Source organism: Nicotiana tabacum, chromosome 14 (genome assembly GCF_000715075.1).
Source record: "Nicotiana tabacum cultivar K326 chromosome 14, ASM71507v2, whole genome shotgun sequence".
Classification (NCBI taxonomy): domain Eukaryota; kingdom Viridiplantae; phylum Streptophyta; class Magnoliopsida; order Solanales; family Solanaceae; genus Nicotiana; species Nicotiana tabacum.
In genome coordinates this window covers 36,317,277-36,388,654 of record NC_134093.1, presented here as the reverse complement: position 1 = coordinate 36,388,654, position 71,378 = coordinate 36,317,277, and the positions used below count along the sequence as shown (strand labels likewise).

At 35.9% G+C, this 71,378-nt stretch overlaps 6 protein-coding genes across 9 annotated transcripts; 4 read left to right on the top strand and 2 right to left on the bottom strand.

Moving 5' to 3' along the window:
* Window positions 1-1,220: 1,220 nt before the first annotated feature.
* On the bottom strand, window positions 1,221-5,991 carry LOC107780716 (uncharacterized). Of its 2 annotated transcripts, XM_075229499.1 has the most exons (6): window positions 3,661-5,984; window positions 2,731-2,820; window positions 2,571-2,639; window positions 2,109-2,498; window positions 1,973-2,032; window positions 1,221-1,578 (listed from the first exon to the last, which is right to left on the bottom strand). In XM_075229499.1, the coding sequence occupies exon 1, from the start codon at window positions 5,788-5,790 to the stop codon at window positions 3,772-3,774; it is 2,019 nt and encodes a 672-aa protein (XP_075085600.1). In that variant the 5' UTR covers window positions 5,791-5,984; the 3' UTR covers window positions 1,221-1,578; window positions 1,973-2,032; window positions 2,109-2,498; window positions 2,571-2,639; window positions 2,731-2,820; window positions 3,661-3,771. The 2 variants fall into 2 exon arrangements, with proteins under 2 accessions (XP_075085600.1, XP_016456775.1); XM_016601289.2 differs by lacking the exon at window positions 1,973-2,032 and having other exon boundaries at window positions 2,354-2,498; window positions 3,661-5,991.
* An 8,412-nt stretch (window positions 5,992-14,403) lies between these two features.
* LOC107780718 (pyruvate, phosphate dikinase, chloroplastic-like) lies at window positions 14,404-23,807 on the top strand. 2 transcript variants are annotated; one of them, XM_075229497.1, is made up of 21 exons: window positions 14,404-14,711; window positions 14,869-15,153; window positions 16,537-16,593; window positions 17,420-17,650; window positions 18,302-18,439; window positions 18,598-18,760; window positions 18,882-19,117; window positions 19,217-19,345; window positions 19,506-19,685; window positions 19,996-20,133; window positions 20,428-20,592; window positions 20,670-20,831; window positions 20,920-21,011; window positions 21,194-21,330; window positions 21,518-21,695; window positions 22,011-22,140; window positions 22,346-22,474; window positions 22,663-22,800; window positions 22,892-22,969; window positions 23,340-23,431; window positions 23,596-23,807. In XM_075229497.1, the coding sequence occupies exons 2-21, from the start codon at window positions 14,875-14,877 to the stop codon at window positions 23,636-23,638; spliced, it is 2,895 nt and encodes a 964-aa protein (XP_075085598.1). In that variant the 5' UTR covers window positions 14,404-14,711; window positions 14,869-14,874; the 3' UTR covers window positions 23,639-23,807. The 2 variants fall into 2 exon arrangements, with proteins under 2 accessions (XP_075085598.1, XP_075085599.1); XM_075229498.1 differs by lacking the exons at window positions 14,404-14,711; window positions 14,869-15,153 and adding an exon at window positions 16,307-16,417.
* Window positions 23,808-36,506: 12,699 nt separating this feature from the next.
* On the top strand, window positions 36,507-47,089 carry LOC107780719 (uncharacterized). The gene is made up of 4 exons (XM_016601293.2): window positions 36,507-36,908; window positions 37,031-37,132; window positions 37,762-37,888; window positions 46,468-47,089. Exons 1-4 carry the CDS (start codon window positions 36,690-36,692, stop codon window positions 46,677-46,679), a joined length of 660 nt encoding a protein of 219 aa, XP_016456779.1. The 5' UTR covers window positions 36,507-36,689; the 3' UTR covers window positions 46,680-47,089.
* Window positions 37,895-46,461, top strand: LOC142168714 (uncharacterized). Of its 2 annotated transcripts, none has more exons than XM_075229495.1 (2): window positions 37,895-41,956; window positions 42,035-46,461. In XM_075229495.1, exon 2 carries the CDS (start codon window positions 42,229-42,231, stop codon window positions 42,901-42,903), a length of 675 nt encoding a protein of 224 aa, XP_075085596.1. In that variant the 5' UTR covers window positions 37,895-41,956; window positions 42,035-42,228; the 3' UTR covers window positions 42,904-46,461. Both variants share the same exon structure in this region, with proteins under 2 accessions (XP_075085596.1, XP_075085597.1).
* Window positions 47,090-47,705: 616 nt separating the features above from the next.
* Window positions 47,706-50,169, top strand: LOC107780723 (uncharacterized). Its single transcript, XM_016601297.2, has 4 exons — window positions 47,706-49,017; window positions 49,231-49,438; window positions 49,515-49,644; window positions 49,750-50,169. The coding sequence occupies exons 1-4, from the start codon at window positions 48,137-48,139 to the stop codon at window positions 49,995-49,997; spliced, it is 1,467 nt and encodes a 488-aa protein (XP_016456783.1). The 5' UTR covers window positions 47,706-48,136; the 3' UTR covers window positions 49,998-50,169.
* Window positions 50,170-56,217: 6,048 nt separating this feature from the next.
* LOC107780724 (protein DMP2-like) lies at window positions 56,218-57,160 on the bottom strand. The gene has a single exon (XM_016601298.2). It carries the CDS (start codon window positions 56,990-56,992, stop codon window positions 56,450-56,452), a length of 543 nt encoding a protein of 180 aa, XP_016456784.1. The 5' UTR covers window positions 56,993-57,160; the 3' UTR covers window positions 56,218-56,449.
* Window positions 57,161-71,378: the final 14,218 nt, after the last annotated feature.

Sequence of the window (71,378 nt, the reverse complement as noted above, 5' to 3'; positions counted from 1 at the left end):
TGCACGCTTACATAAAATGATTTTCTTGGCCTCTGAAAACAACCTAAGACACAAGGCATTGGTATGCAGAGTTACCTGTGCGGTACTAGCGCCAGTGACAGGTAGCAGGTATTCAGTGCCAGTGACAGGTAGCAGGTATTTAGTGAAATTGTCGCAGTACGTACAAAATGGCAAGGGCGTCAGCGTTACACCCGACCAAAAAAAAAAAAAAAAAGCTAAGACACCAGGGTACAGAACTGCTAATACCACTGAAAATGCACGTCTCCCCTTTCACCCTTGTGACAAAAATGATCAAAATTGTTACTGATATAACGAGAACTGAAACTATTAATCATGTTCTATTTGTGTCAAGCTCAAGCTCTTCAAATAGCGCCTTAAGGAAAATCTAATGGGCAATTAGTTTTGTTTCATAATAGATGCAATCGTTCTGCCTTGAAATAATTAATTTTCACTTTTCTCACGAGTCAAATAATTATTTTTCACTTTGTTTCTCCGGAGTCAAACCAAGCGATGAATTTCCTGCAGCATATAAATGACTTTTTTTTTTAAACAGCTAGTGAATTTTCATTAAATTGTACATATCATGTAATCATCAGATACAACGGTTCCTCAAATGATAGGCTATTCACTACTCTTTCAGCGAGAATTTGCTCAAGTTCTATAACTGCACTTATCATATCATTAATCATATAGTGCATAGTTATGTGTATTGGTGTAATACATGATAGAATTGATATTCATTTGAAAAATGTTAAACTCCTATGCAAGAATACATATCAAAAAATGAAGTTTGTATCATCTTCCCTGCCCCGGAAAGGGATCAAAGAAAGGTAGACTGCTTCTCTCCCGGACGAATGACGACTTATGTAGTGGTTGGCCTTCCTACTAGAATGCCTTCTTGGTCGAAGAGCCTTTTTTTTTTTTTTACTAGTAAGGGCGCAGGAAGCAAAAAACTTGAGCAAAGGCAGTTTTCGTCTTCTCCACCCTCTCCTTTTCAAGGGAGAGACTGCATCCCTTCCCTTCGGTAGGTTATTTTGGTTTCCAAAGAATTATGTTTGAAGCATTATAAAACTGGTTAAATTTTCTTATATCAACTAATTAAGCCAATAAACCAACTTGAGACAAAGAAATAAGCATTTAATAAAGCAAAAAAGCGCAAAAAAATGACAAGGTTCCTATGGCTTGATGCGAAAAGCGGAAAGTGAAAAGCACAATCCACGACAAAAAAGTAGCAAACATAAATTGATTTACTATAGTGATCAAATTGCAATTGCAATAACCAATTTCAGTACAATAATGCCTTGAGATTCAAAGAACATGTCGTTTCTCGTTGGATTAGTTTGTATTTCGTTCTCTGAAAACACATATTTCTATGAAGTGCATAGCTTCACCTGTGAAGTGGTAATCCCAGGCTTTGCATCGCTCATTGCTTTAAGCGAGGAAGCGATGGCTTTTAAAAACAATGCAAGGGAGATTGGCCTAGCAGGACGTGTTTTATATCTGGTACAATCCCGGTTGGATAAGCCATATACCAGCTTTCATGGGGTGCAACAACGCCATCTTCTCAAGACTGTATTGCTGCAACGTTGAAGAACAAGATACACAGTTCATCAGAATAATGATTAATGAATAGGACTAATAATTATTAGGCAACAGAGCACATATATAAATGGAACTTGGATGAAAGTAATCATGTTCGGCATGACCAGTTCACGCTGACATTACCTATCTTTTAATTAATTTCCCCTTTTTCTGTTTGTTTTTTTCTTCTCTTTATTTTCTGTTTTTTTTTTTTTGGTCTTTTCTTTGTTTATTTTATTTTGCTAATGATGATATGAGTTGAGTTTAATAAAAAGAATGAGGATTCATATTGCCGACCCCAACTTGTTTGGGACTGGGCATAATTGTTGTTGTTCTTTCTTTTCTTTTTTGGTTTATTCTTGGATTTTCAAAATTCTAAAAAATAAAATACCCATCTCTCCTCCAGCAGTGCACCCATCCTCCTGAGCTTTAGCTACAGAAATTTCCAATACTGCAGCAAATAGCAGGTATAAATGTTAAATTTTGCCCGCAATAGCTAACTCGTGGAAAAGCTCAGTTGGCCTAACCATATCCGCGGCTGAAACATTTAGTGTTTGCTATCAAATAACCATAATTTCTGTACTCCTTAAGTCAGTCAAAGGCTTCTCCACTGAAGATCTAGTTCAGACTCCACCCAGTGATAATCACACAAAATAAAGCAACTTGATATGTTGCTTCTGCAACATCTCGCAGTCACCAACCACACACACTGACAGTCCAAGCTTTATAGAAACATAACAGACAAAAGCATTCAGTTAGGTAAATTCAGTACCTCCACCTTGCTCATAATCTCTGGCTGTCAGAGCAGCAAGAACAATCGAGCCGAGCCCCAGGCTACATGAAATCTTCTTTAACACCATTTGACAAATAACACAAGCAAGGTATTATAGTATCACTCAGCAATTAGCAAACCAAACCTGCACGAGAGAGTGAGTTAATCAAAATCTTTGCAAATCAATCATGTTATATGGAGGTAACACTATACATACCATATTTTATGGATTCCGGTTCCTGTATTATCACTTCCAGCAACTCTTCCAGGGTTCGATATCCTCCTCCTACACTCAGTAAAGGAAAAATGACATTGATACGCCAGCACCAGAGAGCATTTATAGCTCAAAACGATAGTTTATTCTTTCGGGCACTTACCTGGAAGACAAAAGAAGCATCCGCCTAGTGACCTAATCCAGCTTTACACTCGTTAGTCATATCTCTGGTGCTTTCACTGGATAACTGTCACTGCAAATCATGCCAACGGTAAATATTACAGTCGAAATCACTTCAGACAGTCAGATGGACTCCTAACAAGAAAGAATTTCTGAAATGAAGTTTATTTGGTCTATGAAGTTTCAAATTTTCTACATATTGATCTTTTTCAATGCAGTAATGACACAATATACAGCCAAAACAGCAACCAAAGTTTAGATTAATTCCAGGTCCCTTTTGCAGTTTTTCAATACTTCTACTGCAAATGTAAAGTTCTAAGCTCAAATATGATCTTATCCCTCGTATCAACACCTATGATTAAAACACTTGCTCGTAAAAAATATATCAACAGACAAATCAACAGGATCAGTGAGACAACATAGTGTAGTGTCGTGAGTTCAAAATTCCAAGAGTCTATATTCACAAAATTTTTGGCTTATAAGTTCCTTTTAAAGCCTTCTTTATTTATGGATCTCTATAACAACCAAAGTATATGCTCTGTATCGCGCATCAAAAGGGAGATAACTAGCTCGTAGGAGTTCAACAACCTATTTCATCTCAGATCAATAAAAATAGAAAAACCAACTTACAGTTCAAAAGTAGAAGAAAAATCTCCAAAAGTTGAGATCAACTTTATATTTATAAGAATTGCAATTGTTTACCCACACAGAACATAATCCCCCGGAAACCCCCACTTCTCCCCACTTCTTTTCAAATCCTATAAACAGTGACCACTCTTTTAGAACCAAATTGAGTGACCCAGAAAAGGAGGAAAAAGGGAAAAAACTGTAAAGAAAACGCTAAAACCAGCAACCTGACAGAACAGCAGTCCATTTGAACATGTCGATCATTTAGATGGAGTTTAGGCGGTACCTTTACGGAATCCTCATTCTTAGATCACTCATCATCTTAGCTATTCTGAGAGAGTAAGCTCCGATTAGTGCACTTTAATATACATAGAATAAACTGCCAAATCAAGTCATCTCAACCGACTGCAACAGCCAACTCCTGGGTTTCATCTGAGCTGGATGTGCCAACATCAAGGTTAGTAAACGTGCCCGCGTGCACATTTCTGACGTTTACATGATGAACCAGTTCATTGGTCATTTCATTGTATGCTTCCCTTGGAAGGATTCCGGAATTTGAAACATTAGTTAATAGAGTTAAGAATGAAGCAGAATGGCGGTGGGATCTATACAGGAGATTTTTCATCAACCTCAGATTAAAATGGTCAACTTCAATACTAGCATCAACCATTTCAAGTAGGATCTCTTTAACCATGCAAACATCACTTCTTTTACAAAAACCTGAGAGAATCTGATTATAGGTCTGTTTACTTGGCGCTAGACCAACCTCCTTCATTTGGAGGAACATGGCATATGCTTTTCCAACTTGACCACCAGTGAGTAGTCCACTAATGGCAATAGTGTAAGAAACATCATCCAGTTGGGACTTCTCTGAAGCAGCTTTCTTGATTAAGCTAACAGCTTTGTGAAATTTACCAGATTTTATTAGCCCATTTATTATCACAGTAATTATATGAGAATCAAGCCCAACGTGACTTCTAACAAGTCCACAGTACACCTTGACTGCCTCTCCTATCCTACCTGACCTGCATAATCCAGTCAGTAATCCGGCAAAGGTGTACTTATCTGCTAGGAAACCTCTATCCATCATGTCATTGTAAAATTCAATAGCACCAGCAGGATAACCAGCTTTGCAGAAATAGCTAAGGAAAGAGTTACATGCAACTAAATCAGGTTGGATCTCGAAGCCAGTTATGAGCAGAGGTAATTCAACATATTGCTTAGAGAGACAGACAGTTGTAATCAAAGAACAAAGAGTATAAGAATCGGGTGTTAGTCCTTGCTCCCGCAAAAGGAAGAAAGCATTAGTTGCATCTTCATACCTTCCCATTTTAGAGAGGCTATCTATTAACACGTTACAAAGAACCAAATCAGGGAAGCATCCTCTTGATTCCATGGTATTCAAGATCCCAAATGCCTTGCTTGGCATCTGGGACTCAAAAAATCCCTTGATCAACGACGTGCAAGTTACAACATTTGGCGAATAGCCACTCTCTACCATCTTGTCAAGCAAGTGAGTCGCAGCATCCATGTTGCCAGCTTTACAATATCCATCTATTAATATACCCCAAACTCTATCGGATACAGGAACACCCAAAACCATCATTAGACCTAATATTTGTTTTGCCTCTGCTATCCGACCTCTTTTACAGTAACAACTCAAAATCACAGAAAATGTCTCCTCATTAGGATAATAGCTTTTCCTCAACATAATCTTAAGCACATCCTGAAGATTAACAAAATCATTGAGCTTACACAAGTTACACACAGCAATGCTATAAGTTAAAAAATTTGGAACCTGGGTTTCTTTCAAAACTCTAAGTGCCACTTCGACACGCTCAATCTTGAACAATACATCCATTACAATGTTCCTAGAAAAAGTATTTGGAGTATAACCATAACTCAATATTTCCTCAAACGCCTCGAAGACCCTATCATACATTCCGCCAAACCAGTAAATTCTCAACAAAAACATCAAAGTTTGTGGCTTTATTACACAACCAACCTCCTCCAATTCCTTAACTATCCCTTTCACTGTTCTAAACCTCTGTGTCAACCGAGAAACAATACTAATCATATGGGTCAATGTGGCCCTGTCATGAAAGTAATTATGTTGTTTTGCACACCATAAGAAAAAGGAAAATGCAAGAATGTCAGAACGGCAATTTGATATAGTTTTATGTACAATTCTAGGGGTAAGGATGATTCTTGAGGAAAAATAACTTTGTGGGTCATCAGAAAAACATTCAATGGAACTATCTGGAAACTTCTGGTAATGTCTAGAGGAAAAAGAACCTTGTGGGTCATGAGAAAAATATTGAATTTGTGAACATAGACGTTGGAATGAGGCTAAAGATTCCATTTTGAGCATTCGATGTGAAGCAACTTTTCCAGTGGAGAACCATATCCATAACATTTCCAGTATATAACACCAAGAAACGCAAAATGCAGCATATAAAGAACATAGGGGAGAGATTTGGGCGGTATTATTTCGACCCTTTGGACTAAATTGACGAGTTTCGTGAGGACGGAGCTTGGAAGTACGGCTATGTGCTGGTAAAACCCTAGAAGACGACCAAAAAACCCCCCCCTAGAAGAGATTACCCGACTGAGTCCAAGACCCGAATATTGGCGCCTGCTATTTTTGGGCTTTTGAATATTGACGCGCACTTGTTAAAAATTGCATGGGGCACCCTTTTTAACTTATAGCCGTTTTATTTTTCCATTTGCATCCGTATGATTTTTTTGTTAAAAATATTTTTAAAAGATGATTTTGTCCTTCTTTAATAAAAGACTATTGACAAAATTGTAGACTGCACGATAAACTTCAGCATATTTTGGTATGAAATTTTAGCAAATAAACTAAATAACTCCAGCATGCATTAGAAAAAACTAATTAGAAAATTACATACTGCAAGACAAAAACTTAAGCATGTTTAGTCTGAAGTTTTAGCAAATGAACTAAAAAACTTCAGCTTGTTTAGACTGAAGTTTCGGATAAAACTCATGACAAAATTGTAGACTGCATGACAAAACTTCAGCATATTTTGGTATGAAATTTTAGCAAATGAACTAAATAACTTCAGCATGCATTAGCAAAAACTCATTAGAAAAAATTTCAGCTTGTTTAGACTGAAGTTTCGGATAAAAACTCATGACAAAAATGTAGACTGCATGACAAAACTTCAGCATGTTTTGGTATGAAATTTTAGCAAATGAACTAAATAACTTCAGCATGTATTAGCAAAAACTCATTACAAAAAACTTCAGCTTGTTTAGACTGAAATTTCGAATAAAACTCATGACAAAACTGTAGACTGCATGACAAAACTTCAGCATATTTTAGTATGAAGTTTTAGCAAATGAACTAAATAACTTCAGCATGCATTAGCAAAAACTCATTAGAAAATTACATACTGCAAGACAAAAACGTAAGCATGTTTAGTCTAAAGTTTTAGCAAATGAACTAAAAAACTTAAGCATGTTTAGTCTGAAGTTTTAGCAAATGAACTAAAAAACTTAAGCATGTTTAGTCTGAAATTTTAGCAAATGAACTAAATAACTTCAGCATGCATTAGCAAAAACTCATTAGAAAATTACATACTACAAGACAAAAACTTAAGCATGTTTAGTCTGAAATTTTAGCAAATGAACTAAAAAACTTAAGCATGTTTAGTCTGAAGTTTTAGCAAATGAGCTGAAAAACTTAAGTATGTTTAGTCTGAAGTTTTAGGAAATGAACTAAACAACTTAAGCATGTTTAGTCTGGAGTTTTAGCAAAAGAACTAAAAAAACTTAAGCATATTTAGTCTGAAATTTTAGCAAATGAACTAAATAACTTCAGCATGTTTAGACTGAAGTTTCAGATAAAACTCATGACAAAACTGTAGATTGCAGGATAAATAACTTCAGCATGCATTAGCATGAAGTTTTAGCTTCAACATGAAACAATTTCATGCTACATTAGCATGAAATTTTAGATTCAAGGTGAAACAATTTCATGCAAGTGTGATTCTGAAGATGAATATGGACAAGTTTCTGATTTTTTGATAAAGCTACTGAGAGGAGATGAGGAGATCCTTTTTCACGAATGAGGTTGCAGATCACGCGATTAATGCATGGTGCAAGTTTTATAGCTTTTGTCAGGGGTGTAATTATCATATTATTACGGATTTTTTGTCCGCTGGCTACCAAATTAATAATTTTTAAAAATAAGGTACAAGTTAAAAGGTGACACAAATATAGGGTACGACTGCAAATCCCCACTTGTTCATCCAAATAATTACGTAACAATTAGCTGAGTTGGCCATTTTTTAAATTATAGCAAAATAGCCACTGATCCGATTAAATTGACTTGTTTTCCCCCAACTAAAATATGGAGTAACTCCAACAATCAATATTGGTGTCCGAAACTTTGACAAGTAAAATCCCAATAAATAATATTGAAATTAAAAAAATTGTTGAACTTTCAAACCTAAGAATGATTCCTGATTTTTTAACATTTACTAGTACAAAAAATCAAGAACAATTCCAGATTTTTGAATTCATAGTGTACTTTAACAATTTTAAATATTTAATAATAGTATAAAATCTAAATTAAATCCATGAACGATTCCTAGTTTTTGAACCTTTACTAGTGTAAATCCTAAACAATTCAGGAACAATTCATTATTTTTGAATTCACATTATATTCAGTAATTTTTAATCTTTAAATATAAAATCCAGAAAAAATAACTTATTTGCAAACCTTTACTAGTGCAAAAGCCAAAAAAATCTAAGAATGATTCATGATTTTTGAATTCATACTATACTTCATGAATTTTTAACTTTTAAATACAAAATTCAAGAAAAATAATTATTTTTTGAACATTTACTAGTACAAAATCCAAAAAAAAAAAATAGGAATGATCATGTTTTTTGAATTCATATTATACGCCAACAACTGAGAACTACAACTTCACGTCATTTAAACTCCTGAAATAATTCTTGGATTTTGAACTTATACATATTCAAAGTTCAATAGTCATTTTTGCAGTTGTTTTGTATTTTAGATGGGGATATTTTTGTCCCAGCTTAAATTTTGCATTAATAAGTGACTACTTTGTCAATATTATTTAAAATATGGCTCAACTGCAATAACCGACCCAAAAAGTAGCTTTATCAAGATCATTCAATAATTACACATATTGCCCCCCTAAGGGACTGGTCTTTAAAATATTTCCTATTTTTCTTGTGTTACAAAAATAGGTTTCTTTTTCATTAAGAATGCCATAGTTCCTTGGTATAAGAATCTTTAAATTCTTATTTATGGTTATAAATTGAAAGTTAATAATTAATTATTGTTAAAATTATTTGAATGTTGATAATTTATGCTTAAATTTTTGTTTCAAGCACTGATTTAGTGTTTTACTTTAAAAATATTAAAACTCCATTGTCGATCCTTCGATTAAGTGAGTCTTCTTATTTTGGTATTATTTTACTAAATTGATAATTGGGGGTAAGGCTGTCCAACGGGACGGGACGGGACAGGACATGACGACATTTAGCCGGGACGGTGGTGGGATGGGCCTAAACGGGACGAAACGGTAGGCCCATCCCATCCCGCTAACAAACGGGATGGGACGGGATGGTTTCGCGGGCCTTAAGTGGGTCTTTTTTTTTTTAAATAATTATTTAAGCATTAAGTTTGGCAACGGCTAATTTTTTGACAATGACTAAGTTTTAAAGTTTGCAACGGCTAGTTTTTTGACTTATTTAATAAACTTTAAAACTTAATAAATTATAAAAAAAATTAGAAAATTAAGTAAAGAATTATAAAATATTAAAATAAAAGACTTATAATGAAATATTGTAGTAATTATAATAGAGTTGTAATTTATTTAATATAATTTCAAGCCATTAAGTAACAAAGTAAGAGTGTAAGACAATTCATAAAAAAAATCAAGGCTTAGAACCTTTTATTTTATTAATTAATATAACTTTCAAATTTCACATACAAATATAATTCTTTTGAAGAGTACCTAATCTACGTAGCCACCTTATAGGAAGGGTTCTGTTTGAACTAGGCCTCTTAGTAGCCAATTACAAATTATCATACTAATATTTGTAAGCTCCTATATAGTTTCGTTGTAACTTATCTATAATTTCTCTCGGACATTGTTCTGGAATTGGCAATGTTGAATGATGTTCCATGAGTTCCATACCGTCATCGCTCCCAGTGCTAAGTATCTCATTGTAATCTTCTTCTTCCCTAGTGGTTAATTTTTCCAAACCAAGATTTCTTCTTTCTGAATTAATCCAATCTCTGAATAAAACGAAAAACTCTAGGCTGTCATCCACTAATAAATGTCTATGATCTCCGATTTAAAATCTTACCGCGCTAAAAGCACTCTCCGATGCTATTGATGATGCTCGAATAGCCAGGATATCTCGAGCCATTATTGAAAGTGTTGGAGAAGCCTTGCCACGCTCCCTCCACCATGCTAAAAGTTGTTTGTTGCCTTCTTCGTCTTTAATACTTTCCAATCCCTGATTAAGATAAGAATCAAGTTCATCATCAATATAGCAATCAAAACTTGTTATATCATCCATACCTTCCCATAGAACTTCTACTCTAGCCTTAGAAGTAGAAGGAGCAGTTTCACCACATGTTGTTTCCATAGATTTATATTAATACCATCTTTTACAACCAAGTTAAAAAATATGGCATGCACATCTAACATGAAAAATTGCTGGATTAATTGGACAAAGTCTAGTTCTTAAGCTACTTGCTGCGGTTGTGTTAGTAGAAAAATTATGTAAGGTGATAGTTAAAACTTTATCAATGAGTCCATAAAAATTAACTATTTGTAGAACAATAGTTGCAATATATGCTCCAGTGTATTTTGAATCAATAAATTTATAACCAATAATACGTTTTTGCATGTTCCAGTGATGATCAACCCAATGACATGTAACAATTAAATAATTATAACCATTAGGACTACAACCTATATCAGATGTGATAGACACTTTACAATCAAAGTGAAAAACATACACAATGAATACTGAAGATATTCGGTTTGAAATTTAAAAACATCATTTCTAACCGTGGTCTTAGGAAAACCTTGAAAAGCAGGATTATAAGTTTCTTGTATATAATGCACAAAAGCAGGGTGAGAAGGAAAAGTAAAAGGTAAGCCACATATAACCGCCATTTTTGCTAAGTTCTCACGATCTCTATATTTGTTATAGGGGCATAAAATAGTACTAGAAGCAGGGTTAAGCTGTTGTTGTAAAAAGTTAGAACCCCCGCCAGATCCACTAGGAGCGTCAGTACCAGTACTAGGATCCGTAATTTTTACGGCTTCTATTTGAGCTTGCATCTATAAAGAATTGTGCTCCTTAAGTAAGTGCCTGGCTAACCCCCCCCGTCCCACCACTAGTCTTGTGTACAAATCGTTGCTTACATTTTTCACATATAGTATGTTGATTGACTTTATCATGTTAAAAAAATTTCCATACAAGCGATGTTTTGGCACGTTCACCCTTAGGCTTGCCCCTTAAAGGAGGTACAAGGGGTAAAGCTCCAGACCGAGATTGACTCTGAGTTGGAGCTTGTGTTGCGGGACTAGTGGGTGTTTTATCTAATTCTTCATCCTCATTTTCTTCATCCTCGATAAAAATATCATTACCAAATTGTCTTTGTAAAGTTTCATGATCTAGTTGTTTTCCGAAATTAATATTACAACATGCTGGAGGTTGAAAAAATGAAGTTTCATCAACATGAGTCATTTCATCTATATGTTTTCTAATTCTAGGAGAAGGATTAGGATTAGGAATATGATTAAGATTACTACTACTATCACCTTTACTACTTTTTAAAAATAGGCCAAATACATTTTTAGGTGCCATAATTTAAATACGAAATTAAATTTAAAAAGTTAAATTAAACACACAAATGAAATACGAAAATAGAACACGTAAAGTAAACACAAAAATTAAGCACTAAAATAATACGCAAAAATTATATATTAAAATTAGGAGATGGAACGAGTGCACCGTAATTAAATATTGAAACTTGAAGAAATTGCCCAAAAAATTACTCCAAATACTTGAAGAATTAATTTGAAGCTTGAAAGTTGCTCCAAAAATTTGCCCAAATACTTGAAACTTAGTTGATCACTTGATTGTGAGAAAATTGAGAGAATAATATAGATAGAATGTAGAGATTTTATAGAGAATGATTAATTTTTGTGGGAAAAAATGAAGAAGGGTGGGGTATTAATAGTTAAAGATAGGGCCAAAGTATAATTTAATAAATTTAGGGGTTATACTAAAAGTTTTTTTTTGGGGGGAGGGGGGAGGGGGGAGGGGGGCAAATATGGCCGTTTATAGCCGTTGGGAACGGCTAAATTTCCAATGGAGGCCGCTGCCCAACGGCTATATTTAAAAAAAAATTAAAAAACACACGGGACGGGACGGAAACGGGATAAACGTGACGGGATAAATGGACGAAATGGGCATCATGTCCCATCCCGTGTACCGTTTAACATTGGCCCATCCCATTTAGATTTAAGTAGGTCGGGACGGGATGAGACGAGATACGTGGACGGGACCAGGACGCGACGGGACGACCCGCCCCATTGGACAACCTTAATTGGGGGTCGTTTGTGTTGCTATTTGGAGATTTTGTTTCAAATTTGAGATCATTGGAGCAGATTTAGAGTGGTTTGACCGAAATTAGAATTGCAATTTCGAAAAAAAACTTTGTTAAACAACATAGGAAAACTATGCCGATCATGTAAACTTTAATGAATAATTTAACAAATATGTCAATTGCAAATAACATAAAGTCATGCCAGCGTAGAAGTGTTGGTAAATAATCGAACAAGCACAAAATCATGCTAACAGGGTAAAATTTGTGAACAATATAATACATTGGTCGAATGCAGTTAATACAAAGTTATGCAAATATGATATAGTTTGGTGAACAATTGAATAATCACAAGACTATGCCAGCCGGATAGAATTTGTGAACAATTAACGATATATGTAGAGTAAATATACTATATAATCTACTAACCTGGTAGAAAATCCTTGATAAACAATAACTATGTGTGGGATCGGTAGTCGTTTCTAAATACTTTCAAAATAAAAATAATATTTACAGACCAACCCTGTATAGGGCAATTCTTGTCAATCGCCCCTTTTTCATAGTAAAGGGTGCATTTACGCAACTCTTTTGAAGTTATTATAAGTTTTTTTCCCTATTTTAAAAAATTGTGCAAATACAAATATAGTAATTTGGAAAATTACTCCTCCCGAACAACATTAAATTTATATTTCATGTTTATTTATATTATTTTTAGTTTGCTCATAAAATATTAAATTGTGCGAAATTAAGATCGTAGTCTAACGTTCTCTCATAATATTTTTACTTTTGCTATAAAAAAAATTTAGACCATGATTTAACATGTCCATCAATTATAAGAGAAATAAAAAGAGAATAATTTACTAAACAAGTGATATAAAAAAGGATAAATGACAAAAAATTGTATTATCATGGTTATGTGTTGTAGTTGGGACAAGTGGCATTCAAGAATTATGAATATTTAGATTATTTGTCATTTTTGAACCAAATGCTTGAAAGGCAAATTAAACAATAAAAAAAATGAGAAACTCATAAAGAGATTTTCCTTTTCAGATTGAAAGGCATTTAGACCCCCTTTTCTAGAAAGATCTTGACAAAGATGGTAAAGTATATACTATCTCTCAATCTAGTGGCTGAATAATTTTCAGCTTCAAATTTATAGTGGTTCTTGAAATTTTGTTCCCATAATCTTTTTCCCCATCTCTTATTGAACTGTTGAATTTTAAAATAAAAAGGGTCCTATATTTATGTTTCATAAATGTCCAAATAAATTTGCCAAGAAGAATCTTCCTCATTCTCTGGAGACCCCAATGGCAAAGAAGGAAATATTTTATTTTTATTTTTATTTTTATTTTTATGTGTGTTAGGAGGAATGCCACGTGGCACAAATTCTTTGGTGAAAAAGTATATTCCAACAAGTGTGGATGGGGTCCCATTTTTTCAGAACACATTTTGATTTTTGTTGATTTCTATTTTTCATTTTTGCTATGTATTTTATCTCCTTAAAGGTCATCATCATAATCATAAATTAAGCATCATTCATAATGCTTTACTAGACTGATCCCCCCCCCCCCCAATTGGATTGTACCATAAGACTATGCTTAAAATTGTACTATCGTATTTAGCACATTCAAGAAAAAAAGTGTCGTAATTAATAGTAAAGCAAATGGACTTCTTCAAATTTGAAAAATATATAAGATTTTTCCCATACTTTAATGTTCTATTACACATATAGCATTACCCCCTTTGTTGGTATTACGTACAACTGCTAAATATACTAAACCAATTATATCATCAAATTATGTTCAGATTTTTTCCTAACAACAATATCATATCAACTTTATAAAAAGCATAACCAAATATATGAAAGAGAAATTTGGGTTAATTTCATACATTAACGTACAGTTAAAAGTGAACTGTTAACATAATTTTGGATTAATGACTTTAGCTTAATTTTATGTGTCCTGGTTTGTCTATCTTTAGTCACTTTTTAAAAAACAAAATTAGAGATGTGAAAGCATAAGAAAATGTATAACTAAGAGCAATTTGGTAAAAAATAAGCAACTGGATGCTTGAAATAGGTAAAAGTTTATTAAGAAAAAAACTGTAATAGAGGGTATTTAAATAGTTGACAAAAGAGCAAAACATAAAAATAGTATCATGAAAAACATTCCAAGCAATATTATTAGTCGAGTTGAGATGCGTGCCATGCCATGAATTGGCCCATACATAACTAACTCAACTTGCATCGTGTATATGATATAGAGGTGGAGTCAAAATTTTAATTTTATAGATTGTAAATTTTTAAACGGTGACTTAAAATATTATTTAATAATTAAATTCTAAATCTAATACTCCTATGTATATATATTTAATAATTTATTTTAACACAAATACAAGTAGAAGAAGATAGGGCTCTGATTGAAGAAGGGCAACTTTGGAAATTCATTATTATATCACAAGTGTTTTTTCCCTCCAAATTAGTCAAAGTCACAGTTAACCATCTTGCAAAAAGACTAACGCCATTATTGATCATGCCATTCTAATATCGTCCACAAATAATGCTCTTCTTTTTTGTTACTATTAATTCGTTCATATTTTGATGTATTACTATTAGTCCTCCTGTAACCATTTTTTCTGTTGATTTCAGAAATAACTGAATATCTTTGAACTTTCAGCTCTTCTCAAACTTAATCACAACAGAGGTATGCATCTTTTGCTGATCACATAATTTAGCTGTGTGTTTTCAGTTCTATGTCCGATATTAAGTTGCAGTTCATGTTAGAAGTACTTTCATTAGTTGCAAATTTCATTTATTAATATTTATTTGTTAAAGCATGGGAGTTTTTTTTTTCTGTGTAGGATTTGATGACTTCAGCTATGAAGGGATTATTGTTAAAGTCAAATACAAATGACATGTACATGAGAAAATTAGTCAAACAAAAGGATACAGAGCAGCAGATTCAACTATTTCAAGCAAATAACATACATGTGAATTGGTGGTATAGTTCTACTAATCGAGGTAAAGTAATTAGGTGCAATCAAGAAGCAAATGGATTTTCAAATTCCAGAAAGCAAAATATTGGTTCTCTTCCACCTCAGGCAATTCTGACTCCTGTTTCAGATCCCACTTCAACTACAAAAAAGGTACTTACTCGCATTTTTCAATGATTACTAATGCAGAGATTGATGGAATGATTACTAATGCAGGGATTATATTTGTTAGATGTTTAGTTTAATATATTAAAAATTAATTAAAGTTATATGTATTGTCAATGTAAATAATTTAACTCTATTTTTCAAGTTACTATATTAGGCTTGATATAAAAAGTAAATCTTATTGTTGGTCAGTTTTAAAATTAGCGGTTATGTTTAAACAAAACATAAGTTCGTTTATTGTATGAAATTTGGTTTTGTCATTTTAGTTGTTTTAAGCTATGTAATACTAATACTCAAATTTTTATTCAACAGTTTATTATTATGCACATAGTAATATAGAGATTTCCGCATATGCAGGGATTTCGACAGTAGTACTGACCACTCCAGCCCTTTTTATTTTTCGTCTAAGGTTTTGACATATTCATTACAAATATTATTTACTTACAGAGGATATTCGATTAAATACCTATTTTTCTTTCTTAAATAAGTCTAATTAGTGATTATATGCCTTGAAGGAGTAATAAAGGTGGAATTGGAGAAAATGAATACTTCCTCCGTTCTAATTTATATGAACATATTTTCTTTTTAGTTTGAGAAAAAAAATATGACCCATTTCTATTTTTAAAAATAATTTATCTTTATGTAATAATTTATAGCCACACAAAATATATATATCTTATTTTACACTATAAGTTCAAAAGTTTTCTCTTTTTTCTTAAACTCTGGGTTCAGCCAAATAAGTTCACACAAACTAAAACGGATGGAGGGAGTATATCTTAAATTTTTTAAAACATAAATATTTTGGATTCGAACTTTTTTAGCAAACGTGACAGATAAAAACCCCGAGTGAGTGTTATTTTATGAAATAAGAAATAACAACCAAGCATTGATTAGTAATTCTGGATTTTAGGAAGTGGGATCTCTTTACCCAACCAAGGAAAGACCTGTTAAAATGGCTATAGTTGAGGATAAACCCAAGATTTTGGTGAAACATAACAAAAACTAAGTAAAAATTTGACTTTCAAACTAAGATCTTACACGTGCTCTTGTTTTGAGGTTGAATCTGTCATTTGGCAGCTTAAAACTGACACCTACATTTGCCTAATACACGTGCCTTTATATAAGTTTGTTCTTTCACTGAGACTGATCATTCTTCACTCAGTGGCAACTAGTCCTACTGAATTAGGAGACAATTGTTGTTTGAATTCTACACTTCGACATATCTGTTTTTTCCTCAAGAGTAAACATGCAGGTACATGTTGCTGAATTTTATATATCCAAAAATGTTTTACGTAGCTTAGCTTAAAATGGCCTTTTATACTTCTGTAATTATGTTGAATATCAGTGTTTCGATTTTTTGTTTTGTGGCAGAGGGTATACACTTTTGGAAAAGGAAAGAGCGAAGGAAACAAGGGCATGAAGTCCTTGGTAAGTTATTTTCCATCTCCTTTTTTGATATTTTCTTTCCTTCACAATTCACATGCCTTTAGAATTTGTTTGCACTAAATTTTACCCATAGATTCTTTGTTACTTTTTTCTTTCCTCGTCATTTTGACAAGAGTGGCTTGCACTAGTGGCAAGCACCCTCCACTTACAACCAAGAAGTTGTGAGTTCGACTCACCCAAGAGCAAGGTGGGGAGCTCTTGGAGGGATGGAGCCGAGGGTCTATCGAAAACAGCCTCTCTACCCCAGGGTAGGGTTAAGGTCTGCGTACACACTACCCTCCCCAGACCCCACTAGTGGGATTATACTGGGTTGTTGTTGTTGCTAAGAAAATATAATTATTGAACTTTCATCATTCAAATTACTGATATTGGTATAAATCACAAGTTTGAGGTTAACTGCAAATGCTATGAAACTGGCACACTTCTAGAGTACTTCTTTTTATTTGGAGCAACGATACGTGTTACCTATGTTTCACGGGTTCGAGTAGTGTAATCACCTACTGATACTTGTGTTAAGTGAGCGGCCTACGTTATAACCCTTGGGGTGCGACCCTTCCGGACCTGAGTGAACACGAGTTGCTTTGTGCACCAGGCTGCCTTTTTATATACTAACAACATAATTTTTAGTTTACAATATCGGTCTAATTTAATCTATTGTAGTCTGCCTTAATTTCACTAATTTACGCAGTTATGTGTAGTTATTTTTTAGTTGACCTAATTTAAATTGTCAGTGTATAAAACTTAAACTCTTTATATTTTGAAAGTTTGAAGCTTAAGCTTATTATGAACATATGTATATGTATTGTAGTTGGGAGGTAAAGGTGCAAACCTTGCCGAAATGGCGAGCATTGGATTATCGGTGCCTCCCGGCCTTACTATATCGACAGAAGCATGCCAGGAGTATCAGAATGGGAAAAAGCTTCCACACGGACTGTGGGAGGAGATACTGGAAGGTTTAGAGACAGTGGAGAAAAACATGGGAGCTTTCCTTGGGAACCCCTCCAAGCCCCTCCTTCTCTCGGTCCGGTCTGGTGCAGCTGTAAGTCTCTTCTGTGTATTCGTGTAATTTATGTCATCATCCATAGTCCTTGCTTATATCTCGCTCTTCCTAAGAAATCATTTTTAGGAGCATGGCTTCTATAACAGTGTGCTTCGGTCTTCTCTTTTTATGTTGTTGTTATTACTTGTTGCCTTTACTTCTTTTCATCATTTCTTTAGCCGATGGTCTATCAGAAACAACTTCTCTACCCTTACCACATCTTACCCTCCCCATACCCCACTTGTGGGAATTCATTGGGTTTGTTATTATTGTTGTTGTTGCTTCTATAACAGTACACCTATACTCCGCATTTTGTGATAATTCATATTATTGAATCAAAAATCCTTGATCTTGTTTATTGAATATAAAAATTGTGATGTATATTTTGAGTGCTCAAGAGGTGCTTGTTTAGTCAAGTGACTCTTTAGACATCTTTTTGTGGATAATCTTCCTTTTAAGTAAAAGCAATAAAAAGATTCTCCTGATTGGTTGGACATAAGCTTTAGTCTTTCTAGTTGGACAATTTGAGAATGAAGATTAGTTCAAGGCTAGACGTTATGCATGTTAGTCCATTTAACTAGGTTTATCATTTATGCAGTTTACTTAATTTCTATTTGTACTACTGCTAAAATTCGCTTGGTCTACTTATAGATTTCTATGCCTGGGATGATGGATACTGTTTTGAACCTTGGACTCAATGATGAAGTGGTTACTGGTTTGGCTGCCAAAAGTGGAGAGAGGTTCGCTTATGACTCGTACAGACGATTTCTTGACATGTTTGGGGATGTGGTGAGTATTCTCATCAAGTTCTAATTTCTCAAATTCTTGTATCCATTTCCTTCTTTTTTTCAATTTTTCCTACATTTCTTGAAAGGGAAACAGACTGCTGGTCAAAATCTATTAGTAGATTTTATCTCTGGTTCTCACGGTCCTCTGTTTAATTGAAGGTAATGGGTATTCCACATTCATTATTTGCGGAGAAGTTAGAGAAATTGAAGGACGCCAAAGGAGTGAAGCTTGATACCGAGCTAACAGCATCTGATCTTAAACAGCTTGTGGAGCAGTACAAAAATGTTTACCTTGAAGCTAAGGGTGAAAAGTTTCCTTCAGGTATTGTAAACCACAACCATCTTTCACTGATGGCCTGCATCCTAAAAAGATCATCTTTTAGGTTTAAAGCAAACTCCAAAGGTTATGAGAGTAAACTTTGTGGTTATGACTCTGTATACAGATCCCAAAAAGCAGTTGGAGTTGGCGGTCAAAGCAGTTTTTGATTCTTGGGATAGTCCAAGAGCTATCAAATATCGAAGCATTAACCAGATAACAGGACTTAAAGGAACTGCAGTAAACATTCAATGCATGGTGTTCGGGAACATGGGTAACACTTCGGGAACAGGTGTTCTCTTCACTAGGAATCCAAGTACCGGCGAGAAGAAGCTCTATGGAGAGTTTTTAGTCAATGCTCAGGTCTAAAATTATGCTACTTTAGTTCAATTTATGGTGCATTTGAGTTTTAGGAATGTCTAATATTTTTGTCAAAAAATCTGATAAAACTGCATTAATCAGGGAGAGGATGTTGTTGCTGGAATTAGAACACCTCAGGACTTGGACACAATGAAGGAGTGTATGCCCGAAGCGTACAAGGAGCTTGTTGAGAACTGTGAGATTTTGGAGCGGCATTATAAAGATATGATGGTAAACCTCTGGTATTATGTTTGATTACAGCATATTCTTGCTTAGTTGTTTTACCTTTCCATTTTCAGAGTTGGTTAAATAATTTATACATCTCCACTTAATAGAAAATCAGAACATTAATACGAATCTTTTTTCTGTTTATTTTTTTGCCGAATGGCAGGATATCGAATTCACTGTTCAAGAAAATAGACTGTGGATGTTACAATGCCGAACAGGGAAGCGTACGGGTCAAGGAGCTGTAAAGATAGCAGTTGACATGGTGAATGAGGGACTTGTTGACAAGCGCATAGCTATAAAGATGGTGGAGCCACAGCATCTAGACCAGCTTCTTCACCCCCAGGTCCGGATATGTTGGTAAATCTTGCATGGAGTGTGATGTAGCACTTATGCAATAACTCTTTTTTGCTTTTAGAGAATAGTCAACTCTAGAATGTATCAGTTAGTAGCCCCGACGTAAGGTAATAGTCTGCACTTTGGGTATTATTTAAGTAACCCATTTTGACCGTACATCAAAAGGGATTTGCTGGATAATCATTTCCGGATAGGCAACAAGAACTACTTCGCTTGAACTTTTTAGATGATGCATTATGCTCATCAGTTTATTGGAAATGTAGAGATAAATACTTATTTTCTTCTTTTTTTTGTCATAGTTTGAAAATCCATCGGCTTATAAAGACAAGGTGATTGCCAATGGCCTTCCTGCCTCTCCTGGGGCAGCAGTGGGACAGGTTGTGTTCTGTGCTGAAGATGCTGAAGCATGGCATGCACAAGGGAAGAGTGCTATTTTGGTATTTCCTCACCTTACCCTGTATTATCTTTGTTTATACGAATTATCCATGATTTATTTTCTTTTATATTGTCCTGTGGAGGGGGAGGGGAGTGTTTGTAGGGAGGTAACTCGAACTAAGACATTGTTTATTGATATCTTCTCATCAACCATTTATCGATACAACATCAGGGTTTCAGCTTATTGACTTAATGAAGCTGGATTTCTTGGAAACAACATTCAAAACATTCTTGCCTTGCGCAATTAACAGTTTCTCCGTTCTTGAAATTGATCTTTTCCCTTATGGCATATAAAGGTGAGAACTGAAACAAGTCCAGAGGATGTCGGAGGCATGCATGCTGCTGCTGGGATCTTAACTGCACGAGGTGGTATGACATCTCATGCAGCTGTTGTAGCCCGTGGCTGGGGTAAATGTTGTGTGTCCGGGTGTGCTGATATTCGTGTGAATGAGTCAGAAAAGGTATGGCTAATCGGCTATACTACTCAAAATGAAACATAATGGAACTTGGAAGGACTCATTTAACCAGTTGAATGCAGGTTGTCATCATTGGAGACAAAATGATTCATGAAGGAGAGTGGCTTTCACTGAACGGATCAACAGGTGAAGTAATCTTGGGCAAACAGCCACTCGCGCCTCCAGCTATGACTGGCGATTTGGAGATCTTCATGTCTTGGGCCGATAAGATAAGGCGCATCAAGGTGCCGCAGGATATACAGTAGTATTATGCTTCATAAGTTACTTTGATGATACTTTTAACTGATCATGAATATGTTGCCAATGGATTAGGTTATGGCAAATGCTGACACACCAGAAGATGCACTAACAGCAAGGAATAATGGCGCTCAAGGGATTGGTCTATGTAGGACAGAGCACATGTTACTAACTTCTTGTTATTTTTTGCAATCTACATTGCCACTCTTCGGGTATTTCCCGTTTTCTTGCCTACTTTAATGAAGGGGAATAATAATCAGTACTCTCTCAAGAGAAGTGCCACATCTTTTATTGTGAAATTCTTTTTTTCATATTTGCTGTGAGCTGATGTTTATCTCTCTTTTCAGTTCTTTGCATCAGACGAAAGGCTAAAAGCTGTAAGAAGGATGATAATGGCAGCTACTCCTGAGCAGAGGAAGGAGGCACTAGACTCGTTGTTGCCTTATCAGCGATCCGACTTTGAGGGCATTTTCCGTGCAATGGATGGTAACTTCAATAGTGTCCAGATTTTCTATTTCACTGCCTTGCTAGATAAACGTGCATTTCTGTATTCATAAAAATACAACCATAATTAGAATTCAGTTTGCCCTAGTGGAATGGCTGTCCAACTTTCCAAGTTGACATAAAACTTCCAAAGAGAATATCAGATGTACTAAATTTTCTATATTTTCAGGTTTTCCAGTGACAATTCGACTGTTAGACCCACCACTTCATGAATTTTTGCCAGAAGGGAACCTAGAAGAGATTGTCAATGAACTAACAACAGATATAGGCATGTGCGAGGAAGATGTCTATTCTAGAATTGAGAAATTATCAGAAGTCAATCCCATGCTTGGATTTCGAGGCTGCAGGTCTGATCTTCTCCCATCACAAACAAATGATCTATTTTTGCTGCATTACTTATCGCAAGGATTTAGGAAGTTTTCTAAAAGTAAGGAGATTATGGTTAGTTTCTAATTTCTTGAGTGTTAGATTCCTGTATATATATTAAAGAGGAGCATAAGTTATGTCACAAATTCCACGATCTATGCATAACTTGGTCCAGGTAGTGCCAGTACGATTTCTGAGTTAGGCAATGCAGTACCTCTTTTATTCTCAAAATCCAGAACCAAATTACTTAAAACGTTCTGCTAGCATCTCTCAATGTTTGTTTTTCTTTTTGACAGGCTAGGTATATCTTACCCTGAGCTGACAGAAATGCAGGCTCGTGCAATCTTTCAAGCTGCTATAGCTATGAGCAACCAGGGCATTTCCGTCTTTCCAGAGATAATGGTTCCCCTTGTTGGAACACCTCAGGTATGTCTTATGTGGACTGTACTCTTACATCTTGAATATAGTTGACGATCAAGAATAAAGAGATATCATTGTCCTTTCGTTTTATGAAGCATATAAAAAGGGGTTGAGTCGATTATTTTTATAAATGGATTTATACTTTTGTTTCCATTATACCAACCCTTCTGAGAAATAAATTTCAAAGTGACAGTGCATCTTTAATTGACAGGAATTAAGTCATCAAGTCGGTTTAATCCGTCATGTTGCCAAAAAGGTTTTCTCGGAGATGGGTACCTCGTTGAATTATAAGGTTGGCACCATGATTGAGATTCCTAGAGCTGCTTTGATTGCAGACGAGGTATGTCTTTTTTCTATTATTTTACTAGTGATTAAAGATTATGAACTTGCTAATCTCTTCAATGATATATTTCGATCCCAATGCTACACAAGCCACAACGATGAAATGTCCAACTTCTACTCTAGAAAAGCTTCCGCGTTGCTATATTGCTTTGCTTATGCTCCATGTTTTCTGTAAACTGGTGATAGATTGCTAATGAAGCAGAGTTCTTCTCCTTTGGGACCAATGACCTCACGCAAATGACATTCGGGTACAGTAGAGATGATGTAGGCAAGTTTCTTCCTATATACCTATCCAAAGGCATCCTCCAACATGATCCATTCGAGGTTAGCTTGTCATATCTCAAACTACTCTCCGTGTGATATGCAAAAAATTGGAAACCAGCATGTTGAAACTTGAAGATTTAATGTCATTCAGGTCCTTGATCAAAAGGGTGTTGGCCAACTCATCAAGATGGCTACTGAAAGAGGTCGTGCAGCGAGGCCAAACTTGAAGGTCAGTTACAAGCTGAATAAGAGATTTACCTTGTATACGCTAACACTGTAAATAAATCTTACACTACGTGTCATTTAACATCCAAGACGCTAGTTTCACTTTTTATGGGTAGTAGCCTGGAGTTATTTTTTAAATGACCTTACTTTGTTAGCTCTTAGTGTATAGAAGTTAAACTCTTGAATGTGATTCCCTAGAAGAGACTTTAATTTTCTCAAGTTCCATTTAACTTCTTGGTCCTGTTGGATCATTCTCCTCGTCATTATCAGTTGTTTGTCCCTTTGGGTACTACATTCTTAGTGTTTAGTTCAAAGTTTAGTTCAAAGTGTAAGGCTTCTTTTTGTTCATTGATTAAAATCTTGAGATATAACAGGTTGGAATTTGTGGAGAACATGGTGGGGAGCCCTCTTCAGTTGCATTTTTCGCCGAGGCTGGATTGGACTATGTTTCTTGCTCTCCATTCAGGTAACCTCGCTGAAACTGTAATTTACTGATTTCTAGAATCTCGCGTAACTTTTCCAAAACCTTACTGAAAATATATCGTGTTCAGGACTATATAAGTTGGCGTACATGACTATATTAATTGGCGATTCGCTAATGGTTTTTGTATAATGCATGTGCTTAAACAGGGTGCCCATTGCTAGGCTAGCTGCAGCTCAAGTTGTAGTTTGAAGGCAAGGCTCAAGAAGGAAGGAAGATCAACTAGATTTTCAGAAGCTGTAAATAAATAATAAGATTAGTACCAAAAAAAAAGTTTAGAGAAGAGGGGAACACAATCTATTATTTCCTTTTTATAGACAAACAATTGGTTCCTATGGTAACAGATTTATTCTTCTTTTCACATCTTTACTCTTGTTATGAGTTTCTGTTTTTTACAGTTTATATTTCAAGCATGGATATATGTTTGCTTCACTAGGAGATTATGTAGTTATGAGTTCCAAAAGGGGATAATTTGCATGGACTTAATAAAGTTTGTTAGGATCGGGAACATAGGTAGTGCGGAAATTAGTCAAATAATGTTATAATGACAATAACAAAGACAATGCAAGTTGATAATAATGACAATTAAAGAAGATAAAGTAGACATAAATTTAACGTGGTTCGGTCAAAGTGACATACGTCTACAAGCGGAGAGGAGCAATTTTACTATACCAATAAGAGTATAAAAGAGAATACAAAATTAGAGTAAATACTCTAATTAATACCAAATACCCTAAGAGAATAACCTCGCAAGATCACTTCAATAAAAGAGTTCACACAAGTGCTTCCCAACACTCAACTCTCGTACAAAACACTCTTAATAAAGGAGAAAATGAAGAAACAAGAAATGAAGATTCAAGTCTTATTGGTGTGTTTAAAATGAACTAATGTCCTTTTCTTTTATAGGCAAAAAAGTCTTGGCCTCTTAGTTGTAAAAGAAAAGATACAACTTGTGCAAATGATATCCACTACACAATGCAATATTTTTGGGTCTCAAAAAATATTGCCAACAAAGTCTATACTTTAGACATATGCTTATGCTTGTGTGAGATGGATTCCATTAGCCAAAATATTGGCCATATTACAAAGTTCTATGGAGTTTATAATTGCAAAAAGGAATCAAAGTATTGGAGTTAGAGTTTTGTTGAGTTTATGCATACAAGGTGTCAAAACTAATGGGTTGTGGCATGTTTAGCACATTTTCAACGGTCCCAGTGAGGGCAAGGTATTGCTAAACATTGATACTTTACTCTGTAACTGAGTAAAAACACTTTAAAACTTGTGTACTTAGTTACTTGCCCAACTTCGCTTAAAATTATCACCAAAATCGAAAGCATATATAAGTCGTGAAAAATTGTTTTTCAAAGGATGGTCACAGAGGGGAGACTTCTTTACCTTTTTAAATCATACTGAAATTCTTCTTTTAGGCAGTTGAGCATCCGATCTCTTTGTTTGCTGGCCAGTTCTTAGGCATTCTCTGAGTGTTAGAAATACGTCAGACTCCTTGGATCGCTCTGGGCTGATGGCGCTTTGTAACGGCTTATCTGAAGTCCAACAACGGATCTCTATTCGCGACAGAGAACAAAACAACATGACTTGCTTCCATAGATTTGTTGAATTTACTACGAATTTGATTTAAACAAATATCTCTGTGTGCCGCCTGCCTTTAGATTGACACACAATTGAGGAGGCATATCATAATTTTAGACGACAATAGGCCTACCGAAATTTTATACAACAATAGACTTACATTTAATTGATTTCAAGCTAGACACTTGAATTTTGTTCAAAAAGTTCTTGTACAAGAAAATAAATAGTAGTTGGGATAGATTTGGTAGGCCACTATGGAGAGCCCTCTTGCTCCGGAATCTAAATATTTGGGACTTTTGAATACTTAAATCATTTTTCAGACAAAAGTGATAAGATTGTTGTGAAAAAGACACTTTCATTAGTGTTTATTATTTAAAATAGGTTTAAAAAGAACCCCAAACTTCTAGAATTATCACAAATGCCTTAAAATGGACCCCAACCCTCTCTAAAAAAATGAAAATCTAGCCCCACCCCCTAAAAAAAAAAAAAAAAAATTCCATTCCCGCTCCCGGCCCCCATTCCCCATTCCCAATTCACGAAAAGTTATGATCTCTTTCTTCTGTTGTGTTCAATCTCTTCTTTTTCTTTCTTCAACCCCAACATTATTTTCCCATAGATCTTCTTCTTTGAGGTTCTTGTTCTTTATTGAAAAAGAGTAGTGAAGAAAGAACAAGAACAATTGGAGATTGACCCTTGCACCATTGAGAAACATTTATCCGTGATTTGCTAAATTGACTTATGCATTAAATCAAGGGAGATATTCAGCCTATTCGTCACTGTTGGTAATTAAAGATTAGTGTTTAAGCTTATTTTTTTGTCTGTAGATATTGTAGGTTTTCTGCGATTTTTTAAACATCCTGTGAGATGTTTAAAACATCCAGATATAATTGTAGGTAGTTGTTTCAAACATCCTGAAAGTCCATTCAAGATGTTTTAAACATCCTCTTAGGATATTTCAAATATCTTAAGTATATTTTCAAGATGTTTTAAACATCTTCTTAGAATGTTTCATTAGGATGTTTGCAAGTAAACTTGATTCTTTAAACCAATTATTTATATATTTGTGACATCTTCACATATTACAAACATAAAATGATTAATTATATAGTATCAGGAGTTGATTGTCACGGTGAATGAGCAGAGTGCTCTACTCATTTTACCTAGCATTCGAACAGTAAAGAGACAGTTCTAAATAAAAGTGCGTAGAAATATTACGTATGGTGAGTTTGTTGATAAGATTATTACCGGTTGTTAATTAACTTATTATCCGGGTGATGTCTCCATAACTTACACGCATAGCATTAGTGAAAAAGCACAAGAAAGTAACCAATGATGAATATACAATTACAAGGTGCTTGTTTTATGGGAGCACTTCGCTAAAAATCCATCTTGCAGTAGCATAGTTTTGTATCTACAATATATTAGTAAGTGTTTTCTTTAACAAAAAAGACAATGACTTTATAATAATATTATGGCGTTGGGTTTGATAATCAGAACTACTTTAATGAGATCTCTAATTCTACGTTTTCTTTTTTCAATAACTATGAAATTTTTAAGAAAAATTAATAACTCAATGGCAAAATTTTAAGGATGTGAAGCAGATCGCACACAAAATTAGTGTCATAATCTCACCCAAATAATGCAGCAAGAAACCCAGAGAAAACACATTGCATAGAACTTTTGAATAATATATACAAGTTCAATATCTTCTTCCTTGTTTTCGTCCCGTCTAAGATGCCTTCAATGGCAGTATAGTAGAATCAAACTTCCGATCAAATCGAATCCGTCATAGTCTTCCTTCGATCCATTCGACTAAACAAAAGTTTCAATTTTGTTTCCTTCTTTAACAATTTTTTATTTATTTTTTGAATTTGGGGAAGGTGTGGTTTAGCTTTTACTGTTGGTTTTTATTTTCAATAGTGATGCGTGAGTGTCATGTGTTGTCACGGTTAGAATCTAACCATCTTCCGTTGTTAGACTAAAGATACTCACTTTTGTAAACATAAGGGACTAAAGATGCTCACCACGATATTTAAAGTGTAAAAATAGACATACTATTAAAGATAAGGGACAATTTTGATAAAAATTATAAATTTTGAGACAATGTACTTAAGATTAATAGCATGTTTGGTCAAGCTTTTAAAATCAGCTTATTTTGAGAAGTTCTTTTCTTAAAAGTACTTTTCAAAAAAGTATTTTTGGTGATAAGCAGTTTGTATTTGGTCAATTAATTTGAAAATAACTTTTGAGCAGTAATTAGTGTTTGACCAAACTTTTAAAAACTACTTCTAAGTGAATTTTTATCAAAAGTGTTTCTTGGAGAGAAACTAATTTTTCTGTTTCTCAGAAACTGTTTCTGCTTCTACTTAAAAATATTTTTTCTACTTCTAAAAGCTTGGCCAAATACCTCAATTTTAAATAAAAAAAAAAATACTTTTGACTCAAAAATAAGTTTAGCCAGGATATAATTGATCTCGAACTAGATAGTTGAATTTTGTTAAGAAAACTCCTTTACAAGAAAAAGGAGTTGTTACGGGAGATTTGGAAGACTACCTAAATTGAAAACCCTTGCTTCAACCATGAATCGAGTGAAACAAAAAATGTGACTTTTCTGTGGGGTGTTTTACTTTTCAAATCACGGCGTAAGATGTCCATGAAAAGTAGCGAACCGATTGTTAAATAAATAGAAAGGTGCTAAATATATAAAAAATAATTGATTGATTAATTGCAATATTTTTTTGTATAGTAATCTAAAGTAAATATGTTCAATACCAGGGAAAAATTCAAGAATAGCCAGATTTACAAGTTGTAATTGAAAAATAGTCATATTTTTAAAAGTAATCGAAATTTAGTCATTTTTCATGTAAAGATAAATCTGAACGAAAATACTGTTCAAAATCCGGAAAATATTCCAGTATAATATATTGGAGTTCCAGTATAATATACCGGTCCAGCATAATATGCTGGAAGTTCATACACATGTGCTCCAATCGCCAGTATATTATGCTGGAACTTTTCGCGTGTTGGAGTTCCAGCATAATATGTTGGAAGTTCATACACAGGTGTATCAATCTCTAATATATTATGATGGACCGGTCCGTGTTACAGCAAAATAGTGGCTATTTTTTAATGACTTTACAAACAGTGGCTATTTTTGAATTACGAGTCCAAAAATTAGCTAACATGTGCTATTTTTACTCAATACTATGACTAGTGAGTTGCTTGAATTAGTTAAAGATGAGATCATGTGTGTATTAGTAGTTAAGAAACATGTATTATTGAAAAGAGGTTGAATAAGTGCGATTTTTATCTCAAAAATTTTCATTACGCTTGCTCGAATTGAGGCAGAAAAAGCTCTAATCATAGTAAAAGGAAACACTTTTATTTTTTAGAAATAAAAAAAAAACTTTAGTTGTTTGTAGAAAAAAAATCAAGTGAGCATCTATCGTGCATACATTTTACCTCCTGTTTTTTTCTCCATGTATGATGATGCTATCAAAAGTCAAATTGATTTAACAAAAAATCAAAGAAAGCTTAGAATATCTAGAGCAAAAATAAAATATTGTTATAAATATATTAAAGTGGATGTACATTGAATACTCCATACATCCTTATTCCATGAACCATTTGAGCTCATATATTTAGTTAATTCATCACTTAATATTTGTAACCTTTAAGTGTATTCTTGTAACCTTTCATGTATCCCATATCCTATAAATAGGGTATACTTTATCTTATGAAGTACATACGAGAAACACACTTGAATAAGATAACTTCTACATTCTCTTCCTATATATCTTGTCTCTATTGCTATATTGTTCTATTTTGCTCTAATTTCTTAACGCGTTATCAGCACAATTATTCGAACCAATTGAAATATTTACTTCAACCGGGTATTATCTTTTTCCTAAAGAGTTAGTCAATTTTCTTACAAATTCAAGTACACATCCATTTGCTTCTACCGTATTTGAATTTTATAAATCACTACATGCATGACTTTGACCTTATGAAATAGGAAAACATGCTATCATTACTTTGACATGATATTGAAAGAACCTTGTGAAATGTTAGGAGGAATTCTGTTTATTGTTAGGTATAACATTTGATTTAAAATCCTTTGATCTTTGAAACTAGTAATCTTGGTATGCGTGATATTTTTTAGTGGAATAATAATGATAACATCCTGCTTTACTTAATTCCAAAAGGTATTAGTTATTGAATCTTCGGTATATACATTTACGTAAGTTTGGACGATGGCAAATATTAGTAATATGTAGCAAATCGAACGGGACTACTAGTTATAATACATATGAATCAGTATGTTGAAAGTAATTGATGAATTTGCATAGAACGACTATAATATCTCTTTATTGTTGTAATGATTCACTACTATTAATATGCCTTCATGACATGTGTATATTTATACCCAGAATATTAAAGGCATACTACTTGTTATAATTTTTTTTATCATGTAGATTAATTCTACTATTTAGTAAGATAGTTTTATACTATATTAAATTTATCAAAACATGAATTTGTGGCGATCTAAAATTATGTTCTATTCTCTGGAGTGAATGAGATGATTTGTGATAAATATTATATGAGCATATGATAGTGGGTTCAAGTCTCATTGCACCATGAGGGTAAGACACCAGGTTCAAGTCCTCGTGCACCATGATGATAAGATGTTGGATTCAAGTCCCAGCATATTATGGCCTAACAGTCTCATGTGGGTAAGACATTGGGTTCGGATCCCAATAGCCTATATTGATGATATAATAATGGCAGTATAAAAATGATACCTTTTAATGAAAAATCATGAAGTTCGCCCATGTACCAGATCAACTCCATTCCCAGAAGCGAATGTGATAGCGATAAATCAAAAGTCTGAAAGAAGATAAAATAATTATCATGGCCGTATAAATATATGTGGACATGGCAAGGGACAAAATAATAATCATCATGTTGGTGGTCGTTATAAACAAGAGAACAATAAGGGTTCTTAAAATAATCCTTCAAATGGCAAAGGCAATTATGTCCACCGATATGGTATGAAAAATTATTGGGTACAAATTTGATGTATGTCTAAATATTTTGTCAATCTTTATCATGCCTTTATAAAAGGAAAAAAATAAAGTTAAGACTTACTTGACCTTTCAAAATGAGGTGGGCCCTATGAATAATCATGATAAAGTTAAAGGAAACCTTACCAATATATTACTCATTTAGAAGCTGGAGACTTCGTTGAGCATCATAACTGAAGACTTATTATTGGGAAACATTATAAGAATAAATGTATTTTTTTATGAAGTTCATATTTTGAATAAAACTTTTTATGTTGTTAGTATTTAGTTTCCTAAATGTAGTTCTTTTGTTCTTAAAATTTTCAATATTACTTATGATGTATTTTTTTTTTCTTTATGAAGAATATAAAAACTTTCCGGTCTTCAGTTGGCCGTATGAATAATAAATAAGAAATATGTCTTCTGGATAGTGCTACGACGCACACCATATTAAAAGATAAGAGATATTTCTTTTATTTAATTATGAAAGGAGCCAATATCATAACAATATCTGGTAGTACAAAATTAATTGAGGACTTTGGAAAAACGACTGTATTATTACCAGGAGGAACTATATTGGTTGTTTATGATGCATTATATTGTAGTATGTCTCAAAGAAACTTATTTAATTTCAAAGATATTCGCCAAAATGGCTATCATATTGAGACCACAAATGAAAGAAAGGTTGAATACCTCTATATTACTATAATAAAAGTAGAAAAGAAGTATGTGCTTGAAAAGCTTCCCGCATTTTTCTCCAGATTATACTATACTAGTATTAGTGTAGTTGAATCACATGCCATAGTAAACAAGGAATCTACTAATGATTTTATTATTTGGCATGACCGGTTGGGCCATCCCGGTTATAATATGATGCGCAAAATAATTGAGAATTCACATGGTCATTCATTGAAGAACCAGAAGATTCTTCAAACTAAATAATTCTCTTGTGCTGCATGTTCTCAAGGAAAACTGATATATGTGGGACCATACACCCTCCATGTGGGCCATTCAGATATTATATGGTTTTGATAGATGCATCTATAAGATGGCCACATGTGTGTTTGTTATCAACCCGTAATTTGGCCTTTGCGAGTGATGATAGACTATAATTACGTATTTTAGTCGCTTATTACACTCTAATTTACTGCACTTTAATTGATACACTTTAGACCTAAGGAGGCAAGAACACGCTAGGAGCAAGGCGGAGAATTCTTCTACAAGTTTTTCACTTCCTTCTTCCTATTTTTATTATTGCTTATGAATTCTAGTATTGTAGTTATGCATATTATTATGAATAGCTAATTTGTTATCTAGGGTTTTGATGGAACCTCTTGGAGGATGAATTCTTGTTATGTTTTAATATAATTTAACCTTTGAATTTATCTATTTGTTCAACTACGTGCTTATTTCAGTTGATTGAATGGCCATCGATTGACTGTGCCTATTTATTATGTGTTACTTGAGAAAGGATACATATTTAGGTGGTTGTTGAACAACGTCACTCCTAACGTATGTGTGAAATCAATACAATATTTTTAAAGGTAGGTTTAGAAATAACAAAGCATTGACGTGGTCATAATGAGCCGTTAGATAAAGTCAATCGATGGCCGTTAGATACGAAAGGATGAATTCTTGTTATGTTTTAATATAATTTAACCTTTGAATTTATCTATTTGTTCAACTACGTGCTTATTTCAGTTGATTGAATGGCCATCGATTGACTGTGCCTATTTATTATGTGTTACTTGAGAAAGGATACATATTTAGGTGGTTGTTGAACAACGTCACTCCTAACGTATGTGTGAAATCAATACAATATTTTTAAAGGTAGGTTTAGAAATAACAAAGCATTGACGTGGTCATAATGAGCCGTTAGATAAAGTCAATTAGCGTAGTTCGAGAAAATATGTCTAGTAAATTATTGTAGTTGCTCGAGAGAGAATTATGGCACCTAAAGTGCTCACGATCAGTAGAGAATACATAGGCGAAATTGTAGGGAGCATAGCGGGAAAGATTTCAATATTTGGGGAAATCATAACTCTAGACCTCCTAAATTTAATCTCCAACCCTTAGTATCTTTAGTTGTTAATTTACTGTTTTAGTTTCTTAGTTAATTAGTTAGATATAAGAATCTTAATCTTTATAACTTAGAAATTTATTTGAGCTTGTCTTCTTAGCGATATTGAACAATTATGGCGAAACCTTAGTTCTCTGTGGGATTCGACTCCGGACTCTTAGACTGGATTATATTTGCAGCGACCGCTCATCCTTTCTAGGACTAGAGTTGGGCGTGATCAACGAGGTTACTAGCTCAATTAATAAGACTAAGAGCACAGTTTTCAGATTATGTAATTAAGACACTTCATCTTGATAATGCTAGTGAATTTACGTCCTAGGCCTTTAAGGATTATTGCATAGCAACTGGGATAACAATTGAACATCCAGTTGCTCGTGTTCATACTCAAAATGGTATAGCGGAATCATTGATCAAACGCCTCCAATTAATTACTAGACCAATGTTTATGGGAGCAACACTTCCTATTTCAGCATGAGGCCATGCTATTTTGCATGCATCAACTCTTGTGCGGATCAGACTCACAAGTTATCATAAAGTCTCCCCAATACAATTGGCTTTTGGTCAGGAGCCAAATATTTTCCATATTAGAATATTTGAAAGTGCAGTATATGTTCTAATTGCTCCACCACAATGCACAAAGATGGGACCTCAAAGAAGATGGGGGATATATGTTGGGTATGAATCTCCTTCTATAATAAAATATTTGGAACCTATGACTGGAGATTTATTTACGGCAAGATTTGCTAATTGCCATGTTGATGAATCAGTATACCCAATATTAGGGGGAGAAAATAAGCAATTTCAAAAAGAGATAGATTGGAATGCCTTATCACTATCTCATTTAGATCCTCGAACAAATCAATGTGAACACGAGGTTCAAAAGATAATTTATTTGTAAAATATTACAAATCAACTGCCAGATGTATTCACTAACCTACCAAGGGTGACTAAGTCACACATTCCAACTGTTAATGCTCCTATTCGAATTGATGTCCCGATTGGACAATCTATAAATACAAATGAGTCTAAGCCACGCTTGAAACGTGGTAGACCAATTAGTTCAAAAGATAAAAATCCTCGAAAGCGAAAAGGAGCAAATGATCTAGGAGATCATAATATAGAGGCAATTGCTCAAAAAGAGCCCCGTGACATAACAAATGACAAGACCTCATAGGAGGTCCAAGTACCTGAAAATAATAAGAATGAAGAGATCTCAATAAATTATGTCTATATGGGAAAAAAATGGAATCGAAATAATATTATTGTCGATAATATTTTTTCTTATAATGTTGTTGTTGAGATAATGCAACAAGATGAGGATCTTGAACCAAGATCTGTCGATAAATGTAGACAGAGAAATGATTGGCCAAAATAAAAAAAACGCTATCCAGGCAGAATTAGCGTCACTTGAAAAACGTGAAGTATTCGGACATATAGTCTGAACACCTGAAGGAATAAAGCCAGTAGGATACAAATGGGTTTTTGTGCGAAAATAAAATGATAAAAATGAAGTCGTTAGATATAAAGCACGACTTGTGGCACAAGGATTTTCGCAAAGACCTGGCATTGATTATATGGAGACATATTCTCTTGGATGTAATCACTTTCGGGTATCTTATAAATTTGGTAGTCCATTAAAAACTTGATATGCGTCTGATGGATGTTGTCACAGCCTACTTGTATGGCACATTAGACAACAAAATTTATATAAAAATCTCTGAAGGGCTTAAAGTTCCTGAAACTAATAAAATTTTTTGGGAAACTTGTTTAATAAAGCTTCAAAAATCTTTATATGGATTGAAACAATTAGGGCGAGTATGGTATAATCGCCTGAGTGAGTATTTACTGAAAGAAGGGTATAAAAATGATCCAATTTGTCCTTGTGTATTTATAAGAAGGTCTGGACCTGAATTTGTTATAATTGTTGTGTATGTTGATGATCTAAATATTATTGGAACTCATGGGGAGCTTTCAAAAGGAGTAGACTGTTTGAAGAAAGAGTTTGAAATGAAAGATCTTGGAAAGATAAAATTTTGTCTTGGTCTACAAATTGAGCATATGAAAGATGAAATTTTTATCCATCAATCAACTTATACCGAAAAGATCCTAAAGCGTTTTTATATGGATAAAGCACATCCATTGAGTACCCCGATGGTTGTGAGATCACTTGATATAAATAAAGATCCATTTCGACCTCATGAAAATGATGGAGAGCTTCTTGGTGATGAAACTCCATATCTTAGTGCAATTGGGGCACTAATGTATCTTGCAAATAATACTCGACCAGATATAACTTTTGCAGTAAGTTTATTAGCAAGATTTAGTTTCTTTCCAACAACAAGATACTGGAATGGTGTTAAGCATATTTTTAAATACATCTGAGGGACTATTGATATGTGATTATTTTATTCTTATGAATCTGATTCACAAATGACTGGTTATGCAGATGCAAGTTATTTGTCTGATCCATATAAAGCCTGATCTCAAACAGACTATCTATTTACTTGTGGAGGTATAAGTATTTCACTGCATTTAACAAAACAAACTTTAGCTGCTACATCTTCCAATCATGCAGAGATAATATCTATTCATGAGGCTAGTCGAAAGTGTGTATGACTGAAATCACTGACTCAACACATTCAACAACTGTGTGGTCTTTCTTTAAAAACGAAGATTCCAACGATATTGTATGAAGATAATGCTGCTTGCATAGCTCAACTTAAAGGAGGATATATCAAAGGAGACAGAACAAAGCACATTTCACCAAAGTTCTTTTTCACACATGATCTTCAGCAAAATGGTGAGATAGATATTCAACAAATCCGTTCAAGTGACAATCTAGCAGATTTATTCACTAAGGCATTGCCTACATCAACATTTGAAAAGCTGAGACATAAGATTGGAATGCATCGTCTCCGAGATATCAAATAAAAACTTCATCAGGAGGAGTATAATACGCGCTGTACTCTTTTTCCCTTAACCAAGGGTTTGTCCCAAATGAGTTTTCCTTGTAAGGTTTTTAATGAGGCAGCACTCAATGCGTATTACAAGATATGTGTGCTCTTTTTCCTTCACTAGATTTTTTTCCACCTGATTTTTCTTAGTAAAGTTTTAACGAGGCACATTATCTATGGACATTCAAGGGGGAGTGTTATAAATATATTAAAGTGAATGTCAATTGAATACTTCATATATCCCTATTCCACGAACCATTTGAGTTCATGTATTTAGTTAAATTCATCACTTAATATTTGTAACCTTTAGGTGTATTCTTGTAACCTTTCATGTATCCCATATCCTATAAATAGGGTATACATTATCTTATGAAGTACACACAAGAAACATACTTGAATAAGATAACTTCTACATTCTCTTCCTATATATCTTATCTCTATTACTATATTGTTCTATTTTGCTCTAATTTCTTAACAAATATAAAATATTACTTTTTATCTCATTTTAAATGACGATCTTTGAAACTCATACCAAAAATATCTTTGGTACATGTGGTCATAAATATAAGAAATTGAAAACTAGTTTAAATTTTTGGAATATAATATTGAAGAAAATCTTGGATTAGTTTTTGAAGCAAAAGTCATTGGGTGAATTTCAAAAATAGCCAGATTTACAAGTGATAATTGAAAAATAGCCACAGTTTCAAAAGTAATCGAAATTTAGCCACTTTTCATGTAAAGATAAATCTGAATAAAAACACTATTCAAAATCCGAAAAATATTCCAGCATAATATACTGGAGTTCTAACATAATATACCGGAATTTCAGTATAATACACTGGAGTTCCAGCATAATATGTTAGAAATTCATACACATGTGCTCCAATCTCCAGTATATTATGCTGGAACTTTCTGTGTGTTGGAATTCCAGCATAATATGCTGGAAGTTCATACACATATGCACCAATCTCCAGTATATTATGCTGAAATTTTTCGTGTTGCAGTAAAATAATGACTATTTTTTAATGACTTTGCAAACGCTGACTATTTTTCAATTACTAGTCCGAAAACTAACTAGCCCGTGCTATTTTCACAAAGTCATTTATAACTTTTGTTGGTTTGTAAGAAACCTACTTTTTGATTGTTTTTGATTTCTGAAACACTTTTTAGTGATATTCGAAAATCAAATTTTACTTATAAAATATCTCAAAAAAATTCTAAACCAAACAGTTTTGGAAGAGAAGTTATTTTCCAATATTCATCATTAATTCGTAAAGAAAAATAAAAAAGAAAAAACAAATCATCATTCCCGGACTGAATTACTGAAAGAATGTAAGGGTAAAACGTTACTACTTGAAACCTTAGGGATGCTTATTGTGATTAACAAAATAAAGTCCATAGGAGTCCATACATATATTGGGCCAGGATCCTACATCGGCCCAATTACCTTCCCGGTCAAACCCGCCGTCCGAGACTTCTCACTCAACCGAACAACGGCGGCGACGGGCAGCAGCCCGGTCAGTTAGCGTGTTTCCCGGCGAGAATACAGCTAAGAGATGGAAAATGAGAAGAAAATAGAGAGCTATGTGGTGGTACACAACATAGCAAAGAGACACAATGTCGGAACCCTAGCTCGTAGCGCCACTGCGTTCGGCGTCTCCGAGATGATACTAGTCGGCCGTCGAGATTTCAACGCCTTCGGTAGCCACGGCTCTACCTCTCACGTCCGGTTCCACCACTTCCACTCCCTCACCGATGCTAAAACTTTCCTCAAGGTATTCAAAAAATTCCACAAATAGGAAATATAAACTTATTTTATGTGCATTTGAAGTATTTTATGTTATTCGAAAGCTAAAAACAGATGTTATTTTGTTCATTTTTTAATTGTACTGAACAGGAAAGAGATTGTGATATATGTGGAGTTGAAATTACAGAAAATGCGGTGGCAGTAAATGAGCATCCTTTTAAAAGAAGTACTGCTTTTCTGCTGGGAAATGAGGTTGTGAATCTATAGTATCTTTTTCGGCATTATTTTAAAATTGTTGAAATGTTGGTGACAATTTTGTAATGCAAAAAAACAAAAAAACAAATGATCCATGTAAGATACATATAACAAGTAATCGGGAATTAGGACTTATCTGTTGTTGTTACAGTTATGTATAGTCAAGTGTTTGTGACGAGTGTTTCTGGTCCAGTTTGAGACTTTTATTTCAGCATAGGGACAAGTGTTAGATTTATTGAACCTATAGTTTTAGTCCTAATTGCCTTATAGGACAAATATATAGTATTAGAATAGAATGAGCCTGAATAGAGCAGAATGGGTAAAAAGATTCACATAGCCCATCCCTACTAGTTCAAGATTGATGTGTGGTCGATTGATGTTAAATGGGATTCACATTGTAAGCAAATGATGCTCTTTCCCCAACCAAAATATAGTATTATAAGAACTCTAAGCAATTACTGAAAGTGTTGCTTAGAGGTGTTAGCAATTACTTGTTCTTTCTTATGGGTGGGAAATGTGTTACTGATTTCTTGATGGCTTTCGGTGGTCATCTGTTTTGGAAATAAACATTAGGGTTGGAAAGCAATTCGCCTATTGATATTTGTTTGCATAAATTGGTATTGTAGGGTACTGGACTTTCTGCAAAAGAGTGTGAGATATGTGATTTCTTTGTATATATTCCACAATATGGGTGTGGTACTGCTTCATTGAATGTGACAGTCGCTGCTTCCATTGTTCTGCATCAATTTGGAGGTAACTTCTATAGATAATCATCGGTTTTCCTTTTTATCTTATTTTTCCTATTCTGTTTTAGGTGACTGTTCCCATATACTCATGCTTGCTACGGTTTTCTTTGGGGTTGAGGGCTTAACTCATTTGGTAAGCTCCCTGCCTTCCACAGTTGAGGTGGAAGGTTCAAACCCCATCGTTAGCGTAGAATTCCCTCCGCCCTCCCCTGATGTAATATAAGAATTTTAAACAGAAAAAATCATCTTGTATCTCATTCTAGAAGTAAGAAGGACCAGATTTTTCTATGCGGCTTATGTCATTATTTCGTGCTTTACCTTTTGTTAGCACTGCTTACGAATAAGAAAAGAAATGTAAGGTTTTTGGTTCTCATTCCTTTTTTTAAATATTAAGTGTATGGTAAACCCCCACCCCGTCACCCCTCTATCTAGGAGCCCACACAGTGGCCAATTGGCCATTTCTCAGTTTGCTCTCCTGGTGACTCAAACCCCTTTATGGCTAGCGGTGGAGAGTCCTTACCGCAAAACTATTCCTTGTCATTTAATCTCATGCTCCACACATTGTTGTTTCATATTGCCTTTTCTTCATGCGACAGGTATTACTCTCACCTTTTGCCGTTCATACCAAATTCATATTGTCGAAGTGTTGCTGCATTGCCGTTTTCACTTATTAGCCTTCTAATCAATAATGAGAAGTTAGAGTCTATCTTTGATTGATAATGTGAACTAGGGTTATATTTGATAATGAATAGGGGATTAGTGTCACGCTCCAAAATGGATTGCGACATGGCCAACACCTAGTGCTTATCAACTTGCACCGAGCGAACTATAATTATGTATTACATACCCAATTCGCACCAAAGTGATCCAATTTATTAATTAGCAACAACGTTAAACAAATAAAGCCATATTAGAGTGCGCCGTATCATAAGTCAAGACATGATACCTATAAACCAAAATATTACACAATTCAGCTATGGAGACCTAGGATCCTATGAATAAATAGATAAAATTACGGGTGTAGCCCGCATTGTATAAAAAGAAGTAACTGAATAGAGTGATCTTACGAAGTCAAAGGCGGGCTTAGCAAAAGTATGAAGCTGCAGGAATCCTAGTTCGTCCGCTGACCGTCCTGTGCCTGACCGCTCAACCTTACACAATTTAAACAAATGATGCATGACTATTGGAATACTCAATATGCATCATCGCCACCCACGGTGGGGCGAGCGTTATACAAATATATAGAAGATATTAATGCATGAAAGATAAATTAAATAAACAGTTTAATTTATCGAAGCAGATAATGTGAACTCAATTTAAGATCAGGAGAGATAAATCAAGTAGATAGTGTTTACCCGAAAAACGGTCAGAGTTGAATTTGTACGTAGTTCTAAGGATATATGATATAACTTGATACAAACCGTAGGGATAAATAGAAATATCAAATATGGATTGTAAAGAATGCGAAATAAACAAGGTAGAAAAGAAGAAGATTTTTAGGACTCAGCACAATGGATCAATTAATGAAGCTTAAAAGAATAATTCTTGAATATAGGAGAATATGGTGCTTGAATTACAATGTAAGCAAAAAACTGCCCTGTACAGAGATATAGCCATCCTCTTTATAGTGGAGGATCCTACTTTAGATATAATTAAAAATACACAGTGGAGACTCCATGATAAATCAGCTTTTGCCTTATTCCCGTCGAGATTCTCTCCCTTAGTGTGTTTGCAACGGCTCTTGTCTGTGGGCTCGAGCTCGATCGGCCTCGGTGCCGGTCGGTAGTGCTTCTAGAGCTCGATACAGACTCAGGATCAGGTGATGATTCGGACTCGGTCCGGTTGGCATCTGTCTTTTAAGCTCGAAATCATCTCATCATAGTTCGATCCCGACCCGAGCTCGATGATGACTTCGAACTCGGTGTTTGACCTATACCTGAAATCCGAAGCTTGTGTGTACCATCTTCGGGACCCATCTCGATATTACGAAGTCTTTCTTCGATCCATTATATTTCGACCTTGATCAAGTACGAAGGTCGAAATCTATTTCGACCGTATACAGATAGTCCCCTCGTTTCTCGGGAAGGATGTGGTGAGAAACGATATGATTCCTCCACGGCTCGATTGGATTATAAGCTGACGTTCACATTGGGCTCGATCATGACGCACGTGATAGATGTCCCGTCAATTTAGTTTTTCAAGGCATTTAATGTATGTCAGACCGTGGTCGGCCACCGCTGACATTGAACCGCCATTGCTTTAATCTATAAATAGTCATCCCTTTTACCATTTACCACTTTTACATCTTCAATCTTCCAAATTTCCCAAGTTCTTTTTCGTACCCTCTGAGTTTATTCGCAAATTTGTGATTCCTCTTTGCAAAAGCCCTTCTTCAAAATTACCAAATCTTTGTCACTTTCTTATATTCTTGACCTTTAAATTCGAAAATGGCGAAAACATCACAAACCATTCCTCAGAAAGAGAAAGCTACATCTTCACCGTCTGCCGCCGACGAAACACCGGTAGAGACACGGCCTGAGGAGTGCGTTCCTGGGGCGTGTGTTCTTACCTCTGATTTTAAGGTCGATAAAGGCTCGTCGGTTCCCGGCCGATGTGAGCTAGTATCGATATACATGTGTTCGATAACCGAGAGGCACCTCAAACAGCTGAAAAAAGATTGCAATTGGGAGGGTAAAGAAATAATAATCCCTTCTTGTGACGAAGATATCACCACTTACGTGAAAGGGTTTTTAAGTGTGTATACTTACCCCACGTTAGGTCCCCTCGATTTTGTTATTATTGACTTCTGCCGTCAATACCAAATAACCCTAGGTCAGGTCCATCCTTTTTTTTGGCGGATCGTTATTTTGATTCGATACTTTGTGAACAAAATCGAGGGGATGCCGTTCACCTTCGACCATCTCATTCGATTGTACCGTCCTCGCCTTTTTGGAGGAGGGTTAATAAAACTTCAGCGTCGGGCTACCAAGGCTCTGTTCTCGAGCATTGACGAGGACAGAGATCGAGGCTGGATGGGTAGGTTCGTTCTGAGTAAGGACTTCGGACCTGATTCCGACCGAAAAAATGCCTTTTCCCGAGAAGTGGAATATGAAACGTAAGTGTGATTCTGCTGTTACTTCCTTCTATTTCGCCCTTTCATTTCTCTTCTCACCGATACTCCTCTTTCTGTGATGCAACGCTTCCCTGGATGCCCGGAGCAGTTCCCGATCTCAAGAACTGGGTACGAGCTTTGGCTTCGACCTCCACATACTCCGAGCGCTCATGGCGTGATTTGTCAAAGGGCCGATGGGAGGCAAAAAATCACGGTAAACCCCTTTCTCGTACCTTTCGGTAGTACGAACGAGATGCTTTCCATATACTTTAATAAAATTTTCCATATGTAGGTGTGGGCAAAGATGCGGTTTTGAGGCTCTCGTCCATAAAGGAAGAGGCTTCGGCCTCTGTCCCAAAGCCGGTGAAAGATAATAAGAGGAAAAGAGCCTCCGTTCCCGAAGATCCAAAATCGAAGAAGAGGACGGCTCGTAAGCCGAACAAGAATACCATTCCTTTGACCTTAGAATCAGTTATGCGTCTAAGGGATGAATACGACGACGAAGAAGAAAATGATGGGTCCGCGCTGGCGGCCCGAACGAAAAAGACCACCGACGTTGCACATGCAACTGGATCGATGGTGGTTCATAAGGCTCCGCCTCGAACTGAGGATATATCGGAGAAGGATTCGGGCAGAGTCCCCGAGTTGTTGGAGATCGAAGATGCTTCCTATCGAAGCCAACAGATAGAGGATATGTCTGAAGGGGCTCTCCTCGAATCTCTTCGAACCGAAGAGAATGCTCCAAGTGATTCACTTGGGACAGTAGCAATCGAAGACTCGTCCACCTTCCCTGCTTTTTCCGCAGGGGCGATTCGGGAAGCCCAAGCTTTGGGGGCCCTCGAACTAGATAGGCCTCATGATGGAGAGGATCCTTTTCATGACCTGTTTACCGGTGTCGAGGACGTTGCCGGTACTAATGATGCATCAGACCTTTTTCACGGGGTGCAACCGGCTTTGAATCAGGTAAGCCTTAAATTATTTTGTTGGTATTACTTTAATGTTTGCTTTTCTTTTCTAACTCCGTTTCTTCTTTCTTTGTAGGCCGCGACAGTTCATCGAGAAGCATGTTCTCGGTTCCGAGCCGAGCTACGTCTATATTAGGCCGATCTTCAACGGGTTACTGAAGAGAGGAACTCCTTAAGCTCCTCTTAGGGCAAAGGGCAGAGGAAATAAAAGACCTCCGAGTTGAGTTGGCCAAGGCTCACCAAGATCAAACCGATCTGTCCGAGCAGTTAATGATACTTTTAAAAGCCTATGGGCTCGATACCGGAACGATGGCTAATTTTTCGGTCTCACAGTTGCAGCAGAAAATTGAGATGATCGGGAAACTCCGTGAGGAGGTCGATGTGATAAAAGCGGAGTCCTTGAAGTGGAAAGAAGGTATGGACCGCTTTGCTGCAGAGAAAGAAGCTGCTCGAACTCAATTATCAGCGGCCGAAAACCAACTTCAAAGTATGAAGGAGAAAGGCTCGGTTCAAGCAAGAAGAATAAAGGAGCTCGAGGCTCGGTTGGCCTCCGAACTTGCCAAGGCCGAATCTGACGCTGAAAAGGCAAAGGCCGATGCGGATGCACTCGTGGCCGTCTATCGGGCCGATACTGAAGCTGCCCAGGTCCAAGCAAGAAAGGCAATCGAGACCGCCGATACTCGAGCACATTGGGTCGCTGAACTTGCTAAGTGCCGATCTCGGAGGGAGACCCTCGAGGAGATCCATGCTCGAGGTTTCAACCTCGCTGAAGAGATAAAAAAGGCCAAAGAACTCGAAGTTGATGCTGAAGCCTTGGTTTCCGTTGATGATGACGATGATGATGATAATGATGATGATGATGAGAGTAAGAGTGGGTCCGAGAACGGGGGGAGCCCAATGGAGAAGAGACCGCTCATGGAGATAGCCAAGAAACTTAGCCCTTAGTTTCTATGTTGTAATCAATCATGTAAACAATCTTGTATATAAAATATCTTTTTGTTTTACCGACTTGCTTCTGTTTTGTTTCCTGCCTTATGAAGATTTTATTCATGCCTTATGAATGTTTTCATAAGGATTTAGGCAATTTGATCGAATTTGGACCTCGTAGCCTTTATAACCGAGTGGGCGTTTACTCAAGCTTGGAATAAGGTAGATCATAGGCTTAGTAGTCGAGTGAGTGATTGTTCGAACTTGCAGTATGATGTAGCCCTTAGGTTTAATAGTCGAGTGAATGATTCGAACTCGAAGTAAGAATAGCCTGTAGGCTTATTAGTCGAGTGAATGTTTCGAACTCGAAGTAATGTAGCCCGTAGGCGTAATGGTCGAGTGAGTGCTTGCTCGAACTCGAAATAAGGATAGCCTGTAGGCTTATTAGTCGAGTGAATGTTTCGAACTCGAAGTGATGTAGCCCGTAAGCGTAATGGTCGAGTGAGTGATTGCTCGAACTCGAAATGAGAATAGCCCGTAGGCTTATTATTCGAGTGAATGTTTCGAACTCGAAGTAATGTAGCCCGTGGGCGTAATGGTCGAGTGAGTGCTCGCTCGAACTCGGAATAAGAATAGCCCGTAGGCTTATTAGTCGAGTGAATGTTTCGAACTCGAAGTAATGTAGCCCGTGGGCGTAATGGTCGAGTGAGTGCTTGCTCGAACTCGAAATAAAAATAGCCCGTAGGCTTAGTCGTCGAGTGAATGATTCGAACTCGAAGTAATGTAGCCCGTAGGAATAATGGTCGAGTGAGTGCTTGCTCGAACTCAAAATAAGAATAGCCCGTAGGCTTATTAGTCGAGTGAATGTTTCGAACTCGAAGTAATGTAGCCCGTAGGCGTAATGGTCGAGTGAGTGCTTACTCGAACTCGGAGATTTATCTTACTCCTGTTTGCATAATAAATCTCGAAATAGAGGAATTTTTCTTGGATATAAGGTATCGGTAAAGAGAACTTTCTTTGCAAGTCATTACACATGTGTTCATGTTTTGCATCAGGGCTCGGGCCAACTATATGAGCATGGTTTGTTTTGACCATTTGGCTCTTACAACTTTTCCTATTGGAACCCTGTTGTTACGAAATAACTTTCTTGCATCAGAACTTGATATATTTGAGGGCTAATGCCCCCCAGTATTCGAGGTCGATTGTAAAGAGGCCTCGGATACTGTCGAATTGTTTCCAAGTACAACACGATCATTGGTTGCCTCATTAAAAACCTTGCCGAAAAACCCATTTGGGATAAAACCGGTCTAAGGGAAAAAGAGTGCAACGCGTGCTTTCAGACCTAGGGCTTCGTATTGAAGGATCCATCCTAGCTCCTGATCGGGACTCCTGCAGGGGTTAGTTAGGAAATGTAAATGAATATGAGAGGGTCGTACCTTAACAATAGTATCGTTTTAGGTGTGACACATTCCAATTGCTTGATAGTTGTTTGCCGTTTATAATACCGAGCTTGTATGATCCCTTTCCGACGTTTTCAGGAACCCGATACGGTCCTTCCCAGTTTGGTCCTAGTTTTCCTTCGTTTGGATTTCAGGTACTGAGGGTGACTTTCCTTAGCACTAAGTCCCCAGGTTTAAAATGGCGAAACTTGGTTCTTCGATTATAGTATCTTTCGATTCGTTGCTTTTGGGCGGCCAATTGGACGAGAGCAACTTCTCGTTTTTCATCCGAGAATTCGAGGCTAGTGTTCATAGCCTCGTTATTTGACTCTTCTGTTGTATATCGAAACTTGGTACTGGGTTCCCTGACTTCGACTGGTATCAAGGCTTCGGAGCCATATACTAAGGAGAACGGAGTTGCCCCCATACTAGATTTTGATATTGTTCGATATGCCCAAAGGACTTCGGGTAGGATTTCTCTCCATTTTCCTTTAGCGTCGTTCAGCCTCTTCTTTAGGTTTTGAATGATAGTTTTGTTCGTTGATTCGGCCTGCCCGTTCCCATTGGGGTGATACGGTGTTGATAATATCCTTTTTATTTTTTGGTCTTCGAAGAATTTCGTCACGTTGCTTCCGACAAACTGTTTCCCATTGTCACAGACTATTTCGGTGGGTATCCCGAATCGACATACGATATGATCCCAGATAAAGTCTAACCTCTTTCTCTCTTACTTTCACGAACGCCTGTGCTTCAACCCATTTAGAGAAATAGTCAGTCATAAATAAAATGAACTTAGCTTTACCTGGGGCCGATGGCAGAGGGCCGACGATATCCATTCCCCATTTCATGAATGGCCATGGGGATAGGACTGAGTGAAGTTGCTCTCCGGGCTGATGGATTATTGGTGCAAACCTTTGACATTTGTAACATTTTCGAACAAACTCCTTTGCATCTTTGCCCATATCGATCCAATAATATCCTGCTTTGATTATTTTTCGGACTAATGAATCGGCTCCGGAGTGATTTCTGACTAAGCTTGATTAGTTGATTTTAAAAAGTTACACACTTGTAGAGTGTGGTATACTTGGTCATCTGTGCAATTCCTGATCAGCAGAAGAGCAAGAAAGTTTCACGTTGATTAGTTGGTTAACCGGCACGACAGTGTTGCCTACAAACTGCTTTTGCGTCGAATGTTGAGGATTCACGGCAAAATCAAGGAAGAGGCTGCTAACTGTATTGCTTATACTCTAGGTAGGAAAATCGTTCTTGCTGTAAAATGCGATGAAAATATGGGAAAGCTAGCTTGCTGGATTACTGAGAGACTATCTGCTTGATTTCTTGAATAAATAAATAAGTAATTTGAGAGGATAACTTTTCCAAAATACTCTTAGCTTCTTCGATGAAAAAATGCGTAGTTTTTTGCTTTAATCTCTTCTATTGAATCTATAATACTTTTACGGAAACTGCAGCTTTCATATGCTTCATCATTGTGCAGCTGTGGCAACTGATGGACTAAAGCCGTCTTTTACACTACAATGTCTAGAAATCAGAAACAAAATCTTCTTGTAAGGCATCACAGATACTGAGATACAAAAAACACCGGAAATTAGCTATAATTAACCCTCAATCTAGTGTCAACCAACTATGAATATCCCGTATGGTGTGGCGTCCGTCTTCTGCCAGTAGATCAGTGGAATATCAGCGATCCAATGGCTCAAGAGATGACTGCATCATGTGATAGCTGTATAGAAATTGAAGTCACTGAGTGCTGCTGCTGAGAGCTATAGTTTAAAACCATTTTAATGGCTCTGATTTTATATGTTCTTTAGTTTATTTTGTCTAGATTCTCTAGAGCACTTGCAAAGGGAAGTCTTGGAGCAACGGTAAAGTTGTCTCAGTGTGACCTATTGGTCACGGTTTGAGCCGTTAAATCAGTCACTTGCCTACATCACACCCCTTGGGGCGCGGCCCTTCCCTCGACCCTGCGTGAATGCGGGATGCTTCGTGCACCGGGCTACCCTTTTTCTCTATAGCACTTGTATATGTGATATTTTTCCCCAACCTTTCTACATAGTTATTACTTTATATGATCATGTAATTTTAGCTATGTTGTGGACTGAAATTTAGAACTAAATTTTTTCAGTTTGGGCTGGATTCTCTGAGAGAACACGTGAGGGAAACAAATTTATTGTGGCTGAAAGACCTTCGAAACAGGCGAAGAAAAATTACTGCATGGAAACATCTGAATCTATTGCCGAGGAGCGAAGACTGAAGAGGGAATCAAATGGGTTCTTTGAAGATACTGGAAAGGAGGAATCACCTTCAAATCTTTTAGATACCTTGTTTGATGATTAGTGCCGGAAAAAAAACAAGTTACGCATCCTTCAGCTTCATCCACAAGGCCAGGCTGATTTATTTTAGACACAATTGAAGCAAGTCAACTGTCAAAGGGGGATTTTGGTTATTAGTGGAGTAAACTACGGAAAATAGGAATTTTGAACCCTAAGTAGTGTCACTGATTGGCCATCATAGAATATAGCATTTTCACATGAATTTTTTATCTACAAGTTTTTGTAAAGAGATTGCAGGTTTAGCATGTTTCAATCTCCTGTTTGATGTATTGAAAAGCTAATACTACACAGAACTAGATCAGAGGGGCTAGGTGCCATTTTCTGATCGTGGATCAACCATGTTCTTTGTACACTAGAAAGCTCGGTCTTAAGATGGCCATGGAACAATTATAATATTAAGTTCAGAGTTCAGACTAGCCAAATGATTGCAATTGTAGCTCTATTCAGCAAATGATTGCAAATATACATAATGTATATAGTATCTCCTTTTGCATCAGTGTTCCACTCCAATGTCAAATTGTTAGGTAATTCCTGGGAATTGTGCCTTGATTGGCTCACCCCCATCTCTATTTGACTTTATTCTAGTAGATCGGTAGAATTAGAAATTTTGATGGCATTAAAGCACTTAAATGCCTTGTATAAATGGTCTTTATACGCCAAAACTGAGTTGTGAGACTATGGTCATGAGTTGCATTTGCATCTGCCAGAAGAGAATGGATCATCCTGTCCTGTAAAGAATGAAAATGACATGGTTGAAATCATTTCAAAAAGGATATAAATATCATAGGATATTCCACCTTTATCTACTAAATACCTGACTAGCTGTTGCGTGTGTCGTGGCAACTTAACTCTACACCTTTTATGTGTAGCTTCTATTAAAGCAAGCATATTAAACTTTATATTAAAAGACTAATAAACTGCTCCATTGTTAGAATTTTTCTTTGTTTTAGACCTCTTTCCATTGACTAATATGGGAAAAGCTTAGGTAGATGAAGATCATCCATTATAATATATCAATCAAGACTAGAAAAACTTCGATGATTTCTCTTTCTTTACAGTTGTTTAAATTTTCAAGAGAAAGAAAGTCCTTGTTCACAGGTATGAGTTAGGTATTGTTTTGTTGTCACAGACAAGAAGCTCAACCATTAAGCCACTATGGTCAAACATTTCTAACCCCACCTCCATTTCTTGGAGCAGTTGGAATGTGCTTTTGTCTCTTTATCTAACGTTGAACTTGCCCTGCTCAGACTTTAGTTTCACCAGCAAAAGACACAATATCCTTTTCAATGGGAATCAAAACTTTATAAATCACTAACACGGGAAGTACTATAAATGTGATACACAAAATGCACATATGATAATTAGCCAAAAATAAATGTTACTTATGAGAGTTTAACCCTAGTATCTCTTTCATACCTTCAATTAAGGCTTAGTTCAAGAGAATTGACTAACCTCAAACTCATGCAGTCAAGAGAGGTTCCAGTGCAGCTTTCATGCAGAAAACAGTTTTCCTGCATGTTGCATGTCTTCAGTCGGAGAATTCACCGGCTTTGCTCGAGGATACGGTGGCTGATGTGGCGGCGTCCGAGGTCTAAGGTGGTGATCAAGAGGTTTGGGAAGCTGAATTCAAGAGGACATCATGGCCATCTCAAAGAAAAACCAAGCATCAAATCATTAACAACTCATCCAACTGCCCAAACTAGGCCTATTCGACTAGCCACTTTCAATGCTGCATTATTTTCCCTTGCACCAGCTGTGCCTAAGGCTGAAAAATCAGTCATATTTGCTCATGATGATGATGATGATGGTTTCAAATTTCAAAACCAGGTAAAATCTGAGATTAATAGTCGTCCCAAGAGCATATTGAAACATTCCCCCCTTCATCCCACATTAATAAATGGTGCAAAGCCAAAGCCAAAAGTTTCAATAAACCTTCCTGAGAATGAGATTTCATTAGCTCAGAACAGGGTATTTGGCATGTTGGAAGATGATTCCACCAAGATTTTGAGTTTAAACAACAACAGCCTAGCCCCTGTGAGGTCTCCGATATGCTTCCCCGCGATGGCTAAATGGATGAATAATGATTATGGAGGCGACTACTTGAGTGGAACAAGGTCCATTCTTGATGTATTGAAAGAAGTGGATGCTGATATATTGGCTTTACAAGATGTGAAGGCTGAGGAAGAGAAAGATATGAGACCTTTATCTGGTTTGGCTCATGCTCTTGGTATGCACTATGTGTTTGCTGAAAGCTGGGCTCCTGAATTTGGTAATGCTATTTTATCCAAATGGCCTATTAAGAGATGGAGAATACAGAAAATCTTTGATGATAAAGATTTCAGGTGCCTCTCTTGGAACTTTCACTACTGTTAAAACTTTCATTGACAATATCTATGTTTAAGGAATTGTACGTACTACCTTATCTAAAAGCTTAAACTATCATAAACTAGAATACTTTTATTTTGTTCTTTAAAAGTATAAACGTAGTCCCGGAATGAAGGGTCTTTTTTTTTTCCTTTTGGTTCTTTACGTAGCTGATGTATTGAATGATGCAGGAATGTGCTTAAGGCTACGATTGATGTACCACGGATAGGAGAGTTGAACTTCTGTTGCACTCAACTTGATCATTTAGACGAGAATTGGAGAATGAAGCAAATTAACGCGATAATTCAATCAAATGACAATCCTCACATTTTAGCAGGAGGTTTGAATTCTCTGGATGCCTCAGATTACTCATTAGAGAGATGGACTGATATTGTGAAGGTAAACAAAGAGAATCCCAAATCTTATACCATTCTTTCTTGGATTACTAGTTGATCACACAATTTCTCCATAACAGTATTATGAGGAGATAGGGAAGCCAACTCCAAGAGTTGAGGTCATGAAATTCTTGAAAGGGAAAGAGTACAGTGATGCAAAAGAGTTTGCAGGGGAATGTGAGCCAGTTGTTATCATTGCTAAAGGCCAAAGTATGAATCTCTATCTTAAAGTTTCTATCAAATCTTTCACTTATCTTACTTATATGAGTTGCTTACAATTTTTTCTCAATCATGTTGTATGTCATTTTGGTACAGATGTGCAAGGAACATGCAAGTATGGAACTCGAGTTGATTATATCTTGGGTTCACAAGGTCTGCCTTATGCATTTGTACCTGGATCATACTCTGTTGTTTCGTCGAAAGGCACGTCCGATCACCATATAGTTAAGGTGGAAATCATGAAAGTAGCAGGCAGTGCTAGGAAGAATAGTAAGAAACAGAAGAAAGTTGTGAGGATGACAGGTTCTTGTTCTTCAAGAGGGATTTGGCAATCGAACACTTAGCAACTATTGTTATTAGTTTTTGAGTTCTTTAGCCTTTCCTTGTCTTTATTTTTTCCGAGGTGTATACATTATTGCAATTTTCTTCTTTATGACTGACTTCAGGTTCATTACATGATATTGAGGGGAAGTCATGATGCAAATCTATGCTCTCTCTCTCTTTTTTTTAGACCTAGCTAGAGTATATTCAGTCATCAACATTCTACTTTTAAGTTCACCTTTTTAATATTTCTCTAGCTCTTAATTCAAGGTTGGCTTAAGGATAAGGGTGATCTTTAAAGAACCTCTAGTTCACAGAATATCCCTAATTGGCTATAAAAGACTAGTTATATATTGGTAAAAAATAAACTCATTACATGGACTAACTGAATCTCGCACGTGTTAAGAATATTAGAAGGTCACATAAAAGTTGAGTCCGAGATTAATTGAGTGAGAGTTACTCAACACCAGTATTATTTGTACAGTAATCGTCAGTACTAGTATCATTTGTATCATAATCATTTATGACTTGGTACGGAGAATATCTCGGAGACATATAAGTACGGAAAAGAGGAGAATAAGTCAATCCCAAATAAAATGGAATTTGGTGTAACTCCTCGATCAATTATAGATTCTTAGCTAATGTGTGAAAAACGCAATTAATGGGCATAACGGGCAGACGAGATATTAGGGAAGCAATTACAGATAGTTTTTACTATTTGAATTTCTTTTTTTTTTCCTTTTCCATGTTGTATCCCATTTAAAAACTCATTCTATTACTCTTTAATCATAACATTATATTTCTGGCAAGTCAAGCAAAACAAGTGACGAAAGAGAAGTCGTCTTGATCAGTAAGAATTCTCTCTCCTTATACTTTACATTTGATTTCCTTATCGTTGTTTTCATTATTTCTTACCATTTATATATGAGAAAGTGTATCAAATCGATTGTTGGTGTCCGAAAATATAAATTAATAGAGTGATTTAACCCATTAGATTAATTTTGGATTAAATAGTTTAGCGCCCACCATGTGGCCCTAATAATCGTTCATTTTCTCAAAATTGTTGATTTCGCTTTTGTTCCAACCAAATAACTTTTATTTTTATTTGTGGAGTTTAATTGGAAGATACATTATGTCTGTAGTTAACCCTACTAACTAGCGGGTAGGTCAAGTTAACACTGCCAATAAACAGATAGATCAAGTTGAGACAACTGCAACTCCAACTCCACAACCAAAAGCTAATATAGTCGTTAAAAATCCCAACTCGAGACCTGAAAACTCCAAAATTAGGGGGTTCTCAAATAGTTTCGGAGCAGGAGGTTCAGGTATTCCCCCTAATTCAATTTTTTAGAATTTAGTTCTAACCTTGCAGAAATAGATCAAGGAACAAAACAAACGAATATAACAAATTCCAAGTGTTCTGCTCCAAGTCAAAGGCATAAATATGGACAAGTATTCTCAGCAGCCTTGGAAACCTAATACAACGCCTATACCAATTTTGAAAAAATTTAAGATGCGTTGATATTTCCAAATACGATGGTACTTCAGATCCAAAAGATCACATAATAGCATTCACCATGGGAGTGGAAGACAATGACTTGACTAAACATAAAATCGAGTCGGTGTTGGTGAATGTAATATGACCAATATTTTGGCTAATGGAGTCCATCTCACATAAACATAAATATCTTTGCAAAGTGTAGACTTTGTTGGCAATATTCTTTAGGACCCAAAAATATTACATTGTATGGTGGACATCATTTGCACAAGTTATATCTCTTCTTTTACACCTAAGAGGCCAAGACTTTTTTGCCTATAAAAGGGAAGACCATTAGTTCATTTTAGACACACCAGCAAAACTTGAGTCTTCATTTTTTGTTTCTTCATTTCCTCCTTTATTAAGAGTGTTTTGTATGAGAGTTAGTGTTGGGAAGCACTTGTGTGAACCCTTTCTTTGGAGTGATCTTGTGAGGTTATTCTCTTAGGGTATTTGGGATTAATTAGAGTATTTACTCTAATTTTGTACTCTCTTTTATACTCTTATTGTTATAGTGAAATTATTCCTCTCCTCTTGTGGACGTAGGTCACATTGACCGAACCACGTTAAATCGGTATTTTCTTTATCTACTTTAATTACTGTTGTTATCAACTTTCATTGTCTTTGTTATTGTCATTATACTGTTGTTTGGCTAAATTACGCACTACCCGAGTTCTCGATCCTAACAAATTGCAATCAAAGCCGGATTTACCTGGGTTAGTTTCAATAGCCAAAATAACTCTAATAAAGACTTATGTTGAGAAATTTGACCGAAGTGCAAACTTCGGAATGTGGCAATTAAAGATGGAAGCTATCCTAATTCAGGATGGCTTAGACTTGGCGTTGAAAGGAAAGTAGAAGAAGCCGGATAAAATGACGGACGAGGAGTTTGCCATCATAGATAAAAAGGCAAAATCAGGTATCATCTTAAATCTCTCAAGTGAGGTTTTACGTGAAGTTTCTGTAGAAACCACAGCCAAAGGCATGTGGGAAAAATCGAAAACCTTATATATGAAAAGGACGGTGAAAAATAGACTTTACCTGAAGTAGAAGCTTTATACAATTCGTATGAGTGAAGGTACCTCTATTCTCTCTCATCTTGACACCTTTGATTCCATTCTTATGGATTTGAGTAATATAGATGCTGAAATTAAAGATGAAGATCAAGCCGTGTTACTGCTTTGTTCTCTACCCCCATCTTTTAAGCATATAAGAGATACTATGCTTTATGCAAAGGATAATATCTCTTATAAGGATATTAAATCTATCTTAAAATCAAAAGAACAGATAGATAGTGATATTACTTGGGAAGCTAGTGGAACTCAAGCGAAAGTTGGCTTATTTGTTAGCGGCAAATCCGACTCCATATCCAGATACAATAATTTAGAGTGTCGCTATTGTCATAAGAAATGTCACATTATCTCCGAATACTATAAGCTGAAAAATAAAGAAAAGTATAAGGAAAGAAAAAATGAGCACAAAAATATTGACACTGCCGAAGCAAGTATAGCTGCTGATGAGACTGAGGGAACTATTTTTATAGCAACTAATAATAGTTTCAAATCTAACAATGAGTGGATTTTAGATTCGGATTGTTCTTATCATATGTGTTCCAATCGGGGTTTATTTATCACATATGAATCAACTGGAGGTGGAGTTGTCTTGATGGGAAACAATGCTGCCTGCAAAGTTTTTGAAAAAGGTACAGTCCGAATCAAAATGCACGATGGTGTAGTGAGAATTCTCACCGATGTTAGACATGTTCTTGACTTAAAGAAAAATCTCATCTCTTTGGGCACTCTAGAATCTCTTGGGTGTAAGTACGCAGGTGAATGTGGAGTTTTGAAAGTTTCTCATGGTGCTCTTGTGATCATGAAAGCACACATATATGGTTCGTTGCATACTTTATTGGGATCCACTGTTATAGGCCCAACTTGTCTGATTTTGATAGCATTAAATTTTGACATATGCCCATTGGGGCTTTTGCAGAGAGGATGGAGCAAATTTACTATTTCAGCCAAAATTAGGCCAAGGTGGAGATTTGTAATATGGCTAATATTTTGACTAATGGAGTCCATCTCTCACATAAGTATAAACATCTTTGCAAAGTGTAGACTTTGTTGGCAATATTCTTTGGGACCCAAAAATATTATATTGTATGATAGACATCATTTGTACAAGTTGTATCTCTTCTTTTACACCTAAGAGGCCAAAACGTTTTTGCCTATAAAAAGGGAAGGCCATTAGTTCATTCTAGACACACCAACAAGACTTGAGTCTTCATTTCTTGTTTCTTCCTTTCCTCCTTTATTAAGAGTGTTTTGTATGAGAGTTAATATTGGGAAGCACTTGTGTGAACCCTTTTTTTGGAGTGATCTTGTGAGGTTATTCTCTTAGGGTATTTGGAATTAATTAGAGTGTTTACTCTAATTTTGTACTCTCTTTTGTACTCTTATTGCTATAGTGAAATTGATCCTCTCCGCTTGTGGACGTAGGTCACACTGACCAAACTACGTTAAATCGGTGTCTTCTTTATCTGCTTTAATTGCCGTTGTTATCAACTTCCATTGTCTTTGTTATTGTCATTATACTGTTGTTTGGCTAAATTACGTACTACCCGGGTTCTCGATCCTAACAAATTGGTATCAGAGCCGGATCTAACCGGGTTAGTTTCAATAGCCAAAATGACTCTAACAAAGACTTATACTGAAAAATTTGACCAAAGTGCAAACTTCAGAATGTGGCAATTAAAGATGGAAGCTATCCTAATTCAGGATGGCTTAGACTTGGCATTGAAAGGAAAGGAGAAGAAGCCGGATAAAATGACGGACGAGGAGTTTGCCATCATAGATAAAAAGGCAAAATCAGGTATCATCTTAAATCTCTCAAATGAGGTTTTACGTGAAGTTTCTGTAGAAACCACAGCCAAAGGCATGTGGAAAAAATTGAACCTTATATATGAAGAGTGAAGAAATCCTAACAGTGAAGAAATTTAGAGAAACTCTCACTAAACGAGCGCTAATTTGGTACTCTCATCTTCCCAAAAGTTTAATTAATTCATTTGCGAAACTTGCAGATGCCTTCATTAAAGCCCATTCCGGAGCACTAAAAGTAGAAAAATGAATAAAAGACATCTTTAAAATACATCAGGAAGTACAAATTGCTTAGAGAGTTCGTGGATCGGTTCAAAAGAAAAAAGATGCTCTTGCCTCCCGTCTCTGATAATTGGGCAGTAATAGCTTTCGTAAAGAACTTGAACAAAAGAATCTCGAAGGAACGAGAAAGTTAAAAGAAAGTCTTCGAGAATTTCCTCCAACCACGCGGAACAATATTTACAACAGGTTTAGTACAAAACTTCGAATAGAGGAAGATATTGTGGTTGAATCAAGAGTTGGAAGCGGGTTCAATAAACGAACACAAGGAACTCCGAGGAGATGTGAATCCGACCGGAGAAGTTCGAGGAATCGATACGAGCCATATTCTGGTCCACCTCGACATGATCACAATTTAAGAACGTGAGCAAATTGTGCAAGATCGTGAGCAAATTATCAAGTGCTGCACGTGTACTTAGTTAAAGAACTAAGGATGTGATGTGACGCTACAAAATCTTATAACTAATTAAAGTCAGAAAATTGTTAGGCATAAATATATTTTCAACCACTAGAAATACATTAAATCTATGAGTATTAGTAGTTCTCAAGAAACATGCTTTTCCTTTTTAAGCTTTCGAACGGTATCCACTATGTCATGATATTATGTCATTTTAATTATTTTGAATTACGGGGAAGCAAAGCAATAGCTTCCTCTTGCTTCCAGCTATCTCTATCTCTCATTTCCCATTGTTTTTTCTTTTTAATTTTCTGTATCAATATAGTACTCCTAAAGAAATTTAATATCACTGCTGCAAAATTCTTTTTGAAGCTGCTGGAATGCAGGGACGATCTGATTTTAAAACGATTTCAAATTTCGTGTTTCCCTCATAAATTTTTCTAACAACAACAATAACAACAACAACCCAGTAAAATTTCACTAATAGGGTCTGGGGAGGGTAATAAATTTTTCTAACAGAGTTTGTTATTTGAGGACGTTCACTACAGATTTTGGAAATATATGTGGAGATATATTTACGATCACATAACATATATTAATTATAACTGTGTTAAAATCTAAATTTATTTCAATCTGATATAAAAAATTATATAATATAAGAACATGATATATATTATATTGAGAAGTTTTTAAGAGCAAACGTGATAAAGTTTTGGTCATGTTCCTTGGGAAAAACTATATACGTCAAATTAAAGGAGTTCGTTTTTTGTGTTTTAAGATACTAGTAGACATGGTGATCTATATATACAAATTATAACAAGATTAACAACCATTACCTCCTATATGTGTCTAAATATTTGATTCTTTTTTGTTTGTTTGTTTCAAAAACTCATAAAGTCGACGTACGTAATTGGTTATTTCACTCATCAAGTTCTTGTTCGAGTTATTGATGTTTAAACATCATAATATTTGTTTTTAGGTTAAATTTCTCAATTGAATCATCAAAGTTACTCAAGAAAAACTCATCAAACTTGCTTAGAGAAAAGAATATCAAAGCTATTATAACAATTCCAAAAGGCATGCATGAAATAGTGGTAATTAAATATATTCATAGGGTGTTTGCTCGATTAGACATACAAAGTAAACTAAGAATCCAATACTTGAAAAATCACAAACTCATTGTATATATCCCACAAAGTAAAACCCAAATATTCATTTCTTGATTTACATCATATATACACCTTATTTCACCAAATTCAAAGAATAATTCACTTGATTTGAGGAAAAAAAAAGACCAAAAAAAGAAAAAACATTTCTCAATATATAGCACACCACTCAATCAAATCATCAATACAAAATATTTTTAAGCCAATAATATAAACTTTTTTTTTACTTTGAGCTTGATTCATCTTGACTAGGGTACCCTATACCATGACGTTTATTAGGAAACACCATAAACACAACACTAGAAATGGCACCAACTGCTGGTGGCAACACCATTAGCAACATTTTCTGCGTTGATTCGAACGATGGAAAGAAGCAATCCACAGTGTTCCTATCCAAAACAGTCACAACCCCAAAAACAACCATAGTAAAAAATGCATGAACAAAGTCACCAACGCTAATTTTATAAGTTGTTGTATCAACTGCTGAAGTTGTTGGCCAGAGTCCCTTCATTGTGGCTATGCCATAATGAGTGGCGCCGTCGTTATCGGTGTAGCTATCGGTGAAGCAAGAAAATGCACAAGAGAAGCCACAAAGGGCAATTAGGATGCCAGAGAGGTATTTGTTGACAATAGTGCAATGGCCATTGTTTGTGAGAATAGGGTTTAGGAATTGGTAGATGAAGACTGTTCCTGTTGGGAGAACTCTAATGAGATTGCCAATGCCATTTAAGGTCTTAGCTTTCAAGCTAGAGCTAGATTTTGCCATTTTCTTGGGAGTATTTTTAGGATTTAGTTGGTGCGCTGGTATTGCAAAGGCAGAAATGAGTTCACGACGTCCGAATAAGCTACTCAACCGAGCTAAAAGGAAGATGACTTTAGTTGTTATGTTTTGTTAGCAATTGGGGAGTTGATGTTTTTGGAATGTGCATGAAATTTTGTAGGATTTATATAGAGGGAGGAAATTAAGCCATACACCCCCGCCCCTCCCCCCCAAAAAAAAAGGGGGGGGGGGGAGAGGGGGAGGAGTGATGTTGCTTCTACGTAAATTAGTTTGAACTTTAAATGTAAGTAGAAATATTGTGTTTATTTTACTTTTACTCTAATTCGGAAGATGGCCAAAACTTCAAGTAATGCATTCTCCTTAGTTCTTTTAATATTATCATTGTATGTATATTATATTTAAATTCTACCATATTGATGAAGTGATTATATTCTGTTCAGGATAACTTTGTTGGAAAGCAAGAAACGTTTTATTTGCTTAGAAATAATTATATTCTGTTCACGATAATTTAGTTGGAAAGCAAGAAAGTTTTATTTGTTTAGAAATAATTATACACAAACCATACATGTACTTGTTTATAGATGCATTAATTTTCGGTGTAAAAGATGTTGATTCATACCAAAACTTTGATTGTTATATGTGTTTTGCGCGCAAATTTTAAGACGTGTTTTCAAGTTGAACCTTGCAAATTCAAGTCTGTGCGTAATTACTAGCTGAAAACAGTTACTGATTAATGTTTTGAAAGTATGCACACAAGTCAGCCTCTCTAGCTTTGGAATACGTATTCTTATTGGTTCAATTTTACTCAAATTTGGCAAGTGTCGTAAGTTTTAATTCTTATATTAAGTTGAAAATATGGACAACGCAATCAAGTTTACTAATATATCTATGTTAAATAAATAATTAATGTCTTCACCTTGGATAGTTCACCCCCTCCATTTTCTCCAACTCTGAAAGAAAAATAAATAAGACTGCAATATTCTATTCTATGCACTTCTGTCACTCTTTAGGAGTATTTACCTTTCCTATCTATCCCCTAACAAGGAAGTTGAATCATGGAGTAGGTGGGGTGGGGTGCTCCAAATCCTTCCTCTTTAATAAAAAGTTATGAGTTTGAATATTAAAAATGAAGAACAATTCGATAGATAGAGATTTACCACCTTAGTGAGCCTATATGCTTAAATTTAAATTAGTCGAATCCACAAATTTCGAACACCAACTAGTTAAATAAATAAAGTTTATAGTAAACTCTTTTTTATGGACAATTTACTCAACACTTTAGCACTGCCGACTCTTGGGTAAGGTACGTAAAGCAACGCCTTTAGGCCGCCAAATTTTGGGGCTTTCATTTGGAAGAAATTCAAAATTAGCTAGATTTACAAGTGGTAATTGAAAAATAGCCGCAGTTTCAAAAGTAATCGAAATTTAGTCACTTTTCATGTAAAGATAAATTTGAACGAAAACATTGTTCAAAATCCGGAAAATATTCCAGCATAATATACTGGAGTTCTAGTATAATATACCGGTCCGACATAATATGCTGGAAGTTCATACACATGTACTCCAATCTCCAATATATTACGCTGGAACTTTCCGCATGTTGGAGTTCCAGTATAATATGCTGAAAATTCATACACAGGTGCACCAATCTCTAGTATATTATGCTGGACCGGTCCGTGTTGCAGCAAAATAGTGACTATTTTTCAATGACTTTACAAATGATGGCTATTTTTGAATTACCAGTCCTAAAACTGGCTAGCCCATTTACCTTTCATTTCTCATTGATAGTAAGTTTATTGAATCAACTATTCTTTAAGAAAATTGAGTATTTAAAGTAAAAAGTATAGTTTTTTAATAAAACAAGCTAAGGAAAAGAAAACTTCAAAATAGATTTGAATAGTTTGAAGCATCACTATGTGATGAAAATCTGGAGAGGAAAAAAACATCACCTTAATCTCGAAAGTTCCTTTAAACATATAATAGTCACTTCGAATTAATCTCGAAAGTTCTTGAAAACATATATATGGTTTAGACTTATCTTCGGAATTAAACATGTTACTACTAGAAATTCGACAAAAACCGTCTAAAAAAACCAACCAAAGTAGGTCGGTAATGGCCAATAACTACCCAAAACGCGACCATTAACGTGTGGTCGGTATTTTGAAGGTCGGAAGGACATACCGATCAAAGTTGGTCGGAAATTACCGACCGACCTTGGTCAGTCAATTAAATTCAAAAAAATAAATGCCAAAAAAAGGACCAAAGTTGGTCGGTATTTTAATTATGTAATTAAAAAATATACCATATGGGAATCGAATCGGGGTCTGTACTGTGGCATGATACTATTCTACCACTAGACCATTGGTGCATTTTATTTTAAGTCTGTCTTTTATTTCATTTACACTCTTTAATTGTATTTTCGTACAAAAATAACCGACCAATATCGATCGATTTTATTAAAAAATAAAATTACCTACCGAATTCGATCGGTTTTTTAAAATGACCGGCCGAATTAACCGACCGATTGGGGTCGGTTTTTTAATATTAATTTTAATTTATTTTAAATAAAAAACTGACCAAAGTTGGTCGGTTTCTTAAAAAATATATTTCACGGGACTCAAAAATAGTTTCCCGTATTTTTGCGCCAAAGAAAACCGACCAAAGTTGGTCGGTTTCGTAAAAAAAAAATATTTCGAAAAAACGACCGACTTTGGTCGATTTTTTGGCCAGTTTTTGACCGACCAAAATTGGACGGTAAATCGCGGTCGATTTTTGCCGAATTTCTAGTAGTGTTAAGGGAAACAAACTAGTAGAAGATAAAATTTCAATCGATATACTCAATCAAATAAGAACGCTTGATTCTTTTTCAAATGTCTATATTGCTTAAGGAATAATGTCCTCAATTCCTGTAACCGTTGCATATGCGAAAAGAAATTTTTCAAAATTAAAATTTGATAAAATCTTACATGTGATCAATAATGTCTCAAGAGAAATTAAATGGATATATATTGAAAAACATTATCAGAAAAATCAACTACATAAAACTAATTAATAACTTAACATCTCCAAAAGTTAGGAAAATAGATTTCAAATAAAACTATATACAATTTTCTTAAATATTTAGGACCTCTCATCAAGGTTTGGCTTTATTGTTGAGCCGGCCTGCGGTTTAGAAACTCCCATAGAGACGTAAGAAAATGAGAATGGAAAAACAGATGTAACAAAAGTTACTCATACTAGCACTAGGTTACAGAAGAAAATAAATGAAAAGACAAGAAAGCATATTGTGATATTATTATTGGATAGCTTTATCTCTTTGACCAGGATAATTCAAAGTGCCTTGAACAGAAGCTTTACACAAATTTGTTAAAAGGATGAACGTCGTGTTATAAAGTTTATTCCAATTAATGAAATGGTTTGGTAGCCTCACACTTCAACTACTCAAGTTTAGATAAATTGTGACATTACAAGTAAAACATTTAATCATGGGAATCAAAATTAAAAGTGCAGTACATGGAACTAGGTACATACCACAATGCTACTGATTAGGTTACAAAATACAGATATGGATATGTTGAGAAACTGTACTCCCCAACAAATCAATAGCTATTTTCAATTCATCTCCATAATCTTTCAGTCTCCCATATGGGATTAGGGCTTTAGAAAGAATTGTTGTTTAAAGTTTGTGGGCGGCCCGTTTCATTTACCCAGCAGGAGCAGTAGTCCAGTGCACTAAACTCCCGCTATGCGCAGGGTTTAGGGATAGAACGGACTACAAGAGTGCTTTCATGCTTCACCAATTAAATTTACTTAATACAAGTCAAGTTAGAAAAAAACTTCTAACGACTGTTTTACCAAATCAATGCATATTGCAAATAATTCTTTGTTTCGATCGTAACACTCAGTGAAAACAATAAATTTACTCAAATCATTGGACCTTGCGTCAAATCTAATTGTCTAAATCTTGATCCCATGACACAAATGATTCTCTATTGAATTCCTAAGCTCTTAAGTCATTGTCATTGTTTACCTATAAAATCGAATAATAATTAAATTTGTAAATGATTTTAAGGATACACAAATTAACTTGATACAAAGCGATAAATTAAGTTACTATTGAACAAATATGGATAAAATAAATTCAAACCACACTAGTTGGATAGTTTCAGCCTTAGTGAAATAGTCACTCTCGAGCCGGGCTCACCACGACCGGTACAGATGAAAAAGAGCAAGAGCTAGAGAGAGAGAAATTAATAGTATATTACTTTTGGCTGTATGTTACAATGTATTTCATGAATTATCAGACCCCATTTATATAGTAGGGGAGTCATATTTTAGGTACAACTCTATAAAAGGTAAAAAATATTCTGATTCTCTGTTTGCCGGATCCTTATCGATATGTGCCGAGATCCCCGCCATAATATTCGGCCGGTCACGGATATTTCGGCCTTCTGTTGACTATGCTGGATTGTCTGACAATGTTCTTCGAAGTCATTCGAGGCTAGGACCGATTCCGGGATCATGGCCTCGATATTCTCGAAGGCAGGCATCATGCCCCCAGGTTCTGGCCCGGTGGGACTTTAGCTCGATTTCGGTCCCTTGTTGCCATGTCTCGAGCCTGGCTTATTTTGTCGGAGGCTAGGATGTACCATGAGCTCGATTTCACCCGTATACAGATAGTCCCCTCATTTTTCAGAGAGTAAACGACGAGAAACGATATGAGCTTCTGATTCTTAGTTCGATACACCGTGACAGAAACGACAAAACAACCGAAACGTCTCGTTAGTCAAGTCATAATGACATTAAATGCATGTCAGCTGCCGGTCGGCCGTCCCTGGATGCGAAACATCGCTGAACTACTATAAATAGCCCCTCTTTTTTTTCATTTTAACTTTACATCCAAACCTTCTACCCTCGTTCCTTTAAGATTTCAATACTCTTTAGCACTTTTACCCCGGTTATTCGAGGTCCTTTGCAAGAATTTTTACCCATCTTCATCTCTAGCCAACAAGTCTAATCCTTCAACTTCCTTTTTTTATTCACCTTTCTCAAATTTTCCTCCATTTTCTAAAGAAATGCCAAAGACTTCCAAAACCGTTCCCTAGAAGGAAGCTCCTTCTACTTCGCGGCCGGCTACTGAGGCCGAGGAGACCGTTCCGCACGTGGCCATTGATGAACAAGTACCTGAACCCCCTTTGAAAATGTTCATCCCGGGGGATGCTCTGTCAACGTCGATTTCAAGGTTGAAAAGCCTTCCTCCGTACAGGGCCAGTGTGAGGAGGTCTTGAGATACATCTGCTCGATTATCGAAGAGGTCCTCCCTGCGGTCCAAAAAGACTGCAACTGGGCCGATAAAGACTTAGCGGTCCCCGACCTCGATTAAGTCAATACCACCTAAGTCGTGGGTACCTAAGTATTTATACTTATCCCTTTAAATTGGGCCCGGTGGACCCGATCATTTTAGATTTCTGCAGAAGGTACAACGTGTGCCTAGGCCAGATTCATCCAATGCTCTGGAGGATCGTGATCCTCCTTCAGTTCTTTGTGAACAAAATCGATGGGTGCTTGTTCATCACCGACCATCTTCTTCGCTTATACAGACCCCGAATCTTTCGGGGGGGGGGGAGACTGATAAAGTTTGTGCGTCGGGTCAGTAAAGCCCTGTTCTCAAGAATTGATGAGGACCGGAATTGGGGCTGGCAAGGCCGTTTTGTCCGAGTGAGGACTTCGGACTTGATCCCAACTGAGTGCAGGCCATTCCCCGAGAAGTGGAATACATCATGTAAGTATAACTTACATTCGAATGTCAGTTTTATACTTACTTCTCTTTTCCTTATCGGTGCTTTATGATGGTTGTTGATACTCAATTTTGCCCTCATATTTTTATAAATGTCATATATGCTTTAAATATCATTCCTGCACCATCACCAATTTACAAGAGTCATACAAGTATTTTTTATAATTTTTCATAAATTTTTAAAGCTTTAAAATTAATTATCTTGTATTTAAATTATTTAAATATGTATTAGTTACCCCTTTAAATTATTTTGTGATGACTTAATCATCCAAATCTATTATTAAAAATCACACATATGCTTTACAATATTTTATCTTATTTTATATAATCACATTTGCATTTCTTTTAACTATTTACGTATTTTTGCAATAATAGCCCATACTTTACAATTAATTGCGTTCATCATTTTATTTAGGGTCAAAATAACTTCTTTATATTTTTACAACCTTCACCTACTATTTTCTAAAATATTTAGTTTCATAAATAATATTTTTTAAATTTATACAATTATTTTATTAATTTATTTCTTTTATTTCACTTGTTTTGAAAAATAAAAAGCCCAATATTGAGCCAATTTTCGGACCAAAATAAGCCCAAAACACCTGTCCCTTTCTACATCCCAGACCAGACAACCCTTTTAGCCCAACCCGGTCGTGACCCATCTTATAACCCGCCCCATCTCCCTTTTAATCTTGGCAGTTGATCTCAGATTTCCCTTTTTTTTATCCACCAAACCCCCTAACCCTAAAACCATTCTCATTCCGCCACCTTTGAACCCTCTCTACTCTCTTCTCCTCTCAAATCCTAATAGCCGCCTCCTCAATCCTCCCCAATTTCAGTTCTAATATGGAATCTCCCCATGATTTTCCTTCCATATATGCTCAATCTCTCCGTTATTTACATGATTTTGGTATCACATAGTACTTGCCTATCTTTGGCAAGTATACGATCCTAAATCAAGCACAATTATCTCCAGGCCTTCGAGATTTAGATGATATTTCGTCTATATACACTCACTACTAGGCTATATGGGTCCGATTTACCAAGATCTTCGGCTAATCTTTGATTTCCGTCGAACTAGGGTTTGACATTTCAATTTTTCTTCTTTACCAGTTCTATTACTGATTGCATGTGATATTCTTTCCTTATTTGTGATTGATAAATTATTTTCTATGTTTGCTTGTTCGATTTCTACCACTATATAACCCCTCCCCAATTTCCCTTTTGAAAAAAAAAGACCGGACTACTGTTATTACTTTCACTGTTCTCCTCTTTCACTCAATCACTTACTCTGGTACACTCAAATATTTTCTGAAACTATTGGATTCTTGGCTGGCTGAAAGCCAAGGCCATAATACTATTAAAACGACCTCCTCCGGTGCAAGCACTACTCGGAGTCCTTCTCGAGACTCTTGTGAACTCTGAAGCACTGGAGATTTGAGGTCTTCCTTCAATTGTTGCTGCTAAATCATTAGTGATATTATAAATTCCTCACTCTTTTGCTCATTTATCTTTGCAACTAGTTAGTGTTCTTAACCTTTACAACTCAAATTACTTCCCTCATATATGATGATTGTGTGTGCCACTATTGTATAGTTCAGTTTCCCTATTGAGATTTCTAATATTGTATGATTATCATATGTTCTACTGACTATCAGTCTTGATGATGTTTCTAATATCACCTAAGTCCAAAGCTTCTAAATGGGCAGCTTGTTCTTTTCTAGGTGCAATAAAGTTCTGGCCCTCTTACATGTTACTTGAACTTCTGTGATCCTTTTATTGTGCTACCTTTGTTTTCAATCTTGTTTGCCTTAATGTCTCTTTGTAGTTTTAATGCCCTAATGCTATTTAGGTTCTACTCTTAGAATCATGAGTAGTTAACTAAGGTAATTCCTACTCTTTGTATGTTTGCCTGGTTCAAATATTAATGCCTGGTAAGTGTATCTCCATACTCTGCTTTGGATTCCTGTGTTAAAACTTACTAGTAATTCATATTTGCCCAGAAATTATTCCAAATGCATTCTTCCCTCTTCATGTTAAGTCACTCATATATACAACTTTCAACTTGCTCACTTTCTTAAAATGATCATACCTATGTGAATCCTGAACCTTTCAGAATGTATATCTATGTTACTTGCAAGCCTCAACACTGTACTATAGTTGCATGAATTGCTACCATTTTTGTTACCACAGTATTGTTCTATAGGCCATGTTTGCTAGTGCTAGTTTGCTCAGTTTCATGCCTATTGTAATCCTTGGTATGTACAAATGAACTTGCTATAGACTTACATTCTTAGAATTAGATACATGTCTGCTAATTAGCTGTTGAGCAGAGTTTTCAATACTGTTGACCTTTAATTTCTTAATAGGTTTTCTTATGAATACTATCTGCTTGTCACAAGCTTACAAATCTAAGTTATGTTTTGCCCTATGTGCTTATGCTAATATTTTCTTGTGAAGTTGGTCCTTGTCTCTCAAGCACGTCACTGCTATTTGTTAACCTTCTGGAAATTAATGCATGGCTCTGCTGACTTTGACTTCTCATGCTTAACTCCTTTATTTGTCGATTCTCATATGCTAGATTCCTGCAATCGAATCATCTGTATCCCAAAAAATCTGTTACCTTGAACTTGTCTGTTAATCTGTAAACCTCTGTATATGTCCAATCTATGTGTTCTGTATACTCTCTATATCCTATAGGTGCTTATGTGATTTTCAAGGTGTGTCTTATCCTTGGGACATGTAGAATTCTTGTTTTTGTTAGTTGTATTATTAGGGTCCCAATGAGCATATGCTCCACTTTAGAATTTGCGTTATCTTAAAATGATTTGGGGTTTGCATGAGTTGCCATTCATACTTCAATTATCTATAAATGGTAATGGATGGGTAAGAGAATTGTTTTGTTATTAGACATGGACTGCTGAATCTGGCACTGTGATTTTGAGCACACTATTTGTGCCTGGAATATGGGCATGTCCAAATTTTAAGCCATTTGAAGGCCCAGATGCATCGTTGGGTTATTTTACATTTATGATTAGGCATGTATTTATTCCATTTTGGGTTTGTAATAATTTGTAATAACGAATAGCAGGGAGATTAATGAAAAGGGGCTGAGGTATTCTAATATTTGCATGAAATGGTAGAAAATATGCCTATAGGGTCTCTGTGTTATATTTGCTATTTCGTTCAGCATGCCTTGTTTGTTATTCCGTTTGGTATGTTGCACACTAATAGAAATCATGCATATAGGAATCATGTACACCTCACTTGTACACTGTTCAAACACATTAGTCTAGCTATCTACCATGCTCATTTCTATGTTACTACTATACATTTAGATAGCATGCCTATAGGATTATAACATATGCTTTGTTAACCTAGATACTATGTCTATAAGACTTCAAATAATCAATTGGTCAATTGCTTCTATTACTTTAGTGTATTGCCCATCTAGATATCATGACTATAGGATTCTAATCTTTAATCGACTATTTCCGTTGTTTTCATTATGCTGCCCAGCCTAGATGATATGTTTATAGGAATAGAGTGTTATAAAATCAAGCATAATTGTCAATTGTTAGAAATCCTGCCTATAGGATGTTATTGTACGCATAAGAACTTGTTTATGAGATCAACATTATTAGTACTAGACTCTCAAAGTTGTCTCACTGCCTAATTATGTAACTATTAGAAACCATGCCTATAGGACATTAACGTCTGCTTAAGGAGCGCTCTTATAAAATCAGCATTAGTAATATGGTAACTCGTATAGCTTTATTGCCTCACCAACAATTAGAAATCATGCCTATAGGACTTGCGATGTTTTAACCTGCCTATACGTTGCTTATATAATACTGGAATCCAGAATCACCTAGAAACCATGCCTATAGGACTTTAAATTTTGATTCTGAAATTATATATTGCCTGAACCGCCCGCGTGCATTTGTTGTTTATGTGTGGAGGCTAACTTGGGCCTTTAATTGTCTTTACATGAAGTCCTATCTGTTTTGAGTATCACCTAGTTTTATCATTTTGAGCAACCTAAATTGAGTCTAGAACCGCCTAATAGTAGGTCCAAAGCCTCCTGGACCATAGGTATGGGACCGGTAGTACACGTATACGGTACGATTTAGAATCGAATTAGAGCGCCTTTAAGTAACAACCTCAACATAGTAATTGGGTAGCAAGAAATGATAGTCTATTCCCGATGAATAATATGAGCAACTCCTACCTTAAGGGAGTTGCGAAATATTATTTATGTTGCACGGGGTGATCCTTTAGGCTAAAAATCTTTGTGTCGCGCCCCGTTTTCTCGCGAAAGCGGGCCTCAACGTGCGACAACTCTTTTGAGTCGGAGGTAAAGTGTTAAAGAAGAAAAGAGTCGCCACCTAACAATTTTTAAGGTGCGTTAGGGCACCTATCATGCAGATAACTCTGTTTGACTAGTCAACACCTCCAAAGATCGGGTAAGGGCTCAAATTTCCTCAAAGAGAAGGTGTTATGCACTCTTCGAGGTCCACAACTGTGGGTCCCGCCCGAACTTAAGACTATGTGGATTATAATTAGGCAAGATAAACAAAGAGAGTACGGGTGAAATGAATTTATTAACACAATGAGAAGTAAGGATTACAAGGATATAACTATTAAACCTATATTAGATGATAAAACGAATAAAGAAGAGAATGGGGGGGGGGGGGGGGGGTTTTTAGCCTAAAGGATCACCCCATGCAACATAAATAATACTTCGCAACTCCCTTGAGGTAGGGAGTTACTCATATTATTCAGCGGGCACAGACTATCATCTCTTGCTACCCGATTACTATGTTAAAGTTGTTTACCTAAGCGTTCTAATTCAATTCTAAGTCGTGCCCTATGCGTGCACTGCCCGTCCCATACCTATGGTCCAAGAGGCATTGGACCTATATTTAGGGTGGTTCTAGACTTAACTTAGGTTGCTCAATGTAACAATCCGACATGTAGTTTTAAGAATATATGCCCCGTTCAGTGACTTAAGGTCTCGAGAAACTTCGTAATATGTATTATGACCCGCGGGTATGGTCTAATTTTATTTTCGGGTGTGGTATATTTGGTTAAAGTCCCGAGGGCCTCGGGTGGATTTTGGATGGCTAATGGGTTGATTTTTGGACTTGTTGAAAATGCTGGAATTTCTGCTATTTCTGGGCAACATCTGTTGGAATCGCACCTGCGGAATTTTGGGCGCAGCTGCGACCACGCAGAAGCGAGGGATCGATTGTAGAAGCGACATTGGCAGGGCTGGTGTTTGGTCGAAGAAGCGGACGAAAATGCACACCTGCGACACCGCAGTTGCGGTGCCTGGAACGCAGAAATGGTGGATTTTGCAGATGCGAAATATTGCATCGCACCTCCGATTGCGCAGAAGCGGGAATGAATCCGCAGGTGCGAAACTGGACAGAATCATTAAGGACCAATATTGGTCATTTCGCCATTTTTCGATTGAGATTTTGGAGCTCGATTTTTGGGAGATTTTGGAGGAGTTCTTCAAGACTTTGACTTGGATTTGAGAGGTCCGGAGGTCAATTCAAGAAAGAAGGCAATTTTGGAAATTCGGCATAACTTCAAAAAGGTAAGTATCTTGCCTAACCTCGAGTGGGAGAATTACCCCTTAGGCATCGAGTCTTATGTGCCATTTGTGAAATGTGAAAAACCGTGTACGCGAGGTGACAAGTACGTACTCGGGCTTATATGTGCAAATTTTAAAGTCTTAGGATTATTGTGTAGTAAATTGGATAATCGCTGGCATTTATTAAATCATCTATTTTCCATGCCTAAATCATTGTTTGTTGAATTTATTTTTATATGACAATTTAATGTGATTGTTATTTGAATATCTATGTAATTCCGTGAGTTTGTTGGTTTGATATTTCTTGGAATTTAATTTCATTATGAATTTTTCCTCTGCAAATAATTAATTAAATGAGCTTAATAAGAGGTGATTATATATTTATTGAGAATTTGGATTAATAAAGGCGTTGCCTTATGCTGAGTAATTTCTATTTCTATTGATTATTTTTGAGGTCTTATACACATTGTGTGGAGCCTTAGGCTATTTATTGTGAAATTTATTGATTTGTTGTATCTTTGGAATTTGTTGTGGCCATTGGGCAAATTATGATATGAATTGATTTTGTTATGTTGCCGTGATAATTTTTCGTGTAAATTATTGTGTTGTGTGAGTTGTTATTTTGAGGATATAAAGGTGGCATTTTACTGTTGATATTATGTGGGTATAAGGGAGGCATTTCACTATTGTTATGTGTGATGGGATATTGTCTGAGCAGAGTATTAAGGGTGGCTATAAGAGCGATAAAGGTGGCTATAGGAGAGATAAGGATGGCTATAGGAGCGATAAGGGTGGCTATTGATATTGTCAGGGCGGAAGGATAAGGGAGGCTATTATAGGAGTGATAAGGGTAGCTATAGGAGAGATAAGGATGGCTATAGGAGCGATAAGGGTGGCTATTGATATTGTCAGGGCGGAAGGATAAGGGAGGCTATTATAGGAGTGATAAGGGTAGCTATAGGAGAGATAAGGGTGGCTATTGTTAGGGATGATATGTGATGATGTGGAGTGGTTGCATTGGTGATTTTTATGTGATGTTGTGATTTTCCTTGTGTTTATTTCTATACCTTGTGCAATTTGTCTTGTTGTTGGTAAATTGATAATAGTCCGATTTATGTTGAAATTGGGAGCCTGTGGCTATTGCCAAGCGGTTGAGATATGAAACGTGGGCACGAAGTGCGAGGGAAAATATGATGGTTTTATTATTGGCACGTGAACTGTCCGTGCAGATATGATATGAAAAATGGGCTCGAGGTACCGGAAAAATATGATGATTTAGTTACGGGCACGAAGTGCCATGAAAATATGATAGTGGGATAAGACCCGTGTTTACGAAAAATATGAAAAGTGCTGAGACCCGTATTTTTATGATTATGAAATGAGGTGTCACATGGTGACTTTTTATTGAACGAATTATATGCAAAATATTTATTTGGAAGGATTTTTTTCAAAAAGTATTTATTGATAGAATTATATTTGAAAGATATCCAATTGAGGAAATTATGTTTGAAAGAGAATTATGGAAAGAATTATATTTGAGAGATTTTTATTTGAGGAAATTATATTTGAAAGAGAGTTATTTGGAAGAATTATATGTGAAAGATATTTATTTGAAGGACTTGATTTAATTGGGTGTACTTGTATTTATTAATTGTTGAGCGATATTACTGGTTGATTTGTGTTGCCCTTATTGTTATTTGTTTCCTATTATTTTGTATATCATATTGCACAGGTTATTAGACTAGTGAGTATCTTGACTGCATCTCGTCTCTACTCCACTGAGGTTAGTCTTGATACTTACTGGGTACCGACTGTGGTGTACTCATACTACACTTCTGTACATTTTTGTGCGGAGCCAGGTGTTGGAGATATCGGACTCGGACAGAGCTAAAGTGTGATCGTAAGGATTCAAGGTAGAGATGCTTGGTCGTCGCAGTCCCTTGGAGCCTTTCCATTTTATTGTACTGCCAACTCTTATTCGAACAGTATTGTATATTCGATCCTTGAGATCATTGCATGTATTCAGTTAGAGTTCGTGACTCAGTACTACCAATCTTGGGAGGTTGTTTGATTATTTTCGTTGTTAGTTTTGATTACTTATAAAAACAAATGCTTGAAATATAATTGAAATCGGCTTACTTAGTCTTAGAGACTAAGTTCCATCACGACGCCTGTTGTGGGATTTTGGGTCGTGACAAGTTGGTATCAGATCTCTAGGTTCATAGGTTCTATGAGTCACGAACGAGTCTAGTAGAGTCTTGCGGATCATTACGGAGACGTCTGTACTTATCTTCGAGAGGCTACAGAACTGTTCGGAAATTTCCACTTCTTTCATTCTTGTCGTGCAGAATTTGTTGGATTTGAAATTTGAGCCTTTGAATCTCTATTCTCTCAAAGATGGTGAGGACACGTGCTACCGGGTTAGCTGAGGTGATACCCGTGCATACTGCTAAGGCCGCTAGAGGTCGGGGCCGAAGTATAGGCCGAGAAAGGGCACGTGCCGTGACTGGAGTGCCTGTCAGAGCAGCAGTTGAGGAGCCACCAGTAGCTCCAGTTGGGAGACAGGTTCCAGAAACACATGTTGTTACCCCCGGACTCCAGGAGACTTTAGCACAGTTCCTGAGTATGTTTGGTACATTAACTCAGGCGGGATTGATCTCTGTTGCACCAAATATTTTGCATATTGGGGGAGTAACTCAGACTCCTACCATGACTCCAGAGGAGCAGGTTCACATTGGTCAAGTTCCGGGTGTAGTACCGGTACAACTTGTTATTTTGGTTTGGCCTGAGGTCAGGCCAAAGGCATCAGAAGAAGAACAAAAGAGACTTGAGTGGTTTAAGAGGTATAGTCCACCTACTTTCAGTGGCACGACTATAGAGGATGCCTAAGAATTTATAGAAAATTGTCACCGTATTATCCGCACCATGGGTATTGTGGAAGTGAGTAGAGTAGCCTTTACTACATTTCACCT

What these genes read in the sequence shown, in the direction of transcription:
- LOC107780716 (XM_016601289.2), bottom strand. Translation starts at nt 5,790, where the DNA reads ATGTTATGGATATGGTTCTCCACTGGAAAAGTTGCTTCACATCGAATG.
- LOC107780718 (XM_075229497.1), top strand. Translation starts at nt 14,875, where the DNA reads ATGACTTCAGCTATGAAGGGATTATTGTTAAAGTCAAATACAAATGAC. An exon ending in ACAAGGGCATGAAGTCCTTG is followed by an intron (nt 16,594 to 17,419) that starts GTAAGTTATTTT and finishes TATGTATTGTAG; the next exon opens with TTGGGAGGTAAAGGTGCAAA. An exon ending in ATAAGATAAGGCGCATCAAG is followed by an intron (nt 20,832 to 20,919) that starts GTGCCGCAGGAT and finishes CCAATGGATTAG; the next exon opens with GTTATGGCAAATGCTGACAC.
- LOC107780719 (XM_016601293.2), top strand. Translation starts at nt 36,690, where the DNA reads ATGGAAAATGAGAAGAAAATAGAGAGCTATGTGGTGGTACACAACATA. An exon ending in ATGCTAAAACTTTCCTCAAG is followed by an intron (nt 36,909 to 37,030) that starts GTATTCAAAAAA and finishes TGTACTGAACAG; the next exon opens with GAAAGAGATTGTGATATATG. An exon ending in CTTTTCTGCTGGGAAATGAG is followed by an intron (nt 37,133 to 37,761) that starts GTTGTGAATCTA and finishes TTGGTATTGTAG; the next exon opens with GGTACTGGACTTTCTGCAAA.
- LOC142168714 (XM_075229495.1), top strand. Translation starts at nt 42,229, where the DNA reads ATGATACTTTTAAAAGCCTATGGGCTCGATACCGGAACGATGGCTAAT.
- LOC107780723 (XM_016601297.2), top strand. Translation starts at nt 48,137, where the DNA reads ATGCAGTCAAGAGAGGTTCCAGTGCAGCTTTCATGCAGAAAACAGTTT. An exon ending in GATGGACTGATATTGTGAAG is followed by an intron (nt 49,439 to 49,514) that starts GTAAACAAAGAG and finishes TCTCCATAACAG; the next exon opens with TATTATGAGGAGATAGGGAA. An exon ending in TATCATTGCTAAAGGCCAAA is followed by an intron (nt 49,645 to 49,749) that starts GTATGAATCTCT and finishes ATTTTGGTACAG; the next exon opens with ATGTGCAAGGAACATGCAAG.
- LOC107780724 (XM_016601298.2), bottom strand. Translation starts at nt 56,992, where the DNA reads ATGGCAAAATCTAGCTCTAGCTTGAAAGCTAAGACCTTAAATGGCATT.